Raw genomic sequence first — 72089 nt, forward strand, 5'->3', positions numbered from 1 at the left:
ACCATATCAACACAATATATATACAAATACACAGTCGCAAGCGTTTAAAGCACGAAATATGTAGTCCACCTGCCAGGGAAGGAAAACAGGCAGTGCGATACCGCTTTAGACTCAGTTCGCCTTCAGAGGCACCTAACTAGATGGAAGTCCGAGCCCTGCGAAGAGTGGAGCCTTGTGCTCAAAGTACCTGCCACGCCGGTGCCAACGGGCAAAAGGGGAAGCTCTTCGGAGGAAGTCAGGCAGTTCGGGTTAGTGCACAGCAGAAGGAGAACAGGTTCCGCAACTCAAGCGCAGCCTCCACAGCGGGCAGAAGCAGAGCGCGAGTACGGCAAAAAGGGTGCTGTTTTTACACAGCAGGGAAAAGCAATGGGATACTGCAGGAGGGCGACCAGATCCTAGCTAATCTACTCACCGGTCCCCGAAGCAAGCAGACCCAGGCTTCTCCACGTTAGATTCAGTAGCTGGCAGGTTCAGAAGAGCAGGGAACGCCTCGTAGTCGTGTAGAGCAAAAAGACGTCCCAATCGACGAAACCAGCACAGTTTGTTGCCGCAGCAGGACAACGGAGCGGCCGTGTGTATTCAAGCCAAATGTACACTCCTCCCTTCAGACTTGGGAACGCCAAGTGTACGAAGCGTGGGAGAGTGACAAGGACTCGAAATACAACACAACCTGGCGGCAGTTACAGAGCAGGACTCCCTTGTAAGCTGGTCAGTCAACTGGATGGCCCAGAGACACTTCCGAAGGCTTACTTGGCAGGAGATGATGAAGTCGCCGGGAATAGCTGTTCCTGCTATTCCAAAGGTCGAAGCACCAGTACAGGCCTTCTGGTTCGATCCAAGGAGGAAAGGGCTTCGCAGGACGACAGCAGTGCAAAGGAGGATTCCTTCAGCGGGTCACCAGCGATTCCTCGGTCCAGCCTCTTGGTTGCAGGATACTTGGCTCCTGTATTCCTTCGTTCGGGAGAACTCAGGAGATCGACATGGTAGTGGTGTTTCCAGCTCCCTCTTATCCACGGTTCCCTTCGCGCCAAAACGGAGGGGAGCCAATGGGAGATCCGCTCATCAACACACATACCATACGTGGACCAATCACGGACCACGGTGGTCCCAGGCATTCACACCACCCTAGACTCTCTGGCACCCAGGATGTGTATTGGGACCAGACATCCCAGCCCACATCCTGGAGGCACACAAACAACATGTAGAAGCCCGCGAAAGCAACCACGTTTCGCGGGAAAGTACATGCCCAAATAAGGAAGGCCCCGGGTCGCCCGACCTGGGGAAGGTGAAGGGAGCAAGACGGTCAGTGGAAAGGACAAAGGAGCCTCGTGGACTGGCCATTTTGGGAGCCAGGCCACCATTTTGGGTTCAGTGCGAAAAACGTGCTCAGAACCCCAAAAGGAGCTCAAAATAAACAAAACGATCGCTGCCACCATTCCAGTCCCTGAATGACTTGCACCGATCAAATACCATCCTAAAAGAGTATCTAGGGCCTGTAGAAGGCTAGAGACCCAAGAGAGCTGTAACTTAGCTTACAGTGCCCTCTTGTGTCATGTTGCACTAAAGCCGCAACATGATAAAGGAAACTACGGGAAACAGCGTTCCCCGGTACTGACTGTCTTAAGGGCATGTCAGTTTCCCCGTAAGAAAAGGAGCGAAAGCCCAGAGAAGTGCGGCAGAAGGCTGTACTTCTCTGGCAAAGTCAAGAACAAGATTAAAAACAATAGCAAAAAGTTTAGCGGTTGCCACATGGAAGGAAAATTCCCTACAATTACGAAATCTTTCCTAACACCCATCAGAAGTACCATCCCTTTTCTGAGCCCTAGCACATAATCAACTACGTTGGTAGTAACAGGGGGAGTCGGCATCTCCCATCCCTCTTTGACGATGGCTAAGGGTCTCTGTACGGGATGACCGAACAGAAGTTTGAAGGGGCTGAAGCCAACACCCTCCTGTGGTACCTCTCGGTAGGCAAACAGTAAGCATGAAACAAGAAGATCCCATTTTCTTCTCTGAGGCTCCTCCAGAGCCCCAATCATGCTCTTTAACGTCCTGTTGAAACGCCCCCCCAGACCATTGGTCTGGGGGTGGTATGCAGAAGAGAACCTGTAGGTGACCCCACATTCTTTCCACATAGCCTGCCTATACTTCGACATAAAGTTGCTGCCATCATCCGGCACAACTTCTTTAGGGAAGCCAACCCTAGTAAATATGCAGAGTAAAGCTTCTGCAACTGACTTGGCAGTTACAGTTTTCCATGGGATGGCCTCAGGATACCTGGTTGCATGGTCGACCAGCACCAGGATAAACCTATTGCCCGAGGATGTTTGCGGGTCAAGGGGACCAACCATGTCGATCCCTACCCTTTCAAATGGTACCCCCACAACTGGGAGCGGTACCAACGGAGCTTGGATTGTCGCGCCAACCTTACCAGACAACTGGCAGGAGGCACAACTCCTGCAGTGACTTTCTACTTGCACCCCCATCTTGGGCCAGTAGAAGTGCATGGATAACCTTTGCTTGGTCCTCTTCATACCAAGGTGACCAGCAAGGGGAACTTCATGCGCCAACTGCAGGAGGAAGGGCCTAACAGCAAGGGGAACCACCAACCTCCTATGGTCTCCTTCTGTAGACTCTGTGGGCTCACTATACAGGAGTCCACCTTCCCAATAAATCCTATGCTTCCCAGGAGGTTCACCCTCAAGCTGGGAGCAGGCCTGTCTCCTTAGGCCTTCCAGAGATGGGCACTCACGTTGGCCTTTACTGAATTCGTCCCTATCAGGACCTCCTTCAACTAACAAGTCTTTTAGTTCAGGATGATCGTTGGGGTCGAATACTTCAGGCATCGCCACCTCCTCGTCAGGCCCGGGCGATTGACCAACTTCCTCCACCGCAGTGGTAGGCGAGCTCGGGGGAATATTCTCTTTCCCTCGTTTTGACTTGTAGACTCCTTTCGCCTTGGGTTTCCCCTTCGGCTGGGGCGGCGTATTGGACTTGGCCAATGCTGCCCGTGCTTGAGACCGTGTGTAGGGTCTTTCGGCAGTGTCTCCTACGAGCCCTAAAGCTCTGAGATCATTACCTAACAAGACCTTTCCCGGGACGTTTCTCTGAATGCTCACTGGAATCCTGACTGCTGTACCATTTAAAGTAAGATTTACAGGTATTACTGGAAACATACGGAGGGGGCCGTCAGCCAACTTAGTGGGCATCAGAGTAGCTCTGGCAACTTCCTCTGAGTCTACCAAGGTAGAATCCACTACAGTGCGACTGCACCCACTATCCCTAAGAGCTGGAGTATCCACTCCAGTGATCAGCACACTGTCTTTAAAGTAGTGCTTGGTATTATCCGGAATCCTAGCATAAGCCTCTGCGACTTTCGGCTCCCAGGAACCTAGGGACACTAAAACTACCTCAGCCTCTATTCCGCTGGGAAACGAGTCTGAGGAGAAGGATGCTCCTGTAATCTCTTCTTCCTCGTAGGAGGAGAAGGCCAGATTAGCGGAGTGGACCCCCAAAGGTCTAACCTTACACCGGGGATCCCCCTTCACATGGTCAGTTGCTCCACAAGAAAAACAAGCCCCAGTGGGTCTGTTTACGTAGGGAGGCTTATTGTAACCAGAGTTCTGTTGCGGAGGCGGACCTCCACTACCCTGTGAGTTCTCTTGTGTCTTACCCTTATTTTTCTTTTTGTGGCCCTTATGGGAAGAAGATTTAGCAGATTCCCCACCCTCCATATCTTTGGACTTTTTCCCTTCCTCCTGCTTACCAGGATGAGTTTTGTCCTTATGGGACACTCGATGTGACACCCATAAATCTGCTGCAATGGCCAGCTTCTTAGGATCTATCTCCTTCGAATCGGCCAAATGCTGCTTAAGCTCCGGGGAAGAAGAACCAAAAATGTGTTCCAGCATGACAAGATTTATCATGCCTTCGAAGGTAGAAACCTTATAACCTTCGACCCAGCCAGTTAAGTTTTTCAAAGATTCAGCGACATAAGATACCCAAGTACCACCTTCCTTTTTCTTATACTCTCAAAAACGCTTTAAATATTGGGCCGGAGTCTTCCCAAACTTTAAAATGAGAGTTTGCTTTAACATTGCGAAATCAGCTCGCTCAGCCTTCGACATTTCCATAATGGCACTACAGCCAGAATGGGGCAGTCTGCTGAGTAACCACGCAATCTTATCAGCATTGTCAACTTTCTGAACTTCGCATGCATACTGAAACGCATTCAGCCAGTCCATAATGTCATTCCGTTCTTCATACACACTGAGCAGATCTTTTGGAAACCGTGGATGAGAGGAGGCCCCAGACCCATGTCCAGGACCCTGGGACCCATTTGCAACCTGAAGCTTGGCCAGTTCCAACTGGTGATCCCTGTCTTTCTGTTTTTCTGCCTGTTCGATTTTTAGTTTGGCTATGCTGAATTCAAGCTCCTGCTGCCTAAACCGCAGCTCTTGCTTCTTGAATTCAAGCATAGCATCCCCATCAACACTGGCAGAGGAAACATTAGACATCTCGTCCTCCCTGTCCTCGTGGTCGCGATGGATCAGTGCAGCGGCAGAACCGTCGGTTCTACCAGTGAGAGCAGCCCCACCACCTTCTGCACTGTCCTCAGAAGTTATAGCGTCAAGCTGCGCTTCTTGCCACGCCACGATTCTTTGGATCATTTCCAATTTAGTGCCTTGAGAGGAAACACCTCTCTTCGCACACATCTTCTTCAATGTTTCTGATTTGGAAGCATTTAAAGTTAACAAGGTATTTGTTTCCATACTGTTTGATAGGACTATGGCCTTTTTAAAGTTATACTACAACAATTCACTACGTGTACTGGTTGGAATAACCTGAAATGCCTTAGTTCGAGCGCAACACTGGATACCCTCAGTCGTATCCCACCGCTGTACACCAATTTGTTAAGACGGATTTCTGAACTCTGTCCTGGTGGCGCAGAAGTTCAGAAGGCCAACCTAATTACTTGGAACAGGGTAACCTCTGGACGAGCCAGACCAATCAAGGTAGCGATCGCGGCGGTCAAGACTAGGTCTCAAGAGGGGTGAGGGTGACTGAAAGCCCGCAATGAGCACACAAAGCAAGAGCGCTTACAAACTACTCCAAACAGTTGTTATATCAAAAATATATACACATTTATTTTAAGGCCTTTAAAATAATGACCGTAGTGAAAAAATCACAATATCACAGTATTAAACCAACACATACCATATCAACACAATATATATTCAAATACGACAGTCTTAAGCATTAGAGGCACGAAATGTGTAGTCCACCTGCCAGGGAAGGAAAACAGGCAGTGCGATAACGCTTTAGACTCAGTTTGCCTTCAGAGGCACCTAACTAGATGGAAGTCCGAGCCCTGCGAAGAGTGGAGCCTTGTGCTCAAAGTACCTGCCACGCCGGTGCCAACGGGCAAAAGGAGAAGCTCTTCGGAGGAAGTCAGGCAGTTCGGGTTAGTGCACAGCAGAAGGAGAACAGGTTCCGCAACTCAAGCGCAGCCTCCACAGCGAGCAGAAGCAGAGCGCGAGTACGGCAAAAGGGTGCTGTTTTTACACAGCAGGGAAAAGCAATGGGATACTGCAGGAGGGCGACCAGATCCTAGCTATACTACTCACCGGTCCCCGAAGCAAGCAGACCCAGGCTTCTCCACGTTAGTTTCAGCAGCTGGCAGGTTCAGAAGAGCAGGGAACGCCTCGTAGTCGTGTAGAGCAAAAAGACGTCCCAAACGACGAAACTGGCACAGTTTGTTGCCGCAGCAGGACAACGGAGCGGCCGTGTGTATTCGAGCCAAATGTACACTCCTCCCTTCAGACTTGGGAACGCCAAGTGTACGAAGCGTGGGAGAGTGACAAGGACTCGAAATACAACACAACCTGGCGGCGGTTACAGAGCAGGACTCCCTTGTAAGCTGGTCAGTCAACTGGATGGCCCAGAGACACTTCCGAAGGCTTACTTGGCAGGAGATGATGAAGTCGCCGGGAATAGCTGTTCCTGCTATTCCAAAGGTCGAAGCACCAGTACAGGCCTTCTGGTTCGATCAAAGGAGGAAAGGGTTTCACAGGACGACAGCAGTGCAAAGGAGGATTCCTTCAGCGGGTCACCAGCGATTCCTTGGTCCAGCCTCGTGGTTGCAGGATACTTGGCTCCTGTATTCCTTCGTTCGTGAGAACTCAGGAGATCGACATGGTAGTGGTGTTTCCAGCCCCCTCTTATCCACGGTTCCCTTCGCGCCAAAACGGAGGGGAGCCAATGGGAGATCCACTCATCAACACACATACCATACGTGGACCAATCACGGACCACGGTGGTCCCAGGCATTCACACCACCCTAGACTCTCTGGCACCCAGGATGTGTATTGGGACCAGACATCCCAGCCCACACCCTGGAGGCACACAAACGACATGTAGAAGCCCGCGAAAGCAACCACGTTTCGCGGGAAAGTACATGCCCAAATAAGGAAGGCCCCGGGTCGCTCGACCTGGGGAAGGTGAAGGGAGCAAGACGGTCAGTGGACAAGACAAAGGAGCCTCGTGGTCTGGCCATTTTGGGAGCCAGGCCACCATTTTGGGTTCAGTGCGAAAAACGTGCTCAGAACGCCAAAAGGAGCTCAAAATAAACAAAACGATCGCTGCCACCATTCCAGTCCCTGAATGACTTGCACCGATCAAATACCATCCTAAAAGAGTATCGAGGGCCTGTAGAAGGCTGGAGACCCAAGAGAGCTGTAACTTAGCTTACAGTGCCCTCTTGTGTCATGTTGCACTAAAGCCGCAACACGATAAAAGAAACTACGGGAAACAGCGTTCCCCGGTACTGACTGTCTTAAGGGCATGTCAGTTTCCCCGTAAGAAAGGAGCGAAAGCCCAGAGGAGTGCGGCAGAAGGCTGCACTTCTCTGGCAAAGTCAAGAACAAGGTGAAAACAACAGCAAAAAGTTTAGGGGTTGCCACATGGAAGGAAAATTACCTACAATTACGAAATCTTTCCTAACCGTTGGATATTCCCATCTCATGTTATAGGAAGGGTCTCAGGTTTGGTATTAGAAGCATTGAGATATCACATCTCATGCTATAGGAAGGGTCTCAGGATTGGAATGGGAAGGACTTGGATATCACATCTCATGCTATAGGGAGGGTCTCAAGTTTGATATTAGAAGCTTTGAGATATCACATCTCATGATATCGGAAGGGTCTCAGGATTGGAATGGGAAGGAGTTGGATATCACATCTCATGATAAAGGAAGGGTCTAAGGTTTGGAAGGGGAAGGATTTGGATATCACATCTCATGTTATATTACGGGTCTCATGTTTGGTATTAGAAGCATTGAGATATCAAGTCTCAGAGTATAGGAAGGGTCTCGGAATTGGAATGGGAAGGAGTTGGATATCACATCTCAAGCTATAGGAAGGGTCTCAGGATTGGAATGGGAAGGACTTGGATATCACATCTCATGCTATAGGAAGGCTCTCAGGTTTGGAAGGGGAAAGAGTTGGATATCACATTTCATGTTAGAGGTAGGATCTCAGGTTTGGTATTAGAGGCATTGAGATATCACATCTCATGCTATCAGAAGGGTCTCAGGAATGGAATGGGAAGGAGTTGGATATCACATCTCATGCTAAAGGGAGGGTCTCAGGTTTGGAAGAGGAAGGATTTGGATATCACATCTCATGTTATAGGAAGGATCTCAGGTTTGGTATTAGAAGCATTGAGATATCACATCTCATGCTATCGGAAGGATCTCAGGTTTGGTATTAGAAGCATTGAGATATCACATCTCATTCTATCAGAAGGGTCTCAGGATTGGAATAGGAAGGAGTTGGATATCACATCTCATGCTAAAGGGAGGGTCTCAGGTTTGGAAGGGGAAGGATTTGGATATCACATCTCATGTTATCGGAAGAATCTCACGTTTGGTATTAGAAGTATTGAGATATCATATCTCATGCTATAGGAAGGGTCTCAGGATTGGAATGGGAAGGAGTTGGATATCACATCTCATGCTATAGGAAGTGTCTCAGGATTGGAATGGGAAGGACTTGGATATCACATCTCATGCTATAGGTAGGGTCTCAAGTTTGATATTAGAAGCATTGAGATATCACATCTCATGCTATAGGAAGGGTCTGAGGATTGGAATGGGAAGGAGATGGATATCACATCTCATGCTATGGGAAGGGTCTCAGGTTTGGTATAAGCAGTGAGATATCACATCTCATGCTATAGGAAGTGTCTCAGGATTGGAATGGGAAGGAGTTGGATATCACATCTCATGTTATAGGAAGGATCTCAGGTTTGGTATAAGCATTGAGATATCACATCTCTGCTATCGGAAGGGTCTCAGGATTGGAATGGGAAGGAGTTGGATATTCCCATCTCATGTTATAGGAAGGGTCTCAGGTTTGGTATTAGAAGCATTGAGATATCACATCTCATGCTATAGGAAGGGTCTCAGGATTGGAATGGGAAGGACTTGGATATCACATCTCATGCTATAGGGAGGGTCTCAAGTTTGATATTAGAAGCTTTGAGATATCACATCTCATGATATCGGAAGGGTCTCAGGATTGGAATGGGAAGGAGTTGGATATCACATCTCATGATAAAGGAAGGGTCTAAGGTTTGGAAGGGGAAGGATTTGGATATCACATCTCATGTTATATTACGGGTCTCACGTTTGGTATTAGAAGCATTGAGATATCAAGTCTCATAGTATAGGAAGGGTCTCAGAATTGGAATGGGAAGGAGTTGGATATCACATCTCAAGCTATAGGAAGGGTCTCAGGATTGGAATGGGAAGGACTTGGATATCACATCTCATGCTATAGGAAGGCTCTCAGGTTTGGAAGGGGAAAGAGTTGGATATCACATGTCATGTTAGAGGTAGGATCTCAGGTTTGGTATTAGAGGCATTGAGATATCACATCTCATGCTATCAGAAGGGTCTCAGGAATGGAATGGGAAGGAGTTGGATATCACATCTCATGCTAAAGGGAGGGTCTCAGGTTTGGAAGGGGAAGGATTTGGATATCACATCTCATGTTATAGGAAGGATCTCAGGTTTGGTATTAGAAGCATTGAGATATCACATCTCATGCTATTGGAAGGATCTCAGGTTTGGTATTAGAAGCATTGAGATATCACATCTCATGCTATCAGAAGAGTCTCAGGATTGGAATAGGAAGGAGTTGGATATCACATCTCATGCTAAAGGGAGGGTCTCAGGTTTGGAAGGGGAAGGATTTGGATATCACATCTCATGTTATCGGAAGGATCTCACGTTTGGTATTAGAAGTATTGAGATATCATATCTCATGCTATAGGAAGGGTCTCAGGATTGGAATGGGAAGGAGTTGGATATCACATCTCATGCTATAGGGAGGGTCTCAGGATTGGAATGGGAAGGACTTAGATATCACATATCATGCTATAGGCAGGGTCTCAGTTTTGATATTAGAAGCATTGAGATATCACATCTCATGCTATCGGAAGTGTCTCAGGATTGGAATGGGAAGGTGCTGGATATCACATCTCATGCTAAAGGAAGGGTCTCAGGTTTGGAACGGGAAGGATTTGGATATCACATCTCATGTTATAGGAAGGGTCTCAGGTTTGGTATAAGCATTGAGATATCACATCTCTGCTATCGGAAGTGTCTCAGGATTGGAATGGGAAGGAGTTGGATATCCCATCTCATGTTATAGGACGGGTCTCAGGTTTGTTATTAGAATCATTGAGATATCATATTGCATGCTGTAGGAAGGGTCGAAGGGTTGGAATGGGAAGGACTTGGATATCACATCTCATGCTATAGATAGGCTCTTAGGTTTGGAAAGGGAAGGAGTTGGATATCACATTTCATGTTAGAGGAAGGATCTCAGGTTTGGTATTAGAAGCATTGAGATATCACATCTCATGCTATAGGAAGGGTCTCAGGATTGGAATGGGAAGCAGTTGGATATAACATCTCATGCTATAGGAAGGGTCTCAGGTTTGGTATAAGCATTGAGATATCACATCTCATGCTATAGGACGGGTCTCAGGATTGGAATGGAAGGAGTTGGATATCACATCTCATGTTATAGGAAGGATCTCAGGTTTGGTATTAGAAGCATTGAGACATCACATCTCATGCTATAGGAAGGGTCTCAGGGTTGGAATGGGAAGGAGTTGGATATCACATCTCATCCAATAGGAAGGGTCTCAGGTTTGGAATGGGAAGGAATTGGATATCACATCTCATGTTATAGGAAGGATCTCAGGATTGGTATTAGAAGCATTGAGATATCACATCTCATGCTATAGGAAGGGTCTCAGGATTGGAATGTGAAGGATTTGGATATCACATCTCATGCTAAATGAAGGGTCTCAGGTTTGGTAGAAGCATTGAGATATCACGTCTCTGCTATCGGAAGGGTCTCAGGATTGGATTGGGAAGGAGTTGGATATCACATCTCATGCCATAGGAAGGGTCTCAGGTTTGGTATAAGCATTGAGATATCACATCTCTGCTATCGGAAGGGTCTCAGGATTGGATTGGGAAGGAGTTGGATATCCCTTCTCATGCTATAGGATGTGTCTCAGGTTGGAATGGGTAGGAGTTGGATATCACATCTCATGTTATAGGATGGGTCTCAAGATTGAAATGGGAAGGATTTGGATATCACATCTCTTGCTATAGGAAGGGTCTCAGGTTTGGAAGGGGAAGGATTTGGATATCATATCTCATGTTATAGGACGTATCTCATGTTATAGGACGGGTCCCAGGTTTGGTATTAGAAGCATTGAGATATCACATCTCATGGTATAGGAAGGGTCTCAGGATTGGAATGGGAAGGATTTGGATCTCCCTTCTCATGCTACAGGAAGGGTCTCAGGTTGGAATGGGAAGGAGTTGGATATCACATCTCGTTATAGAAAGGGTCTCAGGATTGGAATGGGAAGGAATTGGATATCACATCTCTTGCTATAGGAGGTGTCTCAGGATTGGAATGGGAAGGAGTTGGATATCACGTCTCATGTTATAGGAAGGGTCTCAGGATTGGAATGGGAAGGAGTTGAATATCACTTCTCATGCTAAAGGAAGGGTATCAGGTTTGATAGAAGCATTGAGATATCACATCTCATGCTATAGGAAGGAACTCAGGATTGGAATGGGAAGGAGTTGGATATCACATCTAATGCCATAGGAAGGGTCATCAGGTTTGGTATAAGCATTGAGATATCACATCTCTGCTATCGGAAGGGTCTAAGGATTGGATTGGGAAGGAGTTGGATATCACGTCTCATGTTATAGGAAGGGTCTCAGGTTGGAATAGAAGGAGTTGGATATCACATCTCATGTTATAGGAAGGGTCTCAGGATTGGAATGGGAAGGACTTGGATATCACATCTCATGTTATAGGAAGGATCTCAGGTTTTGTATTAGAAGCATTGAGATATCACATCTCATGCTATAGGAAGGGTCTCAGGATTGGAATGTGAAGGATTTGGATATCACATCTCATGCTAAAGGAAGGGTCTCAGGTTTGGTATAAGCATTGAGATATCACATCTCTGCTATCGGAAGGGTCTAAGGATTGGATTGGGAAGGAATTGGATATCCCTTCTCATGCTATAGGAAGGGTCTCAGGTTGGAATGGGTAGGAGTTGGATATCACATCTCATGTTATAGGAAGGGTCTCAAGATTGAAATGGGAAGGATTTGGATATCACATCTCATGCTAAAGGAAGGGTCTCAGGTTTGGAAGGGGAAGGATTTGGATATCATATCTCATGTTATAGGACGTATCTCCTGTTATTGAGATATCACATCTCATGCTATAGGAAGGGTCTCAGGATTGGAATGTGAAGGATTTGGATATCACATCTCATGCTAAAGGAAGGGTCTCAGGTTTGGTAGAAGCATTGAGATATCACGTCTCTGCTATCGGAAGGGTCTCAGGATTGGATTGGGAAGGAGTTGGATATCCCTTCTCATGCTATAGGAAGGGTCTCAGGATTTGAATGGCAAGGAGTTGGATATCACATCTCATGCCATAGGAAGGGTCTCAGGTTTGGTATAAGCATTGAGATATCACATCTCTGCTATCGGAAGGGTCTCAGGATTGGAATGGGAAGGAGTTGGATATTCCCATCTCATGTTATAGGAAGGGTCTCAGGTTTGGTATTAGAAGCATTGAGATATCACATCTCATGCTATAGGAAGGGTCTCAGGATTGGAATGGGAAGGACTTGGATATCACATCTCATGCTATAGGGAGGGTCTCAAGTTTGATATTAGAAGCTTTGAGATATCACATCTCATGATATCGGAAGGGTCTCAGGATTGGAATGGGAAGGAGTTGGATATCACATCTCATTATAAAGGAAGGGTCTAAGGTTTGGAAGGGGAAGGATTTGGATATCACATCTCATGTTATATGACGGGTCTCAGGTTTGGTATTAGAAGCATTGAGATATCAAGTCTCATGGTATAAGAAGGGTCTCAGAATTGGAATGGGAAGGAGTTGGATATCACATCTCAAGCTATAGGAAGCGTCTCAGGATTGGAATGGGAAGGAGATTGATATCACATCTCATGCCATAGTATGGGTCTCAGGTTTGGTAGAAGCATTGGGATATCACATCTCATGCTATAGGAAGGGTCTCAGGATTGGAATGGGAAGAAGTTGGATATCACATCTCAAGCTATAGGAAGGGTCTCAGGTTTGGTATAAGCATTGAGATATCACATCTCATGCTATAGGAAGGGTCTCAGGGTTGGAATGGGAAGGAGTTGTATATGACATCTCATGCCATAGGAAGGGTCTCAGGTTTGGTATAAGCATTGAGATATCACATCACATGCTATAGGAAGGGTCTCAGGATTGGAATGGGAAGGACTTGGATATCACATCACATGCTATAGGAAGGGTCTCAGGATTGGAATGGGAAGGACTTGGATATCACATCTCATGCTATAGGCAGGGTCTCAGGTTTGGAAAGGGAAGGAGATGGATATCACATTTCATGTTAGAGGTAGGATCTCAGGTTTGGTATTAGAGGCAATGAGATATCACATCTCATGCTATCAGAAGGGTCTCAGGATTGGAATGGGAAGGAGTTGGATATCACATTTCATGCTAAAGGGAGGGTCTCAGGTTTGGAAGGGGAAGGATTTGGAAATCACATCTCATATTATAGGAAGGATCTCAGGTTTGGTATTAGAAGCATTGAGATATCACATCTCATGCCATCGGAAGGATCTCAGGTTTGGTATAAGAGGCATTGAGATATCACATCTCATGCTATCATAAGGGTCTCAGGATTGGAATGGGAAGGAGTTGGATATCACATCTCATGTTATAGGAAGGATCTCAGGTTTGGTATTAGAAGCATTGAGACATCACATCTCATGCTATAGGAAAGGTCTCAGGATTGGAATGGGAAGGAGTTGGATATCACATCTCATGCTATAGGAAGGGTCTCAGGTTTGGTATAAGCATTGAGATATCACATCTCATGCTATAGGAAGGGTCTCAGGATTGGAATGGGAAGGATTTGGATATCACATCTTATGCTATTGGAAGGGTCTCAGGTTTGGTATAAGCACTGAGATATCACATCTCATGCTATAGGAAGGGTCTCAGGATTGGAATGGGAAGAAGTTGGATATCACATCTCATGCTATAGGAAGGGTCTCAGGTTTGGTATAAGCATTGAGATATCACATCTCATGCTATAGGAAGGGTCTCAGGGTTGGAATGGGAAGGAGTTGTATATGACATCTCATGCCATAGGAAGGGTCTCAGGTTTGGTATACGCATTGAGATATCACATCACATGCTATAGGAAGGGTCTCACGATTGGAATGGGAAAGACTTGGATATCACATCTCATGCTATAGGCAGGGTCTCAGGTTTGGAAAGGGAAGGAGATGGATATCACATTTCATGTTAGAGGTAGGATCTCAGGTTTGGTATTAGAGGCATTGAGATATCACATCTCATGCTATCAGAAGGGTCTCAGGATTGGAATGGGAAGGAGTTGGATATCACATTTCATGCTAAAGGGAGGGTCTCAGGTTTGGAAGGGGAAGGATTTGGAAATCACATCTCATATTACAGGAAGGATCTCAGGTTTGGTATTAGAAGCATTGAGATATCACATCTCATGCTATCGGAAGGATCTCAGGTTTGGTATAAGAGGCATTGAGATATCACATCTCATGCTATCATAAGGGTCTCAGGATTGGAATGGGAAGGAGTTGGATATCACATCTCATGTTATAGGAAGGATCTCAGGTTTGGTATTAGAAGCATTGAGACATCACATCTCATGCTATAGGAAGGGTCTCAGGATTGGAATGGGAAGGAGTTGGATATCACATCTCATGCTATAGGAAGGGTCTCAGGTTTGGTATAAGCATTGAGATATCACATCTCATGCTACAGGAAGGGTCTCAGGATTGGAAAGGGAAGGATTTGGATATCACATCTTATGCTATAGGAAGTGTAAGGATATTTAGCAAACAGCACAGAGTACAGCACTACTGCACAAGTAGCACATTTTTTTTTTGCATTACCACCACAAGGGTGCGGTGCATTGCTATATGGGTTACCAGATTAACAAGGAAAGACAGGCTGTTCAGTCAAAAACGATTTTAACATATAAGATGCAAATCTATTTTTACAGTTAAAAGCACACGTGCTCATTTAAAAATGCACACTATTTTTCACCTGAAATGCCTATGGTGCGAGAGACACATTTGAAAATTAACAGCTAACCTATTAACCATTAACCTGACTAATAAAACCTTATTTAACATAACCCACTAATAAAATGTGTTCTCCACTGCAGAATTAGGCATACTCTGAAAACCATTTAAATGTGTGTGCAGATTTTTTTTCTTCTCTTCTCTGCCTGATTCTCCGTGTTTTTGTGCACAGTAACTGCAGGAAGAAGGAAGTCAGATTTGCAACAATTGCAAATGTATAAGCGAAGCTATTGTTGAAGAGTAGGAGGATGAGAGATGATGGATTTCATTGGGACACGTCATACAGAGGGCTGAGAGGAAAGTTTTAGTGGGCAGTAACGGGGAAAATTCCAGGCAGACATTTTCTGCACTACTGGGGAGAAGACCTGGCTGTGGGGCTCCTGACTGAATGCAGATTCCTGTGTCCTGCTGCAGTCGAGATTGGGGAGAGCTGAAAGAAAAACCTTTCCACTGGCTGAGGCATTCCTATCTGAAAAAGCTGAGAATTCCAGGCAATGACCCCGGTTTGAGAAGGAAAGGCGATCCTTTTACTGGGGTTAATCTTCAAGGGAGCTACATTCAGAAAGAGAACAGCTGAAGAAAACTCAGATAAGGTAATTACATAAGCGTGGGAGCCGTGTGTGTGCACGAAAATATGCAGTCAGTGTAGGATTCCTGTGCGTGTCTTAATCAAATACCAATGTTGCAATTTGAGTTCTGTTCTCCGCCACGCTCTTTGCAGTGTGTCATAGACAATGCTTTTACTGTACCATTTTATTTATTTCTGTAAAGAATGAGATCGTGTTTAAATGCAACTTTTATAATACAGAAAAATATTTGAAAACAGACGGGTGGTTTATTTTCTATTTACCATTACAATGCCGATGATGTGGGGAGATTTTTAAACAGTGCAATGGTCATTTTAAGACAGATGTGTGCATGTCAGAATCAGTATGAATAATTGTGAGTGACTGTAGCATAGCTTGTTGGAGGTACATGAGCCAACGGGAAGAGAGACTCTCTGAACATAGCTCCCTACCGTATATAAGGTAGTGGAAATTACCACAAGACTACCACATATAGCTCTCTGTCGTAAATAAGTCAGTGAGTTCGCCCATGGTGGCACACCAACACTATCACTGGAAAATGTGGTATTCCTAGAATGCAGGTCTGAGGTCTCTCTAGTGATCACACGAAAAATCTAAGCAAAGATAAGGGATTCTGGACATTGGGGCCACAAATAAAACAAGGGAATTATGCTCACCAAAATACCACCAACCACGTATACCAAATATGCAGGTCTGGGTGCTGAAATAATGCATGTCCATTGTATTATTGTTGCACATGGCCAAATCTGAATACAAAGAGTGATTATTGCTAAGTTATTTTTCGGCGGTAATAAAATACCGTCAGGCCCCAAATCTCCACAAAATACCCTACATATTTATGGTGCGTTGCAGGCCGGGAAAGTGATCATAGAGTACCTACTGGGCGTGGCAAGCGTGTCTCACACTGCCATTTGCACATTAAAGGGAACCCATTTTATAATAGCAGTGTGCCACTAAAAACGAATTTCAGAATGTCACAAAGGGAAATCACATTCTCAGATCTAGTGCAATATTTAGAGGCAAAGTTATTTGCACATGGGAATTGGTCTTCGAATAGCACGTTAGAATGGAGTAACCGCATTCAGGGTGAGGTGCAGAAAGAAAAACTAGACAATATTTTTGCAGAAGGCAGCATAATTCAGGTCTGCCTTACAAGATTATTGAATGCAGCCGATAAAAGTGCAGAGAAAGACTGTTTAATACGGCTATGCGGCAAAATATGGTTTATTTTAAACAAGTCCCTGCGAATGCAAGAGAATGATACTCAGCTAATTAACAGGTTAAAGACTGAATTAGAAGGGGCAAGTAAAAATCAGGAAATGTTGAGAGCAGAATTGGATGTATGCCAAAAAGACATGCAATTAAAATGCAGAGACTTTGATACTCAGTTATCCAAAAGCAAGAAACAATTTGAGGATAGTGAGCAAGAATTGGCACACTTAAAAGCCTTAGTGGATCACATTAGGCAGGATAAAGATGAGGTTGTTTCAGAAATGCAGATTTTACAAAAAGAACATTGTGAAAAAGAAGGTGATCTCCAGAGTGCAGAACAAGAAATGATTAAAATGATCCAAGAAAGAGACAAGAGAAATAAAGAGTTCAATGAATGCCAAATGCAAATGTGCGAAATGCAGGAGGTGATTAATAAAATGAGTGATGAAAATAATTATTTGCATGATGAAGCCAACAGACTCCTTAAAAAGTGTAAGGACTTAGAACAGCAAATGTGCATTCCCAGGTCCCAGGAGAGGCGGCAGGGTACCACATTCAATGGAGTGGAGGTGAAGTCTAGCTCTGCCCAAAGAGCTAGTGCCCCAGTGACTGGGCCGGTGACTGAACTTGGTTGCAGCGCCCTTGGGGGATTTGATACTCCCATTGGGGGCAGTCACCAATCTCATACACCTGAAAACAGGATTGACTCACAAAATAGTGCAATTCCATGCATTGCAACAAGTAGCCCCATAAAAATAATGAAATCCATTAAAGCCCTGATCAAACCATTTAAAAAGGGAGGTGAATGCTGCATTGAGGATCACTTAGAAGCGGTGCATGACATTTTTAAAGCACTCCAGATACCTAGGGAACAGTACAGACAATATTTTCATTTAACTTTAGATGCCCCGACGGCCAGCATCATAAGGGGATTAAATGAACAGCAGAATATGACATGGCTGGAGTTTGAAAAAGAAATTAGGCGTCATTTTTCTCCTTTTCAGTCATTGCAGGAGGCAAAGAAAGTCGCGTACACTATTACTGCTGGACCTAATACATCCCCTCGCCAATTTTTACAAGACTTAAAAAGAGCATTCTCTCGCTTTGATGTATCTTTTGACTCAAATTCCAATGAGTTTAAAACCGCATACTTTTATGGGCTACAGAAAGACATCATATCCCAATTGGTCCGTGAATTTGCCCGTGACAAGTCCCTTGAATGGATTGTACATCAAAGCACAAAGCTATATGAGGTACTCTATTGTCAGGGTAGAGAAAGTGATAAAATGAAAGATACCAGGCCTAAATCTAAAGAACCCTCGGCCACAGTAATGGAAATCAGGTCAGCCAAAATGTCCCTTGAGTCTGCTCAAAGCCAAGGTAAAAATAATGTGACACCTGAAAAAAGGGGTAATCAACAAAGATCGCCATTTCCTGTACCAATGTTCCAAACACATGATCCTAGTAATAGAGAGAGCTACATCAGCCCTAGATATCAAGGGGACAGACCCCGGGTAGGATATCGGCCTGATATGGCAGGTATGAACAATAACCAGAGACAAAATCAAGATCAAAGAAATGATGGTCCCTACCAGTCATTGGGGACACAGAGCAGATTTGATCCCAGCACCATGATATATGGTAATCAGGATAGGCCCCGATATGTGGATCGATTTACTGATAATGGAAATCAACATAGGGGCCAGTACCCACAATCTGAGAGACAGGACATGAGGCAAAACGTGAACTACAATCCACGCCAGTACAATGATTCCCCACCAGGGGACTATAATCAAAGGATGGGTGCAACCCGCTCCCCTCCACAAATGAATCAAGAGTTCAGAAACCATCCCAACCGACATCAATCACCTGAGAGGTATCAAAATAGATCCAATCAGGGGGAAAACAACCAATATCGACCTAGGCCACAGAAAGAGGATCCTAGAGAGATGGAAAGGTTCCAGTGCCTTGAGGCCCAAGTGAAAATGTTAGCTGAGCAAATAGGAAAGCTCTATACAGCGCAAAAACAACCTTCCAAAGAGGGGGCTGATGGCCATAGCAATGACCGGGGGGCTTCCGAAAAGTACTCATGATAATCGCAGTGCCAAAATGACAGATTGCTCTGATATAATTTTGCATAACAACTCTGAGGTGACTAATGGATTAAAAATGAAAGTACCAGTAAATGAAATTGTGATAGAAAGTGCAAATACTTCTAAAAAAGAGGTACGGTTTAACTTAGAGCTAAATAAAACAGTAAAGATTTGCACAAATGAAAAAGAAACATTAGGAATTCCAAAAGAACAAAGGGACAGATTTAAGAAAAATGACTCATGCATGGGGAATACCAGTGAACAGGGAGTAAGTGGGGATGCCATAGCTCCTTCCCTGGGCAAGCAAAACAATGACCAAACACAGACAGAAAAAGGAAATACTCACAAGGAGGGTACAAGTCAATCACCTGAAGAATTCTTTGAGCCACATATTCTTGAAGAGGCTGCAAGGGCTGATATGACACTAAATGATCACAAATGCACAGAATTAAAAAATGACAAATTGCTGAATGATGTTGTTACACATGTTCAGTTGGAAGGTTGTAATGTGGTCTCTGATGTTACCCAGATGGATGGGCGAACAGTGGCCACACTCCAAAAAACCTCTGAACATGGAGAAATGAATAAAATATCTCGCACAGAAATGGGTAAAAAGGAGGGAAAAATGTCTTTTCATTTACCAATGTGCTTAGCCAAAAGTGAAAAAGATCTGAGAAAGGTGAGCCCTGAAATCAGTAAGAATTCACATTTCTTATGTGTATTAGAGGAAGTTGAGGACAGATATTATGCACCCATCACTGTAGAAGAAAAATGCCACACCTTCGCTATGATTGACACTGGCGCACAGGCCACAATTATGTCCAAGGAGCTGGTAAAGAGTATCAATGAAGGGAGGCCTCCACAGAGTCAGATCACAGTGAAGGAAAATCAAGGCCCAGTGCATAACTTTAATGGGGAGGAGGTGCCCATCATAGGTGTAACTGAGGTTGACATAAAAATAGGAAAGCACAGAATGAAACAAGAGGTATTGATCACATCTATTTGTGAAATTCCATTTCTGATGGGGACAGATTGCCTGAAAAGATTGTCTCCTCTCATAGATGGGGTGAATGGAGTGCTGTGGTCCTTAACCAAAAAACCATTGAGGCCTAAGAAACTAAAATCACAAAACAGCAATATAAAAGAATGTCACACCGTTGCCAAAACAAATGATGCTGTGGAGGTATATCTCCAGAATAGCTGCATACCTAGTGTCACTGTTATATTAATGTGTCAAGACAAAATGCAGAGCGACAATGAAAAACTACCTGTACAAATATACTTGGACCCAAGGAAAGATTGGCAGACTGCCATAGATGAGCACACATTACGTTTCTATTTAAAAGAGAAAACATGCAAACAGAATATTGTTCCTAAAACAGATTCAGAAAAACACATTACCACTCTGGCAGGAATACACATGGAAGATGAGCAACCATGGGTTCATGTTGGTATAAATGATTATCTTAAAACAATAAAAGCCACTTTAGCACTTGAACATGAAAGGAGTTTCATTAATGAGAAATTGTTGCAAAAAATTATGGAGAGGGAAGAAATCCCGAAATTTAGGATTAAAAACCAATATGTTTCTGGGTTGGACAGTCCAGACTTTGAAAACCGAATTGCAGGCAGATGCATGCTTAAAATTAGCATTGGGCAGAAAATAATTTACCATAATGTATGGATAGTGAGTGGAGCACAAAATGAATTTTACATGGGCAATGACATCATGCACAGAATGTGTATGGTGTTAGATTTACTTAATCAGAAAATATGGTCACGCCTAGGTGGTCCGGCACCTGAATTTGAAGACAAAAGAAGGGCTTATCATTGTGCACAACTGGTTCCTTATGCAGTCGAATTACAAATGAGGAAAAATACTATTATTCCTGCATTTACAAAACAGTTTGCAATAACACTGAAATGCAAAAATGGACAGCAGATGAAAGGCTCTGATGCATTTGTATGCCTGAATGAATCCATAAAACAGCAAGGCCTGGATTATGAATACATTCCATTGGTAGACATTGGTGAGGGATCTGTAAAAATCATGGTAAATAATAAAGGTTGTCAGGATATTCATTTAGAGGAAAACTCCCCATTAGGAATGGCCATACAAAAATCACATTATACGGCAGATTTAAATAACATGGTGATTGGGAATATTCCTAAAAAATATGTAGATGCCAAGGGCGAGTTGCCAGAACACCTGGACTCTCAGCCCAAAGGAATATTTAAAATTCATTCTGTGTATCCTTATGATTCAAATGAGACAGTGTGCTGCCATCAAGAGGATTGCATAATATTTAATTTAAATGAAAATGAAACAGGAAATCAGCCCATTGAAGTGGAAGCTGATATGCCAAAATATTTAAAAGTGGCAGCTCTACAAAAAGACACAGCCACACAGTTAGAGGAAAGCGCTGAGATTCCTTTACCAGAAGAGTTTCCAGAATTTTCCAGAATGGTAGAAGAGCAGATCTCCTTAGCGGATGCATGTGACAGCGATGAGGATCGAAACAATCTGAGGGAAATATTTATGGAGTTTAAGGATGTATTTGCAAAAGATGCTTATGATTGTGGTTTAACTGATTTACATGTGGCCACACTACCAGAAGGTTGTAGCAGAAATCCAGTGTTTGTACGCCAGTATAGACTACCGCTGGCATGTTTAGAATCATTGGCAGAGATTATTAAAAATTTGGAATCACGGGGAATAATCAGGCCCATTCATAGCACATCCAATACGCCTATTTTAGGTGTGTTAAAGCCAAATGGTCAATGGCGGCTGTGTGCAGACTTAAGAGAGTTAAATAAAAGAGTACCAGTATCTAGATGGCCACTACCATTCATTGATCAGGGCCTAGCTCAGATACATGGTTCAAAGGTATTTACCACATTAGATCTCACCTCTGGATATTGGTGTGTGCCATTGGCAGAGGAGATACAACACTTATTTTCCTTTACATTTGACAGGACTCAATATGCCTGGCTTAGAGCTCCGTTCGGGTACATCAATAGTGGGAGTGAATTTGGCATATTTTTGAGAAAGGCCATGCCGGATGCAGCGGAAAGAGGAACAATAGTTTATGTGGATGATGTCCTGATAAAAAATGAAAGCCTTAAAAGCCATTTTGATGAAATAAGACATATACTTGGCCAATTGCAGAAAGCAGGCGCCAAAGTATCTTTGCAAAAAGCACAATGGTGCAAGAAAAAAGTGAACTTTCTAGGGCATGAAGTGACTGAACGTGGGCTAAATCCACAAAGGAAGAAAATAGAGGCCATACAAAGATTAAAAGATCCTAAAGATGTGAAAGGAGTAAAAAGTTTATTAGGGATGACAGGCTATAACAGAAAGTTCATTGAGAATTATGCAGAAATCACTCAACCATTGACTAAACTGCTTAAACTAAATACTCCCTGGAGATGGGAAAGAGAGCAGTCTGATGCAGTGGCTAGATTGAAGGAATGTCTTGTAAAAGCACCATGTTTAGCATACCCCATAAAGGACAGGGATTTCTTCATAGAAATAGGTTTTTCTGAACATTGTATGTCAGCAGTGTTATCACAAAAACACGATTTGAATCACAAAACCATTGCATATGCAAGTAAGGCATTTTCCCAAGTTGAAATTAAATTTAATGAATGTGAAAAGGCCCTATTAACCACTGTGTGGGCGCTACAACATTTCCGCCCCATTGTTCAGGGAGAAAAGGTGATTATTGAAACAAATCATCAACCTTTGCAATTTTTAGAGAGTAAAAGAATTAGATCAGGCAATCTAGCGCAATCCAGAATCACTTCATGGACGCTGGCATTACAAGGTTTTCCCGTAGAAGTGAGATATGGACAAAATAAAAAGAGCCCAATTGCTCAAGGGTTAGCTGACTTACATGACTGTGCAGCTGAACAAATACCAAATGAAATGGAAGTGGAAACTAGTTTACAGGAATTTGAACAATCACCACACAAAGCTTTTGATGAAAAAACATGCAAGGATTTGCCAACTGTATATGTGGATGGTTGTGCTTTTCACATTGAAAATGACAGTAATAAACAGTTAGTGGCAGGAATAGGAAATGTCTGGTTGAAATGTGAAGGCGTTCCCAGTATAGGGATGAGGATTGGAGATAGGAGCAGTCAGGTGGCGGAATTGGCAGCCATTTATAAAGCAATTGCTACTGCAGTTGATAAAAAGTTCAGTGAAATTGTCCTGGTGACTGATTCTGACTATGCACGGAATAGCTTTGTGGAGTATTTGCCTGGTTGGAAAGCAAGAGGCATGGTTACATACAACAAAAAGCCACTTAAACATGGAAAAATGATACAAGCCATAGACAAATTGGTGTCAGAAAATAATTTAACAATATACTGGAGAAAAATTCGTGGGCATTTAAAAACACCAGGAGAGGATAAGGAGGGAAATGATAAGGCAGACCATCTGGCTAAGATTGGGGCTGTGATGGGAGAATTGCTACCTATTGATTATTTAATGGGTGAAATACAAATTGATGCAGTGACACGTTCTAAAGCACCAAAGGAGATAGATCAACCGGTGGTGCAGTGGAGTCATGACACGCCAGACCAAGATTTGATTGAGGCACAAAAGAATGATCAAATTTTGGGAATCTATTATAATCATTTGATAGATCCTGAACAAAATCCTTTAACAGAAAAAGATTGTATGGGAAAAGAAGAGTTGAGGGTGTTATTAAAGAACAAAACACGAATTAGATTACAGGATGAGCTCATGATTAGAGAGTCCATAACAGGGCAAATACAGTGGGTAGTACCCCTTTCATTCAGAGGACTAATGCTACACCATGCACATGATGCCATAACTGCAGGCCATAGAGGTTCACAAAAAACATTAGAAATACTAAAAGATTATGCTTACTGGCCACATATGTCCCAAGATGTGGAATTATATACTAGAGGATGTCTAGTATGCGCCCAATTTAAACCTGCTTCACCAATGCATAGAGCACCATTGATGAAAAGAGGCCTAACTCTCCCATGGTCAGATTTGCAAATAGACTATGTAGGTCCTTTAAAAAGGTCGAGCAGGGGACACCGTTATATTTTGAGTGTGGTATGTTTGATGTCGAAGTGGATTGAGTGCATTCCTGCACCAGATTGTAGTGCGCAAACAGCAGCCACATTGCTGGTGAACCATGTGTTCTCAAGGTTTGGGTTGCCACAAAGAATTGAGTCAGACAGAGGAAGTCATTTCACAAGTACTCTAATGAGTAAGGTATGGCAAATACTAGGTGTAAAAAGGAAACTACATATCGCATATCGGGCGGCGTCTTCAGGTACAGTTGAAAGAAGCAATAGGTCTGTTGTGGATATTTTAAAGAAATTTGTGGCAGAAGCAGGTTCCAGCTGGGATTTACGTTTACCGTTGGTTCTGATGGCAATCAGGTCGACTCCTGCCAAAGCAACAGGTGTTAGCCCCCATGAGGTCTTAACAGGTAGGAAAATGGTGTTACCACAACACCTACTATACAGGACACATGAGCAAACCCTTGTGAGTGCATCCACAGTTCATGAATATATTGATGAACTGAGGAGACATTTGCAACATGCATTTGCTTTTGTGCAGAGAAATCTGGAAAGAGCTGCTGACAGTGCAAAGTCATATTATGATAAAAAGACATCAGTAAAGGAATACAGTGTAGGGGATCAGGTGTACAAGTTTCATTTTGGAAAAAGTAAACAGAAAAATTCTAAATTTCTAGCAGCCTGGCAGGGGCCATTTCGGATTATAGATAAGGTCTCTCCTGTAGTGTATAAAATTTTGAAAAATGAAGGTGAAACAGCAATAGAGCAGTTTGTCCATGTAAATCAAATCAAACCATGCCATCCCAGACATGAGATCAGGCGGCTTGAGCATGTAGAAACAGATAAAATCCCTTGAACACAAAAAGAGAAAATAAATGGGTACAATCAGGAGGCAGTGACAAAGAAGTTAAAAAGTTGATTGTTATGATGGCACATAAACACTGTAGTATATGTAAAATATAATATAAAATAAATATAAATAAATAAATAAATAAATAAATGCACATATAATGGAAGCTCATGGTTGGTGTGCAGAGAGAAAGTGTGTTAAATATTGAATATCTGCTTGTTTTCTTTTAACTTGTGTTTAATTTCAGAAAAAAAAAAATGAAATATTTTTACCAAGCATGTTTTATTTTTGGCAAAAGGATGAAGTTAGTATTGTGCTATGTACTTAATCTGTTTATTTTCTATTTTGATTTAGACAATTAACATTATTTGATCGGAGGTTCCGAGATCAGAGCCCACGGGAGAGACGATGGAGTCCTGGAGTCCCCTGGATGAAGACCAAAAGATGCCTGCCTCCAGGTGGAGGTGAAGACAAAATAACCGGAATGCCAAAAGAGATGACTGCTGTGGATTCAAGATTGCCAAGATGAAAGAATACTCGAATGAACCGAATAACATCGCTGGTCGGGACATACCAAAAGAGACAAAACAGAAGTTCCGGCATATGAAGTTCCACGTATTTATTATTTTAATTATTTATTTTAATTTGTTATATTAATTATTTGTTTTAGTTAGTTGTTTTATTTCGTTGTTTTTAATTGACTTGGAAAATTTAAACTTAAAGTAATGCCACTTCCACTGAGAAGACAAATGTGGAACATTTTATGAACTGATGGACTCAGATGAAATATTGATTGCAAATTTTCATTGATGCACATGAATATTCATTTTGTTGGATTGCTATATTGTAAAAAAAAAAAAAAGAACAAGTTGTTTTTAGGAATTGGCTTGGATTATAGCCAAGTTCTAAAAACAAAAGGAGGGTATATGTAAGGATATTTAGCAAACAGCACAGAGTACAGCACTACTGCACAAGTAGCACATTTTTTTTTTGCATTACCACCACAAGGGTGCGGTGCATTGCTATATGGGTTACCAGATTAACAAGGAAAGACAGGCTGTTCAGTCAAAAACGATTTTAACATATAAGATGCAAATCTATTTTTACAGTTAAAAGCACACGTGCTCATTTAAAAATGCACACTATTTTTCACCTGAAATGCCTATGGTGCGAGAGACACATTTGAAAATTAACAGCTAACCTATTAACCATTAACCTGACTAATAAAACCTTATTTAACATAACCCACTAATAAAATGTGTTCTCCACTGCAGAATTAGGCATACTCTGAAAACCATTTAAATGTGTGTGCAGATTTTTTTTCTTCTCTTCTCTGCCTGATTCTCCGTGTTTTTGTGCACAGTAACTGCAGGAAGAAGGAAGTCAGATTTGCAACAATTGCAAATGTATAAGCGAAGCTATTGTTGAAGAGTAGGAGGATGAGAGATGATGGATTTCATTGGGACACGTCATACAGAGGGCTGAGAGGAAAGTTTTAGTGGGCAGTAACGGGGAAAATTCCAGGCAGACATTTTCTGCACTACTGGGGAGAAGACCTGGCTGTGGGGCTCCTGACTGAATGCAGATTCCTGTGTCCTGCTGCAGTCGAGATTGGGGAGTGCTGAAAGAAAAACCTTTCCACTGGCTGAGGCGTTCCTATCTGAAAAAGCTGAGAATTCCAGGCAATGACCCCGGTTTGAGAAGGAAAGGCGATCCTTTTACTGGGGTTAATCTTCAAGGGAGCTACATTCAGAAAGAGAACAGCTGAAGAAAACTCAGATAAGGTAATTACATAAGCGTGGGAGCCGTGTGTGTGCACGAAAATATGCAGTCAGTGTAGGATTCCTGTGCGTGTCTTAATCAAATACCAATGTTGCAATTTGAGTTCTGTTCTCCGCCACGCTCTTTGCAGTGTGTCATAGACAATGCTTTTACTGTACCATTTTATTTATTTCTGTAAAGAATGAGATCGTGTTTAAATGCAACTTTTATAATACAGAAAAATATTTGAAAACAGACGGGTGGTTTATTTTCTATTTACCATTACAATGCCGATGATGTGGGGAGATTTTTAAACAGTGCAATGGTCATTTTAAGACAGATGTGTGCATGTCAGAATCAGTATGAATAATTGTGAGTGACTGTAGCATAGCTTGTTGGAGGTACATGAGCCAACGGGAAGAGAGACTCTCTGAACATAGCTCCCTACCGTATATAAGGTAGTGGAAATTACCACAAGACTACCACATATAGCTCTCTGTCGTAAATAAGTCAGTGAGTTCGCCCATGGTGGCACACCAACACTATCACTGGAAAATGTGGTATTCCTAGAATGCAGGTCTGAGGTCTCTCTAGTGATCACACGAAAAATCTAAGCAAAGATAAGGGATTCTGGACATTGGGGCCACAAATAAAACAAGGGAATTATGCTCACCAAAATACCACCAACCACGTATACCAAATATGCAGGTCTGGGTGCTGAAATAATGCATGTCCATTGTATTATTGTTGCACATGGCCAAATCTGAATACAAAGAGTGATTATTGCTAAGTTATTTTTCGGCGGTAATAAAATACCGTCAGGCCCCAAATCTCCACAAAATACCCTACAGAAGGGTCTCAGGTTTGGTATAAGCATGGAGATATCACTTCTCATGCTATAGGAAGGGTCTCAGGATTGGAATGGGAAGGAGTTGGATATCACATCTCATGCTATAGGAAGGGTCTCAGATTTGGTATAAGCATTGAGATATCACATCTCATGCTATAGGAAGGGTCTCAGGATTGGAATGGGAAGGAGTTGTATATGACATCTCAGGCCATAGGAAGGGTCTCAGATTTGGTATAAGCATTAAGATATCACATCTCATGATATCGGAAGGGTCTCAGGATTGGAATGGGAAGGAGTTGGATATCACATTTCATGATAAAGGAAGGGTCTAAGGTTTGGAAGGGGAAGGATTTGGATATCACATCTCATGTTATAGGACGGGTCTCAGGTTTGGTATTAGAAGCATTGAGATATCAAGTCTCATGGTATAAGAAGGGTCTCAGGATTGGAATGGGAAGGAGTTTGATATCACATCTCATGCCATAGTATGGGTCTCAGGTTTGGTAGAAGCATTGGGATATCACATCTCATGCTATCGGAAGGGTATCAGTATTGGATTTGGAAGGAGTTGGATATCCCATCTCATGCTATAGGAAGGGTCTCAGGTTGGAATGGGAAGGAGTTGGATATCACATTTCATGATAAAGGAAGGGTCTAAGGTTTGGAAGGGGAAGGATTTGGATATCACATCTCATGTTATAGGACGGGTCTCAGGTTTGGTATTAGAAGCATTGAGATATCAAGTCTCATGGTATAAGAAGGGTCTCAGGATTGGAATGGGAAGGAGTTTGATATCACATCTCATGCCATAGTATGGGTCTCAGGTTTGGTAGAAGCATTGGGATATCACATCTCATGTTATCGGAAGAATCTCACGTTTGGTATTAGAAGTATTGAGATATCATATCTCATGCTATAGGAAGGGTCTCAGGATTGGAATGGGAAGGAGTTGGATATCACATCTCATGCTATAGGAAGTGTCTCAGGATTGGAATGGGAAGGACTTGGATATCACATCTCATGCTATAGGTAGGGTCTCAAGTTTGATATTAGAAGCATTGAGATATCACATCTCATGCTATAGGAAGGGTCTGAGGATTGGAATGGGAAGGAGATGGATATCACATCTCATGCTATGGGAAGGGTCTCAGGTTTGGTATAAGCAGTGAGATATCACATCTCATGCTATAGGAATTGTCTCAGGATTGGAATGGGAAGGAGTTGGATATCACATCTCATGTTATAGGAAGGATCTCAGGTTTGGTATAAGCATTGAGATATCACATCTCTGCTATCGGAAGGGTCTCAGGATTGGAATGGGAAGGAGTTGGATATTCCCATCTCATGTTATAGGAAGGGTCTCAGGTTTGGTATTAGAAGCATTGAGATATCACATCTCATGCTATAGGAAGGGTCTCAGGATTGGAATGGGAAGGACTTGGATATCACATCTCATGCTATAGGGAGGGTCTCAAGTTTGATATTAGAAGCTTTGAGATATCACATCTCATGATATCGGAAGGGTCTCAGGATTGGAATGGGAAGGAGTTGGATATCACATCTCATGATAAAGGAAGGGTCTAAGGTTTGGAAGGGGAAGGATTTGGATATCACATCTCATGTTATATTACGGGTCTCACGTTTGGTATTAGAAGCATTGAGATATCAAGTCTCATAGTATAGGAAGGGTCTCAGAATTGGAATGGGAAGGAGTTGGATATCACATCTCAAGCTATAGGAAGGGTCTCAGGATTGGAATGGGAAGGACTTGGATATCACATCTCATGCTATAGGAAGGCTCTCAGGTTTGGAAGGGGAAAGAGTTGGATATCACATGTCATGTTAGAGGTAGGATCTCAGGTTTGGTATTAGAGGCATTGAGATATCACATCTCATGCTATCAGAAGGGTCTCAGGAATGGAATGGGAAGGAGTTGGATATCACATCTCATGCTAAAGGGAGGGTCTCAGGTTTGGAAGGGGAAGGATTTGGATATCACATCTCATGTTATAGGAAGGATCTCAGGTTTGGTATTAGAAGCATTGAGATATCACATCTCATGCTATCGGAAGGATCTCAGGTTTGGTATTAGAAGCATTGAGATATCACATCTCATGCTATCAGAAGAGTCTCAGGATTGGAATAGGAAGGAGTTGGATATCACATCTCATGCTAAAGGGAGGGTCTCAGGTTTGGAAGGGGAAGGATTTGGATATCACATCTCATGTTATCGGAAGGATCTCACGTTTGGTATTAGAAGTATTGAGATATCATATCTCATGCTATAGGAAGGGTCTCAGGATTGGAATGGGAAGGAGTTGGATATCACATCTCATGCTATAGGGAGGGTCTCAGGATTGGAATGGGAAGGACTTAGATATCACATATCATGCTATAGGCAGGGTCTCAGTTTTGATATTAGAAGCATTGAGATATCACATCTCATGCTATCGGAAGTGTCTCAGGATTGGAATGGGAAGGTGCTGGATATCACATCTCATGCTAAAGGAAGGGTCTCAGGTTTGGAACGGGAAGGATTTGGATATCACATCTCATGTTATAGGAAGGGTCTCAGGTTTGGTATAAGCATTGAGATATCACATCTCTGCTATCGGAAGTGTCTCAGGATTGGAATGGGAAGGAGTTGGATATCCCATCTCATGTTATAGGACGGGTCTCAGGTTTGTTATTAGAATCATTGAGATATCATATTGCATGCTGTAGGAAGGGTCGAAGGGTTGGAATGGGAAGGACTTGGATATCACATCTCATGCTATAGATAGGCTCTTAGGTTTGGAAAGGGAAGGAGTTGGATATCACATTTCATGTTAGAGGAAGGATCTCAGGTTTGGTATTAGAAGCATTGAGATATCACATCTCATGCTATAGGAAGGGTCTCAGGATTGGAATGGGAAGCAGTTGGATATAACATCTCATGCTATAGGAAGGGTCTCAGGTTTGGTATAAGCATTGAGATATCACATCTCATGCTATAGGACGGGTCTCAGGATTGGAATGGAAGGAGTTGGATATCACATCTCATGTTATAGGAAGGATCTCAGGTTTGGTATTAGAAGCATTGAGACATCACATCTCATGCTATAGGAAGGGTCTCAGGGTTGGAATGGGAAGGAGTTGGATATCACATCTCATCCAATAGGAAGGGTCTCAGGTTTGGAATGGGAAGGAATTGGATATCACATCTCATGTTATAGGAAGGATCTCAGGATTGGTATTAGAAGCATTGAGATATCACATCTCATGCTATAGGAAGGGTCTCAGGATTGGAATGTGAAGGATTTGGATATCACATCTCATGCTAAATGAAGGGTCTCAGGTTTGGTAGAAGCATTGAGATATCACGTCTCTGCTATCGGAAGGGTCTCAGGATTGGATTGGGAAGGAGTTGGATATCACATCTCATGCCATAGGAAGGGTCTCAGGTTTGGTATAAGCATTGAGATATCACATCTCTGCTATCGGAAGGGTCTCAGGATTGGATTGGGAAGGAGTTGGATATCCCTTCTCATGCTATAGGAAGTGTCTCAGGTTGGAATGGGTAGGAGTTGGATATCACATCTCATGTTATAGGAAGGGTCTCAAGATTGAAATGGGAAGGATTTGGATATCACATCTCTTGCTATAGGAAGGGTCTCAGGTTTGGAAGGGGAAGGATTTGGATATCATATCTCATGTTATAGGACGTATCTCATGTTATAGGACGGGTCCCAGGTTTGGTATTAGAAGCATTGAGATATCACATCTCATGGTATAGGAAGGGTCTCAGGATTGGAATGGGAAGGATTTGGATCTCCCTTCTCATGCTACAGGAAGGGTCTCAGGTTGGAATGGGAAGGAGTTGGATATCACATCTCGTTATAGAAAGGGTCTCAGGATTGGAATGGGAAGGAATTGGATATCACATCTCTTGCTATAGGAGGTGTCTCAGGATTGGAATGGGAAGGAGTTGGATATCACGTCTCATGTTATAGGAAGGGTCTCAGGATTGGAATGGGAAGGAGTTGAATATCACTTCTCATGCTAAAGGAAGGGTATCAGGTTTGATAGAAGCATTGAGATATCACATCTCATGCTATAGGAAGGAACTCAGGATTGGAATGGGAAGGAGTTGGATATCACATCTAATGCCATAGGAAGGGTCATCAGGTTTGGTATAAGCATTGAGATATCACATCTCTGCTATCGGAAGGGTCTAAGGATTGGATTGGGAAGGAGTTGGATATCACGTCTCATGTTATAGGAAGGGTCTCAGGTTGGAATAGAAGGAGTTGGATATCACATCTCATGTTATAGGAAGGGTCTCAGGATTGGAATGGGAAGGACTTGGATATCACATCTCATGTTATAGGAAGGATCTCAGGTTTTGTATTAGAAGCATTGAGATATCACATCTCATGCTATAGGAAGGGTCTCAGGATTGGAATGTGAAGGATTTGGATATCACATCTCATGCTAAAGGAAGGGTCTCAGGTTTGGTATAAGCATTGAGATATCACATCTCTGCTATCGGAAGGGTCTAAGGATTGGATTGGGAAGGAATTGGATATCCCTTCTCATGCTATAGGAAGGGTCTCAGGTTGGAATGGGTAGGAGTTGGATATCACATCTCATGTTATAGGAAGGGTCTCAAGATTGAAATGGGAAGGATTTGGATATCACATCTCATGCTAAAGGAAGGGTCTCAGGTTTGGAAGGGGAAGGATTTGGATATCATATCTCATGTTATAGGACGTATCTCCTGTTATTGAGATATCACATCTCATGCTATAGGAAGGGTCTCAGGATTGGAATGTGAAGGATTTGGATATCACATCTCATGCTAAAGGAAGGGTCTCAGGTTTGGTAGAAGCATTGAGATATCACGTCTCTGCTATCGGAAGGGTCTCAGGATTGGATTGGGAAGGAGTTGGATATCCCTTCTCATGCTATAGGAAGGGTCTCAGGATTTGAATGGCAAGGAGTTGGATATCACATCTCATGCCATAGGAAGGGTCTCAGGTTTGGTATAAGCATTGAGATATCACATCTCTGCTATCGGAAGGGTCTCAGGATTGGAATGGGAAGGAGTTGGATATTCCCATCTCATGTTATAGGAAGGGTCTCAGGTTTGGTATTAGAAGCATTGAGATATCACATCTCATGCTATAGGAAGGGTCTCAGGATTGGAATGGGAAGGACTTGGATATCACATCTCATGCTATAGGGAGGGTCTCAAGTTTGATATTAGAAGCTTTGAGATATCACATCTCATGATATCGGAAGGGTCTCAGGATTGGAATGGGAAGGAGTTGGATATCACATCTCATTATAAAGGAAGGGTCTAAGGTTTGGAAGGGGAAGGATTTGGATATCACATCTCATGTTATATGACGGGTCTCAGGTTTGGTATTAGAAGCATTGAGATATCAAGTCTCATGGTATAAGAAGGGTCTCAGAATTGGAATGGGAAGGAGTTGGATATCACATCTCAAGCTATAGGAAGCGTCTCAGGATTGGAATGGGAAGGAGTTTGATATCACATCTCATGCCATAGTATGGGTCTCAGGTTTGGTAGAAGCATTGGGATATCACATCTCATGCTATAGGAAGGGTCTCAGGATTGGAATGGGAAGAAGTTGGATATCACATCTCAAGCTATAGGAAGGGTCTCAGGTTTGGTATAAGCATTGAGATATCACATCTCATGCTATAGGAAGGGTCTCAGGGTTGGAATGGGAAGGAGTTGTATATGACATCTCATGCCATAGGAAGGGTCTCACGTTTGGTATAAGCATTGAGATATCACATCACATGCTATAGGAAGGGTCTCAGGATTGGAATGGGAAGGACTTGGATATCACATCACATGCTATAGGAAGGGTCTCAGGATTGGAATGGGAAGGACTTGGATATCACATCTCATGCTATAGGCAGGGTCTCAGGTTTGGAAAGGGAAGGAGATGGATATCACATTTCATGTTAGAGGTAGGATCTCAGGTTTGGTATTAGAGGCAATGAGATATCACATCTCATGCTATCAGAAGGGTCTCAGGATTGGAATGGGAAGGAGTTGGATATCACATTTCATGCTAAAGGGAGGGTCTCAGGTTTGGAAGGGGAAGGATTTGGAAATCACATCTCATATTATAGGAAGGATCTCAGGTTTGGTATTAGAAGCATTGAGATATCACATCTCATGCCATCGGAAGGATCTCAGGTTTGGTATAAGAGGCATTGAGATATCACATCTCATGCTATCATAAGGGTCTCAGGATTGGAATGGGAAGGAGTTGGATATCACATCTCATGTTATAGGAAGGATCTCAGGTTTGGTATTAGAAGCATTGAGACATCACATCTCATGCTATAGGAAAGGTCTCAGGATTGGAATGGGAAGGAGTTGGATATCACATCTCATGCTATAGGAAGGGTCTCAGGTTTGGTATAAGCATTGAGATATCACATCTCATGCTATAGGAAGGGTCTCAGGATTGGAATGGGAAGGATTTGGATATCACATCTTATGCTATTGGAAGGGTCTCAGGTTTGGTATAAGCACTGAGATATCACATCTCATGCTATAGGAAGGGTCTCAGGATTGGAATGGGAAGAAGTTGGATATCACATCTCATGCTATAGGAAGGGTCTCAGGTTTGGTATAAGCATTGAGATATCACATCTCATGCTATAGGAAGGGTCTCAGGGTTGGAATGGGAAGGAGTTGTATATGACATCTCATGCCATAGGAAGGGTCTCAGGTTTGGTATACGCATTGAGATATCACATCACATGCTATAGGAAGGGTCTCACGATTGGAATGGGAAAGACTTGGATATCACATCTCATGCTATAGGCAGGGTCTCAGGTTTGGAAAGGGAAGGAGATGGATATCACATTTCATGTTAGAGGTAGGATCTCAGGTTTGGTATTAGAGGCATTGAGATATCACATCTCATGCTATCAGAAGGGTCTCAGGATTGGAATGGGAAGGAGTTGGATATCACATTTCATGCTAAAGGGAGGGTCTCAGGTTTGGAAGGGGAAGGATTTGGAAATCACATCTCATATTACAGGAAGGATCTCAGGTTTGGTATTAGAAGCATTGAGATATCACATCTCATGCTATCGGAAGGATCTCAGGTTTGGTATAAGAGGCATTGAGATATCACATCTCATGCTATCATAAGGGTCTCAGGATTGGAATGGGAAGGAGTTGGATATCACATCTCATGTTATAGGAAGGATCTCAGGTTTGGTATTAGAAGCATTGAGACATCACATCTCATGCTATAGGAAGGGTCTCAGGATTGGAATGGGAAGGAGTTGGATATCACATCTCATGCTATAGGAAGGGTCTCAGGTTTGGTATAAGCATTGAGATATCACATCTCATGCTACAGGAAGGGTCTCAGGATTGGAAAGGGAAGGATTTGGATATCACATCTTATGCTATAGGAAGTGTAAGGATATTTAGCAAACAGCACAGAGTACAGCACTACTGCACAAGTAGCACATTTTTTTTTTGCATTACCACCACAAGGGTGCGGTGCATTGCTATATGGGTTACCAGATTAACAAGGAAAGACAGGCTGTTCAGTCAAAAACGATTTTAACATATAAGATGCAAATCTATTTTTACAGTTAAAAGCACACGTGCTCATTTAAAAATGCACACTATTTTTCACCTGAAATGCCTATGGTGCGAGAGACACATTTGAAAATTAACAGCTAACCTATTAACCATTAACCTGACTAATAAAACCTTATTTAACATAACCCACTAATAAAATGTGTTCTCCACTGCAGAATTAGGCATACTCTGAAAACCATTTAAATGTGTGTGCAGATTTTTTTTCTTCTCTTCTCTGCCTGATTCTCCGTGTTTTTGTGCACAGTAACTGCAGGAAGAAGGAAGTCAGATTTGCAACAATTGCAAATGTATAAGCGAAGCTATTGTTGAAGAGTAGGAGGATGAGAGATGATGGATTTCATTGGGACACGTCATACAGAGGGCTGAGAGGAAAGTTTTAGTGGGCAGTAACGGGGAAAATTCCAGGCAGACATTTTCTGCACTACTGGGGAGAAGACCTGGCTGTGGGGCTCCTGACTGAATGCAGATTCCTGTGTCCTGCTGCAGTCGAGATTGGGGAGAGCTGAAAGAAAAACCTTTCCACTGGCTGAGGCGTTCCTATCTGAAAAAGCTGAGAATTCCAGGCAATGACCCCGGTTTGAGAAGGAAAGGCGATCCTTTTACTGGGGTTAATCTTCAAGGGAGCTACATTCAGAAAGAGAACAGCTGAAGAAAACTCAGATAAGGTAATTACATAAGCGTGGGAGCCGTGTGTGTGCACGAAAATATGCAGTCAGTGTAGGATTCCTGTGCGTGTCTTAATCAAATACCAATGTTGCAATTTGAGTTCTGTTCTCCGCCACGCTCTTTGCAGTGTGTCATAGACAATGCTTTTACTGTACCATTTTATTTATTTCTGTAAAGAATGAGATCGTGTTTAAATGCAACTTTTATAATACAGAAAAATATTTGAAAACAGACGGGTGGTTTATTTTCTATTTACCATTACAATGCCGATGATGTGGGGAGATTTTTAAACAGTGCAATGGTCATTTTAAGACAGATGTGTGCATGTCAGAATCAGTATGAATAATTGTGAGTGACTGTAGCATAGCTTGTTGGAGGTACATGAGCCAACGGGAAGAGAGACTCTCTGAACATAGCTCCCTACCGTATATAAGGTAGTGGAAATTACCACAAGACTACCACATATAGCTCTCTGTCGTAAATAAGTCAGTGAGTTCGCCCATGGTGGCACACCAACACTATCACTGGAAAATGTGGTATTCCTAGAATGCAGGTCTGAGGTCTCTCTAGTGATCACACGAAAAATCTAAGCAAAGATAAGGGATTCTGGACATTGGGGCCACAAATAAAACAAGGGAATTATGCTCACCAAAATACCACCAACCACGTATACCAAATATGCAGGTCTGGGTGCTGAAATAATGCATGTCCATTGTATTATTGTTGCACATGGCCAAATCTGAATACAAAGAGTGATTATTGCTAAGTTATTTTTCGGCGGTAATAAAATACCGTCAGGCCCCAAATCTCCACAAAATACCCTACATATTTATGGTGCGTTGCAGGCCGGGAAAGTGATCATAGAGTACCTACTGGGCGTGGCAAGCGTGTCTCACACTGCCATTTGCACATTAAAGGGAACCCATTTTATAATAGCAGTGTGCCACTAAAAACGAATTTCAGAATGTCACAAAGGGAAATCACATTCTCAGATCTAGTGCAATATTTAGAGGCAAAGTTATTTGCACATGGGAATTGGTCTTCGAATAGCACGTTAGAATGGAGTAACCGCATTCAGGGTGAGGTGCAGAAAGAAAAACTAGACAATATTTTTGCAGAAGGCAGCATAATTCAGGTCTGCCTTACAAGATTATTGAATGCAGCCGATAAAAGTGCAGAGAAAGACTGTTTAATACGGCTATGCGGCAAAATATGGTTTATTTTAAACAAGTCCCTGCGAATGCAAGAGAATGATACTCAGCTAATTAACAGGTTAAAGACTGAATTAGAAGGGGCAAGTAAAAATCAGGAAATGTTGAGAGCAGAATTGGATGTATGCCAAAAAGACATGCAATTAAAATGCAGAGACTTTGATACTCAGTTATCCAAAAGCAAGAAACAATTTGAGGATAGTGAGCAAGAATTGGCACACTTAAAAGCCTTAGTGGATCACATTAGGCAGGATAAAGATGAGGTTGTTTCAGAAATGCAGATTTTACAAAAAGAACATTGTGAAAAAGAAGGTGATCTCCAGAGTGCAGAACAAGAAATGATTAAAATGATCCAAGAAAGAGACAAGAGAAATAAAGAGTTCAATGAATGCCAAATGCAAATGTGCGAAATGCAGGAGGTGATTAATAAAATGAGTGATGAAAATAATTATTTGCATGATGAAGCCAACAGACTCCTTAAAAAGTGTAAGGACTTAGAACAGCAAATGTGCATTCCCAGGTCCCAGGAGAGGCGGCAGGGTACCACATTCAATGGAGTGGAGGTGAAGTCTAGCTCTGCCCAAAGAGCTAGTGCCCCAGTGACTGGGCCGGTGACTGAACTTGGTTGCAGCGCCCTTGGGGGATTTGATACTCCCATTGGGGGCAGTCACCAATCTCATACACCTGAAAACAGGATTGACTCACAAAATAGTGCAATTCCATGCATTGCAACAAGTAGCCCCATAAAAATAATGAAATCCATTAAAGCCCTGATCAAACCATTTAAAAAGGGAGGTGAATGCTGCATTGAGGATCACTTAGAAGCGGTGCATGACATTTTTAAAGCACTCCAGATACCTAGGGAACAGTACAGACAATATTTTCATTTAACTTTAGATGCCCCGACGGCCAGCATCATAAGGGGATTAAATGAACAGCAGAATATGACATGGCTGGAGTTTGAAAAAGAAATTAGGCGTCATTTTTCTCCTTTTCAGTCATTGCAGGAGGCAAAGAAAGTCGCGTACACTATTACTGCTGGACCTAATACATCCCCTCGCCAATTTTTACAAGACTTAAAAAGAGCATTCTCTCGCTTTGATGTATCTTTTGACTCAAATTCCAATGAGTTTAAAACCGCATACTTTTATGGGCTACAGAAAGACATCATATCCCAATTGGTCCGTGAATTTGACCGTGACAAGTCCCTTGAATGGATTGTACATCAAAGCACAAAGCTATATGAGGTACTCTATTGTCAGGGTAGAGAAAGTGATAAAATGAAAGATACCAGGCCTAAATCTAAAGAACCTTCGGCCACAGTAATGGAAATCAGGTCAGCCAAAATGTCCCTTGAGTCTGCTCAAAGCCAAGGTAAAAATAATGTGACACCTGAAAAAAGGGGTAATCAACAAAGATCGCCATTTCCTGTACCAATGTTCCAAACACATGATCCTAGTAATAGAGAGAGCTACATCAGCCCTAGATATCAAGGGGACAGACCCCGGGTAGGATATCGGCCTGATATGGCAGGTATGAACAATAACCAGAGACAAAATCAAGATCAAAGAAATGATGGTCCCTACCAGTCATTGGGGACACAGAGCAGATTTGATCCCAGCACCATGATATATGGTAATCAGGATAGGCCCCGATATGTGGATCGATTTACTGATAATGGAAATCAACATAGGGGCCAGTACCCACAATCTGAGAGACAGGACATGAGGCAAAACGTGAACTACAATCCACGCCAGTACAATGATTCCCCACCAGGGGACTATAATCAAAGGATGGGTGCAACCCGCTCCCCTCCACAAATGAATCAAGAGTTCAGAAACCATCCCAACCGACATCAATCACCTGAGAGGTATCAAAATAGATCCAATCAGGGGGAAAACAACCAATATCGACCTAGGCCACAGAAAGAGGATCCTAGAGAGATGGAAAGGTTCCAGTGCCTTGAGGCCCAAGTGAAAATGTTAGCTGAGCAAATAGGAAAGCTCTATACAGCGCAAAAACAACCTTCCAAAGAGGGGGCTGATGGCCATAGCAATGACCGGGGGGCTTCCGAAAAGTACTCATGATAATCGCAGTGCCAAAATGACAGATTGCTCTGATATAATTTTGCATAACAACTCTGAGGTGACTAATGGATTAAAAATGAAAGTACCAGTAAATGAAATTGTGATAGAAAGTGCAAATACTTCTAAAAAAGAGGTACGGTTTAACTTAGAGCTAAATAAAACAGTAAAGATTTGCACAAATGAAAAAGAAACATTAGGAATTCCAAAAGAACAAAGGGACAGATTTAAGAAAAATGACTCATGCATGGGGAATACCAGTGAACAGGGAGTAAGTGGGGATGCCATAGCTCCTTCCCTGGGCAAGCAAAACAATGACCAAACACAGACAGAAAAAGGAAATACTCACAAGGAGGGTACAAGTCAATCACCTGAAGAATTCTTTGAGCCACATATTCTTGAAGAGGCTGCAAGGGCTGATATGACACTAAATGATCACAAATGCACAGAATTAAAAAATGACAAATTGCTGAATGATGTTGTTACACATGTTCAGTTGGAAGGTTGTAATGTGGTCTCTGATGTTACCCAGATGGATGGGCGAACAGTGGCCACACTCCAAAAAACCTCTGAACATGGAGAAATGAATAAAATATCTCGCACAGAAATGGGTTAAAAAGGAGGGAAAAATGTCTTTTCATTTACCAATGTGCTTAGCCAAAAGTGAAAAAGATCTGAGAAAGGTGAGCCCTGAAATCAGTAAGAATTCACATTTCTTATGTGTATTAGAGGAAGTTGAGGACAGATATTATGCACCCATCACTGTAGAAGAAAAATGCCACACCTTCGCTATGATTGACACTGGCGCACAGGCCACAATTATGTCCAAGGAGCTGGTAAAGAGTATCAATGAAGGGAGGCCTCCACAGAGTCAGATCACAGTGAAGGAAAATCAAGGCCCAGTGCATAACTTTAATGGGGAGGAGGTGCCCATCATAGGTGTAACTGAGGTTGACATAAAAATAGGAAAGCACAGAATGAAACAAGAGGTATTGATCACATCTATTTGTGAAATTCCATTTCTGATGGGGACAGATTGCCTGAAAAGATTGTCTCCTCTCATAGATGGGGTGAATGGAGTGCTGTGGTCCTTAACCAAAAAACCATTGAGGCCTAAGAAACTAAAATCACAAAACAGCAATATAAAAGAATGTCACACCGTTGCCAAAACAAATGATGCTGTGGAGGTATATCTCCAGAATAGCTGCATACCTAGTGTCACTGTTATATTAATGTGTCAAGACAAAATGCAGAGCGACAATGAAAAACTACCTGTACAAATATACTTGGACCCAAGGAAAGATTGGCAGACTGCCATAGATGAGCACACATTACGTTTCTATTTAAAAGAGAAAACATGCAAACAGAATATTGTTCCTAAAACAGATTCAGAAAAACACATTACCACTCTGGCAGAAATACACATGGAAGATGAGCAACCATGGGTTCATGTTGGTATAAATGATTATCTTAAAACAATAAAAGCCACTTTAGCACTTGAACATGAAAGGAGTTTCATTAATGAGAAATTGTTGCAAAAAATTATGGAGAGGGAAGAAATCCCGAAATTTAGGATTAAAAACCAATATGTTTCTGGGTTGGACAGTCCAGACTTTGAAAACCGAATTGCAGGCAGATGCATGCTTAAAATTAGCATTGGGCAGAAAATAATTTACCATAATGTATGGATAGTGAGTGGAGCACAAAATGAATTTTACATGGGCAATGACATCATGCACAGAATGTGTATGGTGTTAGATTTACTTAATCAAAAAATATGGTCACGCCTAGGTGGTCCGGCACCTGAATTTGAAGACAAAAGAAGGGCTTATCATTGTGCACAACTGGTTCCTTATGCAGTCGAATTACAAATGAGGAAAAATACTATTATTCCTGCATTTACAAAACAGTTTGCAATAACACTGAAATGCAAAAATGGACAGCAGATGAAAGGCTCTGATGCATTTGTATGCCTGAATGAATCCATAAAACAGCAAGGCCTGGATTATGAATACATTCCATTGGTAGACATTGGTGAGGGATCTGTAAAAATCATGGTAAATAATAAAGGTTGTCAGGATATTCATTTAGAGGAAAACTCCCCATTAGGAATGGCCATACAAAAATCACATTATACGGCAGATTTAAATAACATGGTGATTGGGAATATTCCTAAAAAATATGTAGATGCCAAGGGCGAGTTGCCAGAACACCTGGACTCTCAGCCCAAAGGAATATTTAAAATTCATTCTGTGTATCCTTATGATTCAAATGAGACAGTGTGCTGCCATCAAGAGGATTGCATAATATTTAATTTAAATGAAAATGAAACAGGAAATCAGCCCATTGAAGTGGAAGCTGATATGCCAAAATATTTAAAAGTGGCAGCTCTACAAAAAGACACAGCCACACAGTTAGAGGAAAGCGCTGAGATTCCTTTACCAGAAGAGTTTCCAGAATTTTCCAGAATGGTAGAAGAGCAGATCTCCTTAGCGGATGCATGTGACAGCGATGAGGATCGAAACAATCTGAGGGAAATATTTATGGAGTTTAAGGATGTATTTGCAAAAGATGCTTATGATTGTGGTTTAACTGATTTACATGTGGCCACACTACCAGAAGGTTGTAGCAGAAATCCAGTGTTTGTACGCCAGTATAGACTACCGCTGGCATGTTTAGAATCATTGGCAGAGATTATTAAAAATTTGGAATCACGGGGAATAATCAGGCCCATTCATAGCACATCCAATACGCCTATTTTAGGTGTGTTAAAGCCAAATGGTCAATGGCGGCTGTGTGCAGACTTAAGAGAGTTAAATAAAAGAGTACCAGTATCTAGATGGCCACTACCATTCATTGATCAGGGCCTAGCTCAGATACATGGTTCAAAGGTATTTACCACATTAGATCTCACCTCTGGATATTGGTGTGTGCCATTGGCAGAGGAGATACAACACTTATTTTCCTTTACATTTGACAGGACTCAATATGCCTGGCTTAGAGCTCCGTTCGGGTACATCAATAGTGGGAGTGAATTTGGCATATTTTTGAGAAAGGCCATGCCGGATGCAGCGGAAAGAGGAACAATAGTTTATGTGGATGATGTCCTGATAAAAAATGAAAGCCTTAAAAGCCATTTTGATGAAATAAGACATATACTTGGCCAATTGCAGAAAGCAGGCGCCAAAGTATCTTTGCAAAAAGCACAATGGTGCAAGAAAAAAGTGAACTTTCTAGGGCATGAAGTGACTGAACGTGGGCTAAATCCACAAAGGAAGAAAATAGAGGCCATACAAAGATTAAAAGATCCTAAAGATGTGAAAGGAGTAAAAAGTTTATTAGGGATGACAGGCTATAACAGAAAGTTCATTGAGAATTATGCAGAAATCACTCAACCATTGACTAAACTGCTTAAACTAAATACTCCGTGGAGATGGGAAAGAGAGCAGTCTGATGCAGTGGCTAGATTGAAGGAATGTCTTGTAAAAGCACCATGTTTAGCATACCCCATAAAGGACAGGGATTTCTTCATAGAAATAGGTTTTTCTGAACATTGTATGTCAGCAGTGTTATCACAAAAACACGATTTGAATCACAAAACCATTGCATATGCAAGTAAGGCATTTTCCCAAGTTGAAATGAAATTTAATGAATGTGAAAAGGCCCTATTAACCACTGTGTGGGCGCTACAACATTTCCGCCCCATTGTTCAGGGAGAAAAGGTGATTATTGAAACAAATCATCAACCTTTGCAATTTTTAGAGAGTAAAAGAATTAGATCAGGCAATCTAGCGCAATCCAGAATCACTTCATGGACGCTGGCATTACAAGGTTTTCCCGTAGAAGTGAGATATGGACAAAATAAAAAGAGCCCAATTGCTCAAGGGTTAGCTGACTTACATGACTGTGCAGCTGAACAAATACCAAATGAAATGGAAGTGGAAACTAGTTTACAGGAATTTGAACAATCACCACACAAAGCTTTTGATGAAAAAACATGCAAGGATTTGCCAACTGTATATGTGGATGGTTGTGCTTTTCACATTGAAAATGACAGTAATAAACAGTTAGTGGCAGGAATAGGAAATGTCTGGTTGAAATGTGAAGGCGTTCCCAGTATAGGGATGAGGATTGGAGATAGGAGCAGTCAGGTGGCGGAATTGGCAGCCATTTATAAAGCAATTGCTACTGCAGTTGATAAAAAGTTCAGTGAAATTGTCCTGGTGACTGATTCTGACTATGCACGGAATAGCTTTGTGGAGTATTTGCCTGGTTGGAAAGCAAGAGGCATGGTTACATACAACAAAAAGCCACTTAAACATGGAAAAATGATACAAGCCATAGACAAATTGGTGTCAGAAAATAATTTAACAATATACTGGAGAAAAATTCGTGGGCATTTAAAAACACCAGGAGAGGATAAGGAGGGAAATGATAAGGCAGACCATCTGGCTAAGATTGGGGCTGTGATGGGAGAATTGCTACCTATTGATTATTTAATGGGTGAAATACAAATTGATGCAGTGACACGTTCTAAAGCACCAAAGGAGATAGATCAACCGGTGGTGCAGTGGAGTCATGACACGCCAGACCAAGATTTGATTGAGGCACAAAAGAATGATCAAATTTTGGGAATCTATTATAATCATTTGATAGATCCTGAACAAAATCCTTTAACAGAAAAAGATTGTATGGGAAAAGAAGAGTTGAGGGTGTTATTAAAGAACAAAACACGAATTAGATTACAGGATGAGCTCATGATTAGAGAGTCCATAACAGGGCAAATACAGTGGGTAGTACCCCTTTCATTCAGAGGACTAATGCTACACCATGCACATGATGCCATAACTGCAGGCCATAGAGGTTCACAAAAAACATTAGAAATACTAAAAGATTATGCTTACTGGCCACATATGTCCCAAGATGTGGAATTATATACTAGAGGATGTCTAGTATGCGCCCAATTTAAACCTGCTTCACCAATGCATAGAGCACCATTGATGAAAAGAGGCCTAACTCTCCCATGGTCAGATTTGCAAATAGACTATGTAGGTCCTTTAAAAAGGTCGAGCAGGGGACACCGTTATATTTTGAGTGTGGTATGTTTGATGTCGAAGTGGATTGAGTGCATTCCTGCACCAGATTGTAGTGCGCAAACAGCAGCCACATTGCTGGTGAACCATGTGTTCTCAAGGTTTGGGTTGCCACAAAGAATTGAGTCAGACAGAGGAAGTCATTTCACAAGTACTCTAATGAGTAAGGTATGGCAAATACTAGGTGTAAAAAGGAAACTACATATCGCATATCGGGCGGCGTCTTCAGGTACAGTTGAAAGAAGCAATAGGTCTGTTGTGGATATTTTAAAGAAATTTGTGGCAGAAGCAGGTTCCAGCTGGGATTTACGTTTACCGTTGGTTCTGATGGCAATCAGGTCGACTCCTGCCAAAGCAACAGGTGTTAGCCCCCATGAGGTCTTAACAGGTAGGAAAATGGTGTTACCACAACACCTACTATACAGGACACATGAGCAAACCCTTGTGAGTGCATCCACAGTTCATGAATATATTGATGAACTGAGGAGACATTTGCAACATGCATTTGCTTTTGTGCAGAGAAATCTGGAAAGAGCTGCTGACAGTGCAAAGTCATATTATGATAAAAAGACATCAGTAAAGGAATACAGTGTAGGGGATCAGGTGTACAAGTTTCATTTTGGAAAAAGTAAACAGAAAAATTCTAAATTTCTAGCAGCCTGGCAGGGGCCATTTCGGATTATAGATAAGGTCTCTCCTGTAGTGTATAAAATTTTGAAAAATGAAGGTGAAACAGCAATAGAGCAGTTTGTCCATGTAAATCAAATCAAACCATGCCATCCCAGACATGAGATCAGGCGGCTTGAGCATGTAGAAACAGATAAAATCCCTTGAACACAAAAAGAGAAAATAAATGGGTACAATCAGGAGGCAGTGACAAAGAAGTTAAAAAGTTGATTGTTATGATGGCACATAAACACTGTAGTATATGTAAAATATAATATAAAATAAATATAAATAAATAAATAAATAAATAAATGCACATATAATGGAAGCTCATGGTTGGTGTGCAGAGAGAAAGTGTGTTAAATATTGAATATCTGCTTGTTTTCTTTTAACTTGTGTTTAATTTCAGAAAAAAAAAAATGAAATATTTTTACCAAGCATGTTTTATTTTTGGCAAAAGGATGAAGTTAGTATTGTGCTATGTACTTAATCTGTTTATTTTCTATTTTGATTTAGACAATTAACATTATTTGATCGGAGGTTCCGAGATCAGAGCCCACGGGAGAGACGATGGAGTCCTGGAGTCCCCTGGATGAAGACCAAAAGATGCCTGCCTCCAGGTGGAGGTGAAGACAAAATAACCGGAATGCCAAAAGAGATGACTGCTGTGGATTCAAGATTGCCAAGATGAAAGAATACTCGAATGAACCGAATAACATCGCTGGTCGGGACATACCAAAAGAGACAAAACAGAAGTTCCGGCATATGAAGTTCCACGTATTTATTATTTTAATTATTTATTTTAATTTGTTATATTAATTATTTGTTTTAGTTAGTTGTTTTATTTCGTTGTTTTTAATTGACTTGGAAAATTTAAACTTAAAGTAATGCCACTTCCACTGAGAAGACAAATGTGGAACATTTTATGAACTGATGGACTCAGATGAAATATTGATTGCAAATTTTCATTGATGCACATGAATATTCATTTTGTTGGATTGCTATATTGTAAAAAAAAAAAAAAGAACAAGTTGTTTTTAGGAATTGGCTTGGATTATAGCCAAGTTCTAAAAACAAAAGGAGGGTATATGTAAGGATATTTAGCAAACAGCACAGAGTACAGCACTACTGCACAAGTAGCACATTTTTTTTTTGCATTACCACCACAAGGGTGCGGTGCATTGCTATATGGGTTACCAGATTAACAAGGAAAGACAGGCTGTTCAGTCAAAAACGATTTTAACATATAAGATGCAAATCTATTTTTACAGTTAAAAGCACACGTGCTCATTTAAAAATGCACACTATTTTTCACCTGAAATGCCTATGGTGCGAGAGACACATTTGAAAATTAACAGCTAACCTATTAACCATTAACCTGACTAATAAAACCTTATTTAACATAACCCACTAATAAAATGTGTTCTCCACTGCAGAATTAGGCATACTATGAAAACCATTTAAATGTGTGTGCAGATTTTTTTTCTTCTCTTCTCTGCCTGATTCTCCGTGTTTTTGTGCACAGTAACTGCAGGAAGAAGGAAGTCAGATTTGCAACAATTGCAAATGTATAAGCGAAGCTATTGTTGAAGAGTAGGAGGATGAGAGATGATGGATTTCATTGGGACACGTCATACAGAGGGCTGAGAGGAAAGTTTTAGTGGGCAGTAACGGGGAAAATTCCAGGCAGACATTTTCTGCACTACTGGGGAGAAGACCTGGCTGTGGGGCTCCTGACTGAATGCAGATTCCTGTGTCCTGCTGCAGTCGAGATTGGGGAGAGCTGAAAGAAAAACCTTTCCACTGGCTGAGGCGTTCCTATCTGAAAAAGCTGAGAATTCCAGGCAATGACCCCGGTTTGAGAAGGAAAGGCGATCCTTTTACTGGGGTTAATCTTCAAGGGAGCTACATTCAGAAAGAGAACAGCTGAAGAAAACTCAGATAAGGTAATTACATAAGCGTGGGAGCCGTGTGTGTGCACGAAAATATGCAGTCAGTGTAGGATTCCTGTGCGTGTCTTAATCAAATACCAATGTTGCAATTTGAGTTCTGTTCTCCGCCACGCTCTTTGCAGTGTGTCATAGACAATGCTTTTACTGTACCATTTTATTTATTTCTGTAAAGAATGAGATCGTGTTTAAATGCAACTTTTATAATACAGAAAAATATTTGAAAACAGACGGGTGGTTTATTTTCTATTTACCATTACAATGCCGATGATGTGGGGAGATTTTTAAACAGTGCAATGGTCATTTTAAGACAGATGTGTGCATGTCAGAATCAGTATGAATAATTGTGAGTGACTGTAGCATAGCTTGTTGGAGGTACATGAGCCAACGGGAAGAGAGACTCTCTGAACATAGCTCCCTACCGTATATAAGGTAGTGGAAATTACCACAAGACTACCACATATAGCTCTCTGTCGTAAATAAGTCAGTGAGTTCGCCCATGGTGGCACACCAACACTATCACTGGAAAATGTGGTATTCCTAGAATGCAGGTCTGAGGTCTCTCTAGTGATCACACGAAAAATCTAAGCAAAGATAAGGGATTCTGGACATTGGGGCCACAAATAAAACAAGGGAATTATGCTCACCAAAATACCACCAACCACGTATACCAAATATGCAGGTCTGGGTGCTGAAATAATGCATGTCCATTGTATTATTGTTGCACATGGCCAAATCTGAATACAAAGAGTGATTATTGCGAAGTTATTTTTCGGCGGTAATAAAATACCGTCAGGCCCCAAATCTCCACAAAATACCCTACAGAAGGGTCTCAGGTTTGGTATAAGCATGGAGATATCACTTCTCATGCTATAGGAAGGGTCTCAGGATTGGAATGGGAAGGAGTTGGATATCACATCTCATGCTATAGGAAGGGTCTCAGATTTGGTATAAGCATTGAGATATCACATCTCATGCTATAGGAAGGGTCTCAGGATTGGAATGGGAAGGAGTTGTATATGACATCTCAGGCCATAGGAAGGGTCTCAGATTTGGTATAAGCATTAAGATATCACATCTCATGATATCGGAAGGGTCTCAGGATTGGAATGGGAAGGAGTTGGATATCACATTTCATGATAAAGGAAGGGTCTAAGGTTTGGAAGGGGAAGGATTTGGATATCACATCTCATGTTATAGGACGGGTCTCAGGTTTGGTATTAGAAGCATTGAGATATCAAGTCTCATGGTATAAGAAGGGTCTCAGGATTGGAATGGGAAGGAGTTTGATATCACATCTCATGCCATAGTATGGGTCTCAGGTTTGGTAGAAGCATTGGGATATCACATCTCATGCTATCGGAAGGGTATCAGTATTGGATTTGGAAGGAGTTGGATATCCCATCTCATGCTATAGGAAGGGTCTCAGGTTGGAATGGGAAGGAGTTGGATATCACATTTCATGTTATAGGAAGGGTCTCAGGATTGGAATGGGAAGGACTTGGATATCATATCTCATGCTATAGGAAGGCTCTCAGGTTTGGAAGGGGAAGGAGTTGGATATCACATTTCATGTTAGAGGAAGGATCTCAGGTTTGGTATTAGAGGCCTTGAGATATCACATCTCATGCTATAGGAAGGGTCTCAGGATTGGAATGGGAAGGGGTTGGATATCAGATCTCAAGCTATAGGAAGGGTCTCAGGTTTGGTATAAGCATTGAGATATCACATCTCATGCTATAGGAAGGGTCTCCTGATTGGAATGGGAAGAAGTTGGATATCACATCTCATGCTATAGGAAGGGTCTCAGGTTTGGTATAAGCATTGAGATATCACATCTCATGCTATAGGAAGGGTCTCAGGATTGGAATGGGAAGGAGTTGTATATGCCATCTCATGCCATAGGAAGGGTCTCAGGTTTGGTATAAGCATTGAGATATCACATCACATGCTATAGGAAGGGTCTCAGGATTGGAATGGGAAGGACTTGGATATCACATATCATGCTATAGGCAGGGTCTCAGGTTTGAAAAGGGAAGGAGATGGATATCACATTTCATGTTAGAGGTAGGATCTCAGGTTTGGTATTAGAGGCATTGAGAAATCACATCTCATGCTATCAGAAGGGTCTCAGGATTGGAATGGGAAGGAGTTGGATATCACATCTCATGCTAAAGGGAGGGTCTCAGGTTTGGAAGGGGAAGGATTTGGAAATCACATCTCATATTATAGGAAGGATCTCAGGTTTGGTATTAGAAGCATTGAGATATCACATCTCATGCTATCGGAAGGATCTCAGGTTTGGTATAAGAGGCATTGAGATATCACATCTCATGCTATCATAAGGGTCTCAGGATTGGAATGGGAAGGAGTTGGATATCACATCTCATGTTATAGGAAGGATCTCAGGTTTGGTATTGGAAGCATTGAGACATCACATCTCATGCTATAGGAATGGTCTCAGGATTGGAATGGGTAGGAGTTGGATATTACATTCTTGCTATAGGAAGGGTCTCATGTTTGGACTGGGAAGGAGTTGGATATCACATATGCTATAGGAAGTGTCTCAGGTTTGGAACGGGAAGGAGTTGGATATCACATCTCATGTTATAGGAAGGGTCTCAGGTTTGGTATAAGCATTGAGATATCACATCTCTGCTATCAGGAGTGGCTCAGGATTGGAATGGGAAGGAGTTGGATATCCCATCTCATGTTAAAGGACGGGTCTCTGGTTTGGTATTAGAGTCATTGAGATATCACATCGCATGCTGTAGGAAGGGTCTAAGGATTGGAATGGGATGGACTTGGATATCACATCTCATGCTATAGGTAGGCTCTCAGGTTTGGTATAAGCATTGAGATATCACATCTCATGCTATAGGAAGGGTCTCAGGATTGGAATGGGAAGGATTTGGATATCACATCTCATGCTATAGGAAGGGTCTCAGGTTTGGTATAAGCATGGAGATATCACTTCTCATGCTATAGGAAGGGTCTCAGGATTGGAATGGGAAGGTGTTGGATATCACATCTCATGCTATAGGAAGGGTCTCAGATTTGGTATAAGCATTGAGATATCACATCTCATGCTCTAGGAAGGGTCTCAGGATTGCAATGGGAAGGAGTTGTATATGACATCTCAGGCCTTAGGAAGGGTCTCAGGTTTGGTATAAGCATTGAGATATCACATCTCTGCTATCGGAAGGGTCTCAGGATTGGAATGGGAAGGAGTTGGATATCCCATCTCATGTTATAGGAAGGGTCTCAGGTTTGGTATTAGAAGCATTGAGATATCACATCTCATGCTATAGGAAGGGTCTCAGGATTGGAATGGGAAGGACTTGGATGTCACATCTCATGCTATAGGGAGGGTCTCAAGTTTGATATTAGAAGCATTGAGATAACAAATCTCATGATATCGGAAGGGTCTCAGGATTGGAATGGGAAGGAGTTGGATATCACATCTCATTATAAAGGAAGGGTCTAAGGTTTGGAAGGGGAAGGTTTGGATATCACATCTCATGTTATAGGACGGGTCTCAGGTTTGGTATTAGAAGCATTGAGATATCAAGTGTCATGGTATAAGAAGGGTCTCAGAATTGGAATGGGAAGGAGTTGGATATCACATCTCAAGCTATAGGAAGCGTCTCAGGATTAGAATGGGAAGGAGTTTGATATCACATCTCATGCCATAGTATGGGTCTCAGGTTTGGTAGAAGCATTGGGATATCACATCTCATGCTATCGGAAGGGTATCAGTATTGGATTTGGAAGGAGTTGGATATCCCATCTCATGCTATAGGAAGGGTCTCAGGTTAGAATGGGAAGGAGTTGGATATCACATTTCATGTTATAGGAAGGGTCTCAGGATTGGAATGGGAAGGACTTGGATATCATATCTCATGCTATAGGAAGGCTCTCAGGTTTGGAAGGGGAAGGAGTTGGATATCACATTTCATGTTAGAGGAAGGATCTCAGGTTTGGTATTAGAGGCCTTGAGATATCACATCTCATGCTATAGGAAGGGTCTCAGGATTGGAATGGGAAGGAGTTGGATATCACATCTCAAGCTATAGGAAGGGTCTCAGGTTTGGTATAAGCATTGAGATATCACATCTCATGCTATAGGAAGGGTCTCAGGATTGGAATGGGAAGAAGTTGGATATCACATCTCATGCTATAGGAAGGGTCTCAGGTTTGGTATAAGCATTGAGATATCACATCTCATGCTATAGGAAGGGTATCAGGGTTGGAATGGGAAGGAGTTGTATATGACATCTCATGCCATAGGAAGGGTCTCAGGTTTGGTATAAGCATTGAGATATCACATCACATGCTATAGGAAGGGTCTCAGGATTGGAATGGGAAGGACTTGGATATCACATCTCATGCTATAGGCAGGGTCTCAGGTTTGGAAAGGGAAGGAGATGGATATCACATTTCATGTTAGAGGTGGGATCTCAGGTTTGGTATTAGAGGCATTGAGATATCACATCTCATGCTATCAGAAGGGTCTCAGGATTGGAATGGGAAGGAGTTGGATATCAAATCTCATGCTAAAGGGATGGTCTAAGGTTTGGAAGGGGAGGGATTTGGACATCATATCTCATGTTATTGGAAGGATCTCAGGTTTGGTATTAGAAGCATTGAGATATCACATCTCATGCTATCGGAAGGGTTTTAGGTTTGGTATAAGCATTGAGATATCACATCTCTGCTATCGGAAGGGTCTCAGGATTGGAATGGGAAGGATTTGGATATCACAATTCATGTTATAGGAAGGGTCTCAGTTTTCATATTAGAAGCATTGAGATATCACATATGCTATTGGAAGGGTCTCAGTATTGGAATGGGAAGGAGTTGGATATCACATCTCATGTTATAGGGATGGTCTCAGTTTTGATATTAGAAGCATTGAGATATCACATATGCTATTGGAAGGGTCTCAGTATTGGAATTGGAAGGAGTTGGATATCACATATGCTAAAGGAAAGGTCTCAGGTTTGGAATGGGAAGGAGTTGGATATCACGTCTCATGTTATAGGAAGGGTCTCAGGTTTGGAATGGGAAGGAGTTGAATATCACATCTCATGCTAAAGGAAGGGTCATCAGGTTCGGTATAAGCATTGAGATATCACATCTCTGCTATCGGAAGGGTCTCAGGATAGGAATGGGAAGGACGTAGATTTCACATCTCATACTATAGGGAGGGTCTCAGTTTTGATATTAGAAGCATTGAGCTATCACATCTCATGCTATCGGAAGGGTCTCAGGATTGGAATGGGATGGAGTTGGATATCACATCTCAAGCTATCTCAGGATTGTAATGGGAAGGAGTTTGATATCACATATCAAGCTATAGGAAGGGTCTCAGGTTTGGAAGGGGAAGGATTTGGATCTCACATCTCAAGCTATCTCAGGATTGGAATGGGAAGGAGTTTGATATTTCATCTCAAGCTATAGGAAGGGTCTCAGGTTTGGAAAGGGAAGGATTTGGATTTCACATCTCATATTATAGGATGGTTCTCATGTTTGGTTTTAGAAGCATTGAGATATCACATCTCATGCTATGGGAAGGGTCTCAGGTTTGGAATGGGAAGGAGTTGGTTATCACATCTCATGCTAAAGGAAAGGTCTCAGGTCTGGAAGGGGAAGGATTTGGATCTCACATCTCATGTTTTAGGACGGGTCTCAGGTTTGGTATCAGAAGCATTGAACTATCACATCTCATGGTATAGGAAGGGTCCCAGGATTGGAATGGGAAGGAGTTGGATATCACATTGAATGGGAAGGAGTTTGATATCACATCTCAAGCTATAGGAAGGGCCTCATGTTTGGAATGGGAATGATTTGGATTTCACATCTCATGTTATAGGATGGTTCTCATGTTTGGTTTTAGAAGCATTGAAATATCACATCTCATGCTATCTGAAGGGTCTCAGGTTTGGAATGGGAAGGAGTTTGATATCACATCTCATGTTAGAGGTAGGATCTCAGGTTTGGTATTAGAGGCATTGAGATATGACATCTCATGCCATCAGAAGGGTCTCAGGATTGGAATGGGAAGGAGTTGGATATCACATCTCATGCTAAAGGGAGGGTCTAAGGTTTGGAAGGGGAAGGATTTGGACATCACATCTCATGTTATTGGAAGGATCTGAGGTTTGGTATTAGAAGCATTGAGATATCACATCTCATGCTATCGGAAGGGTCTCAGGTTTGGTATAAGCATTGAGACATCACATCTCTGCTATCGGAAGGGTCTCAGGATTGGAATGGGAAGGATTTGGATATCACATCTCATGTTATAGGAAGGGTCTCAGGTTTGGTAATAGAAGCATTGAGATGTCACATCTCATGCTATATTAAGGGTCTCAGGAATGGAATGGGAAGGACTTGGATATCACATCTCATGATAAAGGAAGGGTCTAAGGTTTGGAAGGGGAAGGATTTGGATATCACATCTCATGTTATTGGACCGGTCTCAGGTTTGGTATTAGAAGCATTGAGATATCAAGTCTCATGGTATAGGACGGGAGTTTGATATCACATCTCATGCCATGGTATGGGTCTCAGGTTTTGTAGAAGCATTGGGATATCACATCTCATGCTATTGGAAGGGTATCAGGATTGGATTTGGAAGGAGTTGGATATCCCATCTCATGCTATAGGAAGGGTCTCAGGTTGGAGTAGAAGGAGTTGGATATCACATCTCATGTTATAGGAAGGGTCTCAGGATTTTAATGGGAAGGACTTGGATATCACATCTCATGTTATAGGAAGGATCTCAGGTTTTGTATTAGAAGCATTGAGATATCACATCTCATGCTATAGTAAGGGTCTCAGGATTGGAATGTGAAGCATTTGGATTTCACATCTCATGCTAAAGGAAGGGTCTCAGGTTTGGTATAAGCATTGAGATATCACATCTCTGCTATCGGAAGGGTCTAAGGATTGGATTGGGAAGGAATTGGATATCCCTTCTCATGCTATAGGAAGGGTCTCAGGTTGGAATGGGTAGGAGTTGGATATCACATCTCATGTTATAGGAAGGGTCTCAAGATTGAAATGGGAAGGATTTGGATATCACATCTCTTGCTATAGGAAGGGTCTCAGGTTTTCTATTAGAAACATTGAGATATGACATCTCATGCTATAGGAAGGGTTTCAGTATTGGAATGGGAAGGATTTGGATATCACATCTCATGCTAAAGGAAGGGTCTCAGGTTTGGAAGGGGAAGGATTTGGATTTCATATCTCATGTTATAGGACATATCTCATGTTATAGGACGGGTCCCAGGTTTGGTATTAGAAGCATTGAGATATCACATCTCATGGTATAGGAAGGGTCTCAGGATTGGAATGGGAAGGAGTTGGATCTCCCTTCTCATGCTACAGGAAGGGTCTCAGGTTGGAATGGGAAGGAGTTGGATATCACATCTCGTTATAGGAAGGGTCTCAGGATTGGAATGGGAAGGAATTGGATATCACATCTCTTGCTATAGGAAGGGTCTCAGGTTTGGAAGGGGAAGGATTTGGATATCATATCTCATGTTATAGGACCGGTCCCAGGTCTGGTATTAGAAGCATTGAGATATCACATCTCATGCTATAGGAGGAGTCTCAGGATTGGAATGGGAAGGAGTTGGATATCACGTCTCATGATATAGGAAGGGTCTCAGGATTGGAATGGGCAGGAGTTGAATATCACCTCTCATGCTAAAGGAAGGGTATCAGGTTTGATAGAAGCATTGAGATATCACATCTCATGCTATAGGAAGGAACTCAGGATTGGAATGGGAAGGAGTTGGATATCACATCTAATGCCATAGGAAGGGTCATCAGGTTTGGTATAAGCATTGAGATATCACATCTCTGCTATCGGAAGGGTCTCAGGATAGGAATGGGAAGGACTTAGAATTCACATCTCATACTATAGGGAGGGTCTCAGTTTTGATATTAGAAGCATTGAGCTATCACATCTCATGCTATCGGAAGGGTCTCAGGATTGGAATGGGATGGAGTTGGATATCACATCTCAAGCTATCTCAGGATTGGAATGGGAAGGAGTTTGATATTTCATCTCAAGCTATAGGAAGGGTCTCAGGTTTGGAAAGGGAAGGATTTGGATTTCACATCTCATGTTATAGGATGGTTCTCATGTTTGGTTTTAGAAGCATTGAGATATCACATCTCATGCTATCGGAAGGGTCTCAGGTTTGGAAAGGGAAGGATTTGGATTTCACATGTTATAGGATGGTTCTCAGGTTTGGTTTTAGAAGCATTAAATTATAACATCTCATGCTATAGGAAGGGTCTCAGGTTTGGAATGGGAAGGAGTTGGATATCACATCTCTGCTATCTGAAGGGTCTCAGGATTGGAATGGGAAGGAGTTGGATATCCCATCTCGTTATAGGAAGGGTCTCAGGTTTGGTATTAGAAGCAATGAGATATCACATCTCATGCTATAGGAAGTGTCTAAGGTTTGGAAGGGGACGGATTTGGGTATCACATCTCATGTTATAGGACCGGTCTCAGGTTTGGTATTTGAAGCATTGAGATATCAAGTCTCATGGTATAGGACGGGTCTCAGAATTGGAATGAGAAGGAGTTGGATATCACATCTCAAGCTATAGGAAGGGTCTCATGATTGGAATGGGAAGGAGTTGGATATCACATCTCATGTTATAGGAAGGGTCTCAGGATTGGAATGGGAAGGACTTGGATATCACATCTCATGTTATAGGAAGGGTCTCAGGTTTGGTATTAGAAGCATTGAGATATCACATCTCATGCAATAGGAAGGGTCTCAGGAATGGAATGGGAAGGACTTGGATATCACATCTCATGATAAAGGAAGGGTCTAAGGTTTGGAAGGGGAAGGATTTTGATATCACATCTCATGTTATTGGACCGGTCTCAGGTTTGGTATTAGAAGCATTGAGATTTCAAGTCTCATGGTATAGGACGGGAGTTTGATATCACATCTCATGCCATGGTATGGGTCTCAGGTTTTGTAGAAGCATTGGGATATCACATCTCATGCTATCGGAAGGGTATCAGGATTGGATTTGGAAGGAGTTGGATATCCCATCTCATGCTATAGGAAGGGTCTCAGGTTGGAATAGAAGGAGTTGGATATCACATCTCATGTTATAGGAAGGGTCTCAGGATTGGAATGGGAAGGACTTGGATATCACATCTCATGCTGTAGGAAGGGTCTCAGGTTTGGAAAAGGAAGGAGTTGGATATCACATTTCATGTTAGAGGTAGGATCTCAGGTTTGGTATTAGAGGCATTGAGATATCACATCTCATGCTATCAGAAGGGTATCAGGATTGGAATGGGAAGGAGTTGGATATCACATCTCATGCTAAAGGGAGGGTCTCAGGTTTGGAATGGGAAGGATTTGGATATCACATCTCATGTTATAGGAAGGACCTTAGGTTTGGTATTAGAAGCATTGAGATATCACATCTCATGCTAAAGGGAGGGTCTCGGGATTGGAATGGGAAGGAGTTGGATATCACATCTCATGTTATAGGAAGGATCTCAGGTTTGGTATTAGAAGCATTGAGATATCACATCTCATGCTATAGGAAGGGTCTCAGGATTGGAATGGGAAGGAGTTGGATATCACATCTCATGCTATGGGAAGGGTCTCAGGTTTGGTATAAGCATTGAAATATCACATCTCTGCTATCGGAAGGGTCTCAGGATTGGAATGGGAGGAGCTGGATATGACATCTCATGCTATGGGAAGGGTCTCAGGTTTGGTATAAGCATTGAAATATCACATCTCTGCTATCGGAAGGGTCTCAGGATTGGAATGGTAGGAGCTGGATATCACATTTCATGCTAAAGGAAGGGTCTCAGGTTTGGAAGGGGAAGGAGTTGGATATCACATCTCATGCTAAAGGGAGGGTCTCAGGTTTGGAATGGGAAGGATTTGGATATCACATCTCATGTTATAGGAAGGACCTTAGGTTTGGTATTAGAATCATTGAGATATCACATCTCATGCTATAGGAAGGGTCTCAGGATTGGAATGGGAAGGAGTTGGATATCACATCTCATGTTATTGGAAGGATCTCAGGTTTGGTATTAGAAGCATTGAGATATCACATCTCTGCTATCGGAAGGGTCTCAGGATTGGAATGGGAAGGATTTGGATATCATAATTCATGTTATAGGAAGGGTCTCAGGTTTGGTATTAGAAGCATTGAGATATCACATCTCATGCTATAGGAAGGGTCTCAGGATTGGAATGGGAAGGACTTGGATATCACATCTCATGTTATAGGAAGGGTCTCAGGTTTGGTATTAGAAGCATTGAGATATCACATCTCATGCTATAGGAAGGGTCTCAGGAATGGAATGGGAAGGACTTGGATATCACATCTCATGATAAAGGAAGGGTCTAAGGTTTGGAAGGGGAAGGATTTGGATATCACATCTCATGTTATTGGACCGGTCTCAGGTTTGGTATTAGAAGCATTGAGATATCAAGTCTCATGGTATAGGACGGGAGTTTGATATCACATCTCATGCCATGGTATGGGTCTCAGGTTTTGTAGAAGCATTGGTATATCACATCTCATGCTATCGGAAGGGTATCAGGATTGGATTTGGAAGGAGTTGGATATCCCATCTCATGCTATAGGAAGGGTCTCAGGTTGGAATAGAAGGAGTTGGATATCACATCTCATGTTATAGGAAGGGTCTCAGGATTGGAATGGGAAGGACTTGGATATCACATCTCATGCTGTAGGAAGGGTCTCAGGTTTGGAAAAGGAAGGAGTTGGATATCACATTTCATGTTAGAGGTAGGATCTCAGGTTTGGTATTAGAGGCATTGAGATATCAGATCTCATGCTATCAGAAGGGTATCAGGATTGGAATGGGAAGGAGTTGGATATCACATCTCATGCTAAAGGGAGGGTCTCAGGTTTGGAATGGGAAGGATTTGGATATCACATCTCATGTTATAGAAATGACCTTAGGTTTGGTATTAGAAGCATTGAGATATCACATCTCATGCTATAGGAAGGGTCTCGGGATTGGAATGGGAAGGAGTTGGATATCACATCTCATGTTATAGGAAGGATCTCAGGTTTGGTATTAGAAGCATTGAGATATCACATCTCATGCTATAGGAAGGGTCTCAGGATTGGAATGGGAAGGAGTTGGATATCACATCTCATGCTATGGGAAGGGTCTCAGGTTTGGTATAAGCATTGAAATATCACATCTCTGCTATCGGAAGGGTCTCAGGATTGGAATGGGAGGAGCTATATATCACATCTCATGCTAAAGGAAGGTTCTCAGGTTTGGAAGGGGAAGGATTTGGATATCACATCTCATGTTATAGGACGGGTCTCAGGTTTGGAATGGGAAGGAGTTGGATATGACATCTCTTGTTATAGGGAGGGTCTCAGGATTTGAATGGTAAGGAGTTGGATATCACATCTCATGCTATAGGAAGGGTCTCAGGTTGGAATGGGAAGGAGTTGGATATCACATCTCATGTTATATACAGGAAGGGTCTCAGGATTGGAATGGGAAGGATTTGGATATCACATCTCTTGCTATAGGAAGGGTCTCAGGTTTTTTATTAGAAACATTGAGATATCACATCTCATGCTATAGGAAGGGTTTTAGGATTGGAATGGGAAGTATTTGGATATCACATCTCATGCTAAAGGAAGGGTCTCAGGTTTGGAAGGGGAAGGATTTGGATATCACATCTCATCCAATAGGAAGGGTCTCAGGTTTGGAATGGGAAGGAATTGGATATCACATCTCATGTTATAGGAAGGGTCTCAGGTTTTTTATTAGAAACATTGAGATATCACATCTCATGTTATAGGACGGTTCCCAGGTTTGGTATTAGAAGCATTGAGATATCACATCTCATGGTATAGGAAGGGTCTCAGGGTTGGAATGGGAAGGAGTTGGATATCACATCTCATCCAATAGGAAGGGTCTCAGGTTTGGAATGGGAAGGAATTGGATATCACATCTCATGTTATAGGAAGGATCTCAGGTTTGGTATTAGAAGCATTGAGATATCACATCTCATGCTATAGGAAGGGTCTCAGGATTGGAATGTGAAGGATTTGGATATCACATCTCATGCTAAAGGAAGGGTCTCAGGTTTGGTAGAAGCATTGAGATATCACATCTCATGCTATAGGAAGGGTCTCAGGATTTGAATGGCAAGGAGTTGGATATCACATCTCATGCCATAGGAAGGGTCTCAGGTTTGGTATAAGCATTGAGATAGCACATCTCTGCTATCGGAAGGTTCTCAGGATTGCATTGGGAAGGAGTTGGATATCCCTTCCCATGCTATAGAAAGTGTCTCAGGTTGGAATGGGAAGGAGTTGAATATCACATCTCATGTTATAGGAAGGGTCTCAGGATTGGAATGGGAAGGATTTGGATATCACATCTCTTGCTATAGGAAGGGTCTCAGGATTGGAATGGGAAGGATTTGGATATCACATCTCATGTCATAGGAAGGATCTCAGGTTTGGTATTAGAAGCATTGATATATCACATCTCATGCTATAGGAATGGTCTCAGGATTGGAATGGGTAGGAGTTGGATATTACATTCTTGCTATAGTATGGGTCTCATGTTTGGAATGGGAAGGAGTTGGATATCACATATGCTATAGGAAGTGTCTCAGGTTTGGAACGGGAAGGAGTTGGATATCACATCTCATGTTATAGGAAGGGTCTCAGGTTTGGTATAAGCATTGAGATATCACATCTCTGCTATCAGGAGTGGCTCAGGATTGGAATGGGAAGGAGTTGGATATCCCATCTCATGTTAAAGGACGGGTCTCTGGTTTGGTATTAGAATCATTGAGATATCACATCGCATGCTGTAGGAAGGGTCTAAGGATTGGAATGGGATGGACTTGGATATCACATCTCATGCTATAGGTAGGCTCTCAGGTTTGGTATAAGCATTGAGATATCACATCTCATGCTATAGGAAGGGTCTCAGGATTGGAATGGGAAGGATTTGGATATCACATCTCATGCTATAGGAAGGGTCTCAGATTTGGTATAAGCATTGAGATATCACATCTCATGCTATAGGAAGGGTCTCAGGATTGGAATGGGAAGGAGTTGTATATGACATCTCAAGCCTTAGGAAGGGTCTCAGGTTTGGTATAAGCATTGAGATATCACATCTCTGCTATCGGAAGGGTCTCAGGATTGGAATGGGAAGGAGTTGGATATCCCATCTCATGTTATAGGAAGGGTCTCAGGTTTGGTATTAGAAGCATTGAGATATCACATCTCATGCTATAGGAAGGGTCTCAGGATTGGAATGGGAAGGACTTGGATGTCACATCTCATGCTATAGGGAGGGTCTCAAGTTTGATATTAGAAGCATTGAGATAACAAATCTCATGATATCGGAAGGGTCTCAGGATTGGAATGGGAAGGAGTTGGATATCACATCTCATTATAAAGGAAGGGTCTAAGGTTTGGAAGGGGAAGGATTTGGATATCACATCTCATGTTATAGGACGGGTCTCAGGTTTGGTATTAGAAGCATTGAGATATCAAGTCTCATGGTATAAGAAGGGTCTCAGAATTGGAATGGGAAGGAGTTGGATATCACATCTCAAGCTATAGGAAGCGTCTCAGGATTGGAATGGGAAGGAGTTTGATATCACATCTCATGCCATAGTATGGGTCTCAGGTTTGGTAGAAGCATTGGGATATCACATCTCATGCTATAGGAAGGTTCTCAGGATTGGAATGGGAAGAAGTTGGATATCACATCTCAAGCTATAGGAAGGGTCTCAGGTTTGGTATAAGCATTGAGATATCACATCTCATGCTATAGGAAGGGTCTCAGGGTTGGAATGGGAAGGAGTTGTATATGACATCTCATGCCATAGGAAGGGTCTCAGGTTTGGTATAAGCATTGAGATATCACATCACATGCTATAGGAAGGGTCTCAGGATTGGAATGGGAAGGACTTGGATATCACATCACATGCTATAGGAAGGGTCTCAGGATTGGAATGGGAAGGACTTGGATATCACATCTCATGCTATAGGCAGGGTCTCAGGTTTGGAAAGGGAAGGAGATGGATATCACATTTCATGTTAGAGGTAGGATCTCAGGTTTGGTATTAGAGGCAATGAGATATCACATCTCATGCTATCAGAAGGGTCTCAGGATTGGAATGGGAAGGAGTTGGATATCACATTTCATGCTAAAGGGAGGGTCTCAGGTTTGGAAGGGGAAGGATTTGGAAATCACATCTCATATTATAGGAAGGATCTCAGGTTTGGTATTAGAAGCATTGAGATATCACATCTCATGCTATCGGAAGGATCTCAGGTTTGGTATAAGAGGCATTGAGATATCACATCTCATGCTATCATAAGGGTCTCAGGATTGGAATGGGAAGGAGTTGGATATCACATCTCATGTTATAGGAAGGATCTCAGGTTTGGTATTAGAAGCATTGAGACATCACATCTCATGCTATAGGAAGGGTCTCAGGATTGGAATGGGAAGGAGTTGGATATCACATCTCATGCTATAGGAAGGGTCTCAGGTTTGGTATAAGCATTGAGATATCACATCTCATGCTATAGGAAGGGTCTCAGGATTGGAATGGGAAGGATTTGGATATCACATCTTATGCTATAGGAAGGGTCTCAGGTTTGGTATAAGCACTGAGATATCACATCTCATGCTATAGGAAGGGTCTCAGGATTGGAATGGGAAGAAGTTGGATATCACATCTCATGCTATAGGAAGGGTCTCAGGTTTGGTATAAGCATTGAGATATCACATCTCATGCTATAGGAAGGGTCTCAGGGTTGGAATGGGAAGGAGTTGTATATGACATCTCATGCCATAGGAAGGGTCTCAGGTTTGGTATAAGCATTGAGATATCACATCACATGCTATAGGAAGGGTCTCACGATTGGAATGGGAAGGACTTGGCTATCACATCTCATGCTATAGGCAGGGTCTCAGGTTTGGAAAGGGAAGGAGATGGATATCACATTTCATGTTAGAGGTAGGATCTCAGGTTTGGTATTAGAGGCATTGAGATATCACATCTCATGCTATCAGAAGGGTCTCAGGATTGGAATGGGAAGGAGTTGGATATCACATTTCATGCTAAAGGGAGGGTCTCAGGTTTGGAAGGGGAAGGATTTGGAAATCACATCTCATATTATAGGAAGGATCTCAGGTTTGGTATTAGAAGCATTGAGATATCACATCTCATGCTATCGGAAGGATCTCAGGTTTGGTATAAGAGGCATTGAGATATCACATCTCATGCTATCATAAGGGTCTCAGGATTGGAATGGGAAGGAGTTGGATATCACATCTCATGTTATCGGAAGGATCTCAGGTTTGGTATTAGAAGCATTGAGACATCACATCTCATGCTATAGGAAGGGTCTCAGGATTGGAATGGGAAGGAGTTGGATATCACATCTCATGCTATAGGAAGGGTCTCAGGTTTGGTATAAGCATTGAGATATCACATCTCATGCTATAGGAAGGGTCTCAGGATTGGAAAGGGAAGGATTTGGATATCACATCTTATGCTATAGGAAGGGTCTCAGGTTTGGCATAAGCATGGAGATATCACTTCTCATGCTATAGGAAGGGTCTCAGGATTGGAATGGGAAGGAGTTGGATATCACATCTCATGCTATAGGAAGGGTCTCAGATTTGGTATAAGCATTGAGATATCACATCTCATGCTATAGTAAGGGTCTCAGGATTGGAATGGGAAGGAGTTGTATATGACATCTCAGGCCATAGGAAGGGTCTCAGATTTGGTATAAGCATTGAGATATCACATCTCATGATATCGGAAGGGTCTCAGGATTGGAATGGGAAGGAGTTGGATATCACATTTCATGATAAAGGAAGGGTCTAAGGTTTGGAAGGGGAAGGATTTGGATATCACATCTCATGTTATAGGACGGGTCTCAGGTTTGGTTTTAGAAGCATTGAGATATCAAGTCTCATGGTATAAGAAGGGTCTCAGGATTGGAATGGGAAGGAGTTTGATATCACATCTCATGCCATAGTATGGGTCTCAGGTTTGGTAGAAGCATTGGGATATCACATCTCATGCTATCGGAAGGGTATCAGTATTGGATTTGGAAGGAGTTGGATATCCCATCTCATGCTATAGGAAGGGTCTCAGGTTGGAATGGGAAGGAGTTGGATATCACATTTCATGTTATAGGAAGGGTCTCAGGATTGGAATGGGAAGGACTTGGATATCATATCTCATGCTATAGGAAGGCTCTCAGATTTGGAAGGGGAAGGAGTTGGATATCACATTTCATGTTAGAGGAAGGATCTCAGGTTTGGTATTAGAGGCCTTGAGATATCACATCTCATGCTATAGGAAGGGTCTCAGGATTGGAATGGGAAGGAGTTGGATATCAGATCTCAAGCTATAGGAAGGGTCTCAGGTTTGGTATAAGCATTGAGATATCACATCTCATGCTATAGGAAGGGTCTCCTGATTGGAATGGGAAGAAGTTGGATATCACATCTCATGCTATAGGAAGGGTCTCAGGTTCGGTATAAGCATTGAGATATCACATCTCATGCTATAGGAAGGGTCTCAGGATTGGAATGGGAAGGAGTTGTATATGCCATTCCATGCCATAGGAAGGGTCTCAGGTTTGGTATAAGCATTGAGATATCACATCACATGCTATAGGAAGGGTCTCAGGATTGGAATGGGAAGGACTTGGATATCACATATCATGCTATAGGCAGGGTCTCAGGTTTGGAAAGGGAAGGAGATGGATATCACATTTCATGTTAGAGGTAGGATCTCAGGTTTGGTATTAGAGGCATTGAGAAATCACATCTCATGCTATCAGAAGGGTCTCAGGATTGGAATGGGAAGGAGTTGGATATCACATCTCATGCTAAAGGGAGGGTCTCAGGTTTGGAAGGGGAAGGATTTGGAAATCACATCTCATATTATAGGAAGGATCTCAGGTTTGGTATTAGAAGCATTGAGATATCACATCTCATGCTATCGGAAGGATCTCAGGTTTGGTATAAGAGGCATTGAGATATCACATCTCATGCTATCATAAGGGTCTCAGGATTGGAATGGGAAGGAGTTGGATATCACATCTCATGTTATAGGAAGGATCTCAGGTTTGGTATTGGAAGCATTGAGACATCACATCTCATGCTATAGGAATGGTCTCAGGATTGGAATGGGTAGGAGTTGGATATTACATTCTTGCTATAGGAAGGGTCTCATGTTTGGAATGGGAAGGAGTTGGATATCACATATGCTATAGGAAGTGTCTCAGGTTTGGAACGGGAAGGAGTTGGATATCACATCTCATGTTAAAGGACGGGTCTCTGGTTTGGTATTAGAATCATTGAGATATCACATCGCATGCTGTAGGAAGGGTCTAAGGATTGGAATGGGATGGACTTGGATATCACATCTCATGCTATAGGTAGGCTCTCAGGTTTGGTATAAGCATTGAGATATCACATCTCATGCTATAGGAAGGGTCTCAGGATTGGAATGGGAAGGATTTGGATATCACATCTCATGCTATAGGAAGGGTCTCAGGTTTGGTATAAGCATGGAGATATCACTTCTCATGCTATAGGAAGGGTCTCAGGATTGGAATGGGAAGGTGTTGGATATCACATCTCATGCTATAGGAAGGATCTCAGGTTTGGTATTAGAAGCATTGAGACATCACATCTCATGCTATAGGAAGGGTCTCAGGATTGGAATGGGAAGGAGTTGGATATCACATCTCATGCTATAGGAAGGGTCTCAGGTTTGGTATAAGCATTGAGATATCACATCTCATGCTATAGGAAGGGTCTCAGGATTGGAATGGGAAGGATTTGGATATCACATCTTATGCTATAGGAAGGGTCTCAGGTTTGGTATAAGCACTGAGATATCACATCTCATGCTATAGGAAGGGTCTCAGGATTGGAATGGGAAGAAGTTGGATATCACATCTCATGCTATAGGAAGGGTCTCAGGTTTGGTATAAGCATTGAGATATCACATCTCATGCTATAGGAAGGGTCTCAGGGTTGGAATGGGAAGGAGTTGTATATGACATCTCATGCCATAGGAAGGGTCTCAGGTTTGGTATAAGCATTGAGATATCACATCACATGCTATAGGAAGGGTCTCACGATTGGAATGGGAAGGACTTGGCTATCACATCTCATGCTATAGGCAGGGTCTCAGGTTTGGAAAGGGAAGGAGATGGATATCACATTTCATGTTAGAGGTAGGATCTCAGGTTTGGTATTAGAGGCATTGAGATATCACATCTCATGCTATCAGAAGGGTCTCAGGATTGGAATGGGAAGGAGTTGGATATCACATTTCATGCTAAAGGGAGGGTCTCAGGTTTGGAAGGGGAAGGATTTGGAAATCACATCTCATATTATAGGAAGGATCTCAGGTTTGGTATTAGAAGCATTGAGATATCACATCTCATGCTATCGGAAGGATCTCAGGTTTGGTATAAGAGGCATTGAGATATCACATCTCATGCTATCATAAGGGTCTCAGGATTGGAATGGGAAGGAGTTGGATATCACATCTCATGTTATAGGAAGGATCTCAGGTTTGGTATTAGAAGCATTGAGACATCACATCTCATGCTATAGGAAGGGTCTCAGGATTGGAATGGGAAGGAGTTGGATATCACATCTCATGCTATAGGAAGGGTCTCAGGTTTGGTATAAGCATTGAGATATCACATCTCATGCTATAGGAAGGGTCTCAGGATTGGAAAGGGAAGGATTTGGATATCACATCTTATGCTATAGGAAGGGTCTCAGGTTTGGTATAAGCATGGAGATATCACTTCTCATGCTATAGGAAGGGTCTCAGGATTGGAATGGGAAGGAGTTGGATATCACATCTCATGCTATAGGAAGGGTCTCAGATTTGGTATAAGCATTGAGATATCACATCTCATGCTATAGGAAGGGTCTCAGGATTGGAATGGGAAGGAGTTGTATATGACATCTCAGGCCATAGGAAGGGTCTCAGAGTTGGTATAAGCATTGAGATATCACATCTCATGATATCGGAAGAGTCTCAGGATTGGAATGGGAAGGAGTTGGATATCACATTTCATGATAAAGGAAGGGTCTAAGGTTTGGAAGGGGAAGGATTTGGATATCACATCTCATGTTATAGGACGGGTCTCAGGTTTGGTTTTAGAAGCATTGAGATATCAAGTCTCATGGTATAAGAAGGGTCTCAGGATTGGAATGGGAAGGAGTTTGATATCACATCTCATGCCATAGTATGGGTCTCAGGTTTGGTAGAAGCATTGGGATATCACATCTCATGCTATCGGAAGGGTATCAGTATTGGATTTGGAAGGAGTTGGATATCCCATCTCATGCTATAGGAAGGGTCTCAGGTTGGAATGGGAAGGAGTTGGATATCACATTTCATGTTATAGGAAGGGTCTCAGGATTGGAATGGGAAGGACTTGGATATCATATCTCATGCTATAGGAAGGCTCTCAGGTTTGGAAGGGGAAGGAGTTGGATATCACATTTCATGTTAGAGGAAGGATCTCAGGTTTGGTATTAGAGGCCTTGAGATATCACATCTCATGCTATAGGAAGGGTCTCAGGATTGGAATGGGAAGGAGTTGGATATCAGATCTCAAGCTATAGGAAGGGTCTCAGGTTTGGTATAAGCATTGAGATATCACATCTCATGCTATAGGAAGGGTCTCCTGATTGGAATGGGAAGAAGTTGGATATCACATCTCATGCTATAGGAAGGGTCTCAGGTTCGGTATAAGCATTGAGATATCACATCTCATGCTATAGGAAGGGTCTCAGGATTGGAATGGGAAGGAGTTGTATATGCCATTCCATGCCATAGGAAGGGTCTCAGGTTTGGTATAAGCATTGAGATATCACATCACATGCTATAGGAAGGGTCTCAGGATTGGAATGGGAAGGACTTGGATATCACATATCATGCTATAGGCAGGGTCTCAGGTTTGGAAAGGGAAGGAGATGGATATCACATTTCATGTTAGAGGTAGGATCTCAGGTTTGGTATTAGAGGCATTGAGAAATCACATCTCATGCTATCAGAAGGGTCTCAGGATTGGAATGGGAAGGAGTTGGATATCACATCTCATGCTAAAGGGAGGGTCTCAGGTTTGGAAGGGGAAGGATTTGGAAATCACATCTCATATTATAGGAAGGATCTCAGGTTTGGTATTAGAAGCATTGAGATATCACATCTCATGCTATCGGAAGGATCTCAGGTTTGGTATAAGAGGCATTGAGATATCACATCTCATGCTATCATAAGGGTCTCAGGATTGGAATGGGAAGGAGTTGGATATCACATCTCATGTTATAGGAAGGATCTCAGGTTTGGTATTGGAAGCATTGAGACATCACATCTCATGCTATAGGAATGGTCTCAGGATTGGAATGGGTAGGAGTTGGATATTACATTCTTGCTATAGGAAGGGTCTCATGTTTGGAATGGGAAGGAGTTGGATATCACATATGCTATAGGAAGTGTCTCAGGTTTGGAACGGGAAGGAGTTGGATATCACATCTCATGTTATAGGAAGGGACTCAGGTTTGGTATAAGCATTGAGATATCACATCTCTGCTATCAGGAGTGGCTCAGGATTGGAATGGGAAGGAGTTGGATATCCCATCTCATGTTAAAGGACGGGTCTCTGGTTTGGTATTAGAATCATTGAGATATCACATCGCATGCTGTAGGAAGGGTCTAAGGATTGGAATGGGATGGACTTGGATATCACATCTCATGCTATAGGTAGGCTCTCAGGTTTGGTATAAGCATTGAGATATCACATCTCATGCTATAGGAAGGGTCTCAGGATTGGAATGGGAAGGATTTGGATATCACATCTCATGCTATAGGAAGGGTCTCAGGTTTGGTATAAGCATGGAGATATCACTTTTCATGCTATAGGAAGGGTCTCAGGATTGGAATGGGAAGGTGTTGGATATCACATCTCATGCTATAGGAAGGGTCTCAGATTTGGTATAAGCATTGAGATATCACATCTCATGCTCTAGGAAGGGTCTCAGGATTGCAATGGGAAGGAGTTGTATATGACATCTCAGGCCTTAGGAAGGGTCTCAGGTTTGGTATAAGCATTGAGATATCACATCTCTGCTATCGGAAGGGTCTCAGGATTGGAATGGGAAGGAGTTGGATATCCCATCTCATGTTATAGGAAGGGTCTCAGGTTTGGTATTAGAAGCATTGAGATATCACATCTCTTGCTATAGGAAGGGTCTCAGGATTGGAATGGGAAGGACTTGGATGTCACATCTCATGCTATAGGGAGGGTCTCAAGTTTGATATTAGAAGCATTGAGATAACAAATCTCATGATATCGGAAGGGTCTCAGGATTGAAATGGGAAGGAGTTGGATATCACATCTCATTATAAAGGAAGGGTCTAAGGTTTGGAAGGGGAAGGATTTGGATATCACATCTCATGTTATAGGACGGGTCTCAGGTTTGGTATTAGAAGCATTGAGATATCAAGTGTCATGGTATAAGAAGGGTCTCAGAATTGGAATGGGAAGGAGTTGGATATCACATCTCAAGCTATAGGAAGCGTCTCAGGATTAGAATGGGAAGGAGTTTGATATCACATCTCATGCCATAGTATGGGTCTCAGGTTTGGTAGAAGCATTGGGATATCACATCTCATGCTATCGGAAGGGTATCAGTATTGGATTTGGAAGGAGTTGGATATCCCATCTCATGCTATAGGAAGGGTCTCAGGTTAGAATAGGAAGGACTTGGATATCATATCTCATGCTATAGGAAGGCTCTCAGGTTTGGAAGGGGAAGGAGTTGGATATCACATTTCATGTTAGAGGAAGGATCTCAGGTTTGGTATTAGAGGCCTTGAGATATCACATCTCATGCTATAGGAAGGGTCTCAGGATTGGAATGGGAAGGAGTTGGATATCACATCTCAAGCTATAGGAAGGGTCTCAGGTTTGGTATAAGCATTGAGATATCACATCTCATGCTATAGGAAGGGTCTCAGGATTGGAATGGGAAGTATTTGGATATCACATCTCATGCTAAAGGATGGGTCTCAGGTTTGGAAGGGGAAGGATTTGGATATCACATCTCATCCAATAGGAAGGGTCTCAGGTTTGGAATGGGAAGGAATTGGATATCACATCTCATGTTATAGGAAGGGTCTCAGGTTTTTTATTAGAAACATTGAGATATCACATCTCATGTTATAGGACGGTTCCCAGGTTTGGTATTAGAAGCATTGAGATATCACATCTCATGGTATAGGAAGGGTCTCAGGGTTGGAATGGGAAGGAGTTGGATATCACATCTCATCCAATAGGAAGGGTCTCAGGTTTGGAATGGGATGGAATTGGATATCACATCTCATGTTATAGGAAGGATCTCAGGTTTGGTATTAGAAGCATTGAGATATCACATCTCATGCTATAGGAAGGGTCTCAGGATTGGAATGTGAAGGATTTGGATATCACATCTCATGCTAAAGGAAGGGTCTCAGGTTTGGTAGAAGCATTGAGATATCACATCTCATGCTATAGGAAGGGTCTCAGGATTTGAATGGCAAGGAGTTGGATATCACATCTCATGCCATAGGAAGGGTCTCAGGTTTGGTATAAGCATTGAGATAGCACATCTCTGCTATCGGAAGGTTCTCAGGATTGGATTGGGAAGGAGTTGGATATCCCTTCCCATGCTATAGAAAGTGTCTCAGGTTGGAATGGGAAGGAGTTGAATATCACATCTCATGTTATAGGAAGGGTCTCAGGATTGGAATGGGAAGGATTTGGATATCACATCTCTTGCTATAGGAAGGGTCTCAGGATTGGAATGGGAAGGATTTGGATATCACATCTCATGTCATAGGAAGGATCTCAGGTTTGGTATTAGAAGCATTGATATATCACATCTCATGCTATAGGAATGGTCTCAGGATTGGAATGGGTAGGAGTTGGATATTACATTCTTGCTATAGTAAGGGTCTCATGTTTGGAATGGGAAGGAGTTGGATATCACATATGCTATAGGAAGTGTCTCAGGTTTGGAACGGGAAGGAGTTGGATATCACATCTCATGATATAGGAAGGGTATCAGGTTTGGTATAAGCATTGAGATATCACATCTCTGCTATCAGGAGTGGCTCAGGATTGGAATGGGAAGGAGTTGGATATCCCATCTCATGTTAAAGGACGGGTCTCTGGTTTGGTATTAGAATCATTGAGATATCACATCGCATGCTGTAGGAAGGGTCTAAGGATTGGAATGGGATGGACTTGGATATCACATCTCATGCTATATGTAGGCTCTCAGGTTTGGTATAAGCATTGAGATATCACATCTCATGCTATAGGAAGGGTCTCAGGATTGGAATGGGAAGGATTTGGATATCACATCTCATGCTATAGGAAGGGTCTCAGATTTGGTATAAGCATTGAGATATCACATCTCATGCTATAGGAAGGGTCTCAGGATTGGAATGGGAAGGAGTTGTATATGACATCTCAAGCCTTAGGAAGGGTCTCAGGTTTGGTATAAGCATTGAGATATCACATCTCTGCTATCGGAAGGGTCTCAGGATTGGAATGGGAAGGAGTTGGATATCCCATCTCATGTTATAGGAAGGGTCTCAGGTTTGGTATTAGAAGCATTGAGATATCACATCTCATGCTATAGGAAGGGTCTCAGGATTGGAATGGGAAGGACTTGGATGTCACATCTCATGCTATAGGGAGGGTCTCAAGTTTGATATTAGAAGCATTGAGATAACAAATCTCATGATATCGGAAGGGTCTCAGGATTGGAATGGGAAGGAGTTGGATATCACATCTCATTATAAAGGAAGGGTCTAAGGTTTGGAAGGGGAAGGATTTGGATATCACATCTCATGTTATAGGACGGGTCTCAGGTTTGGTATTAGAAGCATTGAGATATCAAGTCTCATGGTATAAGAAGGGTCTCAGAATTGGAATGGGAAGGAGTTGGATATCACATCTCAAGCTATAGGAAGCGTCTCAGGATTGGAATGGGAAGGAGTTTGATATCACATCTCATGCCATAGTATGGGTCTCAGGTTTGGTAGAAGCATTGGGATATCACATCTCATGCTATAGGAAGGGTCTCAGGATTGGAATGGGAAGAAGTTGGATATCACATCTCAAGCTATAGGAAGGGTCTCAGGTTTGGTATAAGCATTGAGATATCACATCTCATGCTATAGGAAGGGTCTCAGGGTTGGAATGGGAAGGAGTTGTATATGACATCTCATGCCATAGGAAGGGTCTCAGGTTTGGTATAAGCATTGAGATATCACATCACATGCTATAGGAAGGGTCTCAGGATTGGAATGGGAAGGACTTGGATATCACATCACATGCTATAGGAAGGGTCTCAGGATTGGAATGGGAAGGACTTGGATATCACATCTCATGCTATAGGCAGGGTCTCAGGTTTGGAAAGGGAAGGAGATGGATATCACATTTCATGTTAGAGGTAGGATCTCAGGTTTGGTATTAGAGGCAATGAGATATCACATCTCATGCTATCAGAAGGGTCTCAGGATTGGAATGGGAAGGAGTTGGATATCACATTTCATGCTAAAGGGAGGGTCTCAGGTTTGGAAGGGGAAGGATTTGGAAATCACATCTCATATTATAGGAAGGATCTCAGGTTTGGTATTAGAAGCATTGAGATATCACATCTCATGCTATCGGAAGGATCTCAGGTTTGGTATAAGAGGCATTGAGATATCACATCTCATGCTGTCATAAGGGTCTCAGGATTGGAATGGGAAGGAGTTGGATATCACATCTCATGTTATAGGAAGGATCTCAGGTTTGGTATTAGAAGCATTGAGACATCACATCTCATGCTATAGGAAGGGTCTCAGGATTGGAATGGGAAGGAGTTGGATATCACATCTCATGCTATAGGAAGGGTCTCAGGTTTGGTATAAGCATTGAGATATCACATCTCATGCTATAGGAAGGGTCTCAGGATTGGAATGGGAAGGATTTGGATATCACATCTTATGCTATAGGAAGGGTCTCAGGTTTGGTATAAGCACTGAGATATCACATCTCATGCTATAGGAAGGGTCTCAGGATTGGAATGGGAAGAAGTTGGATATCACATCTCATGCTATAGGAAGGGTCTCAGGTTTGGTATAAGCATTGAGATGTCACATCTCATGCTATAGGAAGGGTCTCAGGGTTGGAATGGGAAGGAGTTGTATATGACATCTCATGCCATAGGAAGGGTCTCAGGTTTGGTATAAGCATTGAGATATCACATCACATGCTATAGGAAGGGTCTCACGATTGGAATGGGAAGGACTTGGCTATCACATCTCATGCTATAGGCAGGGTCTCAGGTTTGGAAAGGGAAGGAGATGGATATCACATTTCATGTTAGAGGTAGGATCTCAGGTTTGGTATTAGAGGCATTGAGATATCACAT

This window comes from Ambystoma mexicanum, unplaced genomic scaffold, assembly GCF_040938575.1.
Source record: "Ambystoma mexicanum isolate Mex_15411 unplaced genomic scaffold, UKY_AmexF1_1 Mex_scaf4, whole genome shotgun sequence".
In the NCBI taxonomy this organism is placed as follows: domain Eukaryota; kingdom Metazoa; phylum Chordata; class Amphibia; order Caudata; family Ambystomatidae; genus Ambystoma; species Ambystoma mexicanum.